We start from the raw sequence: 62663 nt of genomic DNA, 5'->3' as shown, positions 1-62663 counted from the left end.
ACCTTAAGGACTCTGACCATGAGAAACAAGATTCTCTAGTCTGATGAAACCAAGATTGAACGATTTGTCCTGAATGCTGAGCGTCAKGTCTGGAGGAAACCTGGCATCATCCCTACGGTGAAGCATGGTGGTGGCAGGATTATGCTGGGGGGTTGTTTTTGAGAGGCAGGGAATGTGAGACTAGTCAGGATCGAGGGAAAGATGAACAGAGCAAAGTAGGGATACTTGATGAAAACCTGCTCCAGAGTGCTGAGGACCTCAGACTGGGGCAAAGGAGGCTTCGGGACAAGTCTCTYAATGGTCCGGACTTGAACCTTATCGAACATCTTTGGAGAGACCTGAAAATAGTTGTGCAGCAACATCCAACCTTACAGAGCATGAGAGGATCTGCAGAGAAACTCCCCAAATACAGGTGTGCCATCCTTGTAGTGTCATACCCAAGACACGGCTGTAATCCCTGCCAAAGGTGCTTCAACAAAGTACTGAGTCAAGGGTCTCAATTATGTAAATATATTTCCATTTTATTTGAAATAAATTAGCAAAAATGTCTACACCTCTTTTGCTTTCATTATGCTTGTGTGTAGATTGAGGGACATTTAAAAAATATATTGTTCAGAATAAGGCTGTAACCTAACAATGTGGGAAAAGTCAAGGGGTCTGAATACTTTCCGAAGGCCAATAAGTGCTATACAGTGCCTATCTCTGTGTTGGCAGAGTTACTACTCCTCTCTGGGTCCCTCACCCTTGACACATCCCCTAATTTCTTCACTCCATCGGCATAGGACACCATCTGCACTACTGACTCTAGCTATCTCAACCTGCCTCTCTCCCACCGGACACTTCCGATCCCCAGTAACTTTATCTACTGAAATTACACTTCCCACATCATAATCTCCCTCCTACAAACTGCTGACATGACCATAAATGTTGCACCTGAAACAGCGCAATGGATTCGGCACAAAAGGATAACTGATACAATGCAGCTGGAAAATATTCAGACCCCTTTAAAATAAAAATGGAATCTTGGTTTCATCAGACCAGAGAATCTTGTTTCTCATGGTCAGTCTTTGGTGCCTTTTGGTAAACTCCATGCGTACTGTCATGTGCCTTTAACTGAGGGGTGGCTTCCACCTGGCCACTCTACAATAAAATGCCTTATGGGTTGCCCTTCTGGAAGGTTCTCCCATCTCCACAGAGGAACTCTGGAGCTCTGTTGGTGACCATAAAGTTCTTGGTCACCTCCCTGACCAAAGCCCTTCTCCCCCGGTTGCTCAGTTTTGGCTGGGCAGCCAGCTCTAAAGAGTCTTGGTGATTCCAAACTTCTTCCATTTGAGAATGATGGAGGCCACTGTGTTCTTGGGGACCTTCAATGCTGCAGAAATGGATTTGTACCCATCCCAAGATCTGTGGCTCGACACAATCCTGTCTCAGAGCTCTATGGACAATTCCTTTGACCTCATGGTTTGGTTTTGCTCTGACATGCACTGTCAACTGTGGGACCTTATATAGACAGATGTGCGCCTTTTCAAAATATGTCCAATCAATTGAATTTACCACAGGTGGACCCCAATCAAGTTGTAGAAACAGCTCAATGATGATCAATGGAAACAGGATGCACCTGAGCTTATTTCCTTATATGAACTGTAACTCAGTCAAATCTTTGACATTTTTGCATTTATATTTTTTAACTTACAGAAGATAATACATCCAATGATCATATAACTGGTTTGATTGTTCCTTAGCGTAATTTCTTCAACATAATTGTAATTTAACTATAATTTCAATTTGTGAAACAGCAAGCGTTTGACAATAAATAGGAAAGAAATGTACACTACTTTGATATTACAGCATTCTGGGCTCATTCATAGTGATTGACACAAAATCTCTGACAATATGGCTTACAGCTAAATATTTTCTTGTTCAACATATTATTCCTAGACCCTACAATAGGATATAAATGAGAGGTGATTAATACCTTGTGTGTGTGTGTATTTCCTTACTAATAAAGAAAAATTATGTGTGCAAATACAGTAATTGTCAAGGCTACAGCAACACATTATTAAAAAAGTGCTTAAAGGCAACAAGTGTTTCTACTGTTTGTGGAATGGGGAAAAACTATTAAAGGGATCATATTTAAGTGGATAAAGCACACGCGCGTCTAAAACACCTTTAAAGTGTAGTGTAACATTAAACAGCTATAAAGATCACAAATGGTGTTTGATAAGAGATATTTCCTCTTCTCGTGTTCAAATTGATATGCAGACAAGTCTTAACCCTGACTCTTCCACAACGAAGGCTAGCCCATTCAATAGACGGTAATATTAAACATTATAAACTGGATGGTTCGAGCCCTGAATGCAGATTGGTTGACAGCTGTGGTATATCAGACCGTATACCACAGGTATGACCCCCCAAAACAATTATACTGCTCTAATTATGTTGGTAAGCAGTTTATAGTTGCAATAAAGGCACCTCGGGGTTCTGTGGTATATGGCCAATATATCAAGGCTAAGGGCTGTATCCAGGCACACCGCGTTGCGTCGTCCCTAAGAACAGCCCTTAGCCGTGGTATATTGGCCATATACCACACACCCCCGGGCCTTATTGCTTAATTATACTGTCTACTCCCAAAGCTGTCTGTTGCCTGAGGGGAATTCCCAACGCTCCCCAAATGCTCCGTCTAAACACAAATGCGCCTCTCACACGATACAGTTTCAGAAACATTTGGAACGTTGCTTCTATGAAKGTTTTTTATTTTTTAAGATACTTAAAAAAGTTTAGTGAAGTTGCACCCGGCTTTATTTGTAAACACTGGAAATATGGAATGGTTAAATGGAAATGTGAGTGCAAGGTGAGAGGATGTCGTAATGGTGTGTGAAAACAACTAGGTGCAACTTTCCTAAACTGCGCACAGTAAGTGTATCTTTTGTATTTGAAATATTATTTCTCGCTTATATAAAAGTAAAGTTCCAAAGATATCCAAAACCGTATCGCAAGTGTGTTGCATTTGCATTTCGACAGAGCGTCAGGAATAAACAAGAGCATTGGGATTGTAGTTCACATGGAGCCAGCTGTGGTCCGTAAAATCCTCAGAGAACCCAAAACAGGTTCCAGCTGTAAACTGGGTATACCCCCCTTAGGTTCTCGAGAGCTAAATGAAGACATGAATATTGACCCTGAATATGGTAATAACAGTCCCAAGACTAAAACAAATCTTAATAAAGCAGCTATTGTGTTCCATGATATCACAAAAGTGTGCCGAATTAAAAAGTGTCACTACTAATTTACCCATTATTATGCTGAGGATAGACCACTAGACAACAGATGGGGAAAGTAACAAAAGGTGAGCTTTAGGCCACCTAACAGCACACAATGGAGACAAATATAACTAAGCTGGGCTTTCAAGGGAGAGAGAAAATATTGCATAGGACTGTCTGAAATGGTGTAGCACCCAAAGACATTGCATGTCAATAGCTCTATGGCCTCTGAGAAAATAAGGTGAAATTAAGAATTCACAGATCCAGGAAGAAGTGACAGTACCACCAAACAAGGCCATCGTGAAATGCTTCTAACAGATAAGCTCAGAAATACAAAAAATTCTGTCAATAAACATATCAGAAAGTGGAGTGACATTCATTGCAAAATAAGATTTCCAGAGAGAGTGCTCTGAGGTGATGACTTCATAGCCGGCCCCCATAGCTTGTGGTGCTACCCTGGTATCACTGTGGCAAAGGCACAAGGACATTGACGTAGCTGATGGGAAAAAAGCCAGACTCCCCGCTGATCATGCCCTCATACCAGTTGTCATCAATCTGGTTGGTGAGGATGATGAGGTCGCCCTCCTTGAAGCCCAGCTCTCCTTCATTCTCAGCCACAAAGCGGTAGAGCGCCCGGCAGCAAGGCTGGTCTAGGAAAACCTCACAATCATCTGAAAGAGACCCACAATTGCCTTGAAATTGATATCACTAGATGACCACTAATTAGTCAATCTAAACAGTTAGTACTATTATGCACATACGGGTTATTTCCTTTTAATTTCATTTACATGATTTCCATTTGCTTGTGTCAGCAATATGATAGACAGGACATCATGGAAGGTTTTGGTCTGAAGTCGGTACCATGACCTGTGGGTTTACTCACGGTTACAGATGATGGGACTCTCTGGTCTTAGAGGTATGTTTGTGTACTGGTAATCTGGGATAAGTGGAGAAGGATGACAAGAAATAGCATATCTTAGTTGAAAGTCCTATTTCCCATACAGTTGCTGCATAGAAATATACAAATACTGGTATCCTGTTTTGAAATGCATGAAATGTCATACATTTTAGGGTATCAGTGCTTACTTTTTCCATTGACAGCTTGGCTTATCTGAGCATCTGCAATAAATTATAATGGACATATTAACGACTTAAAATCGGGAAAGCTATAGTGAACCATCCAGATGGCCCCAATTTACAAAAGAGAGAGCATTTTACGATAGTAAAACATGATTTACACTAATAAACAATACAGAAATAACATTATGGAAATGAATTGAACAAATTAAAATTGRTCAACAATTGAGCCAATCACCTGAAGATATAACTGATTTGACTGATGATCTGTGGGAAGATCCATTTTGTTGTGTGTTGATTGTGTTAACCTTAATAGATTTGGGCCTGGGCTCCCTCTTTGGTCGGTTGCTTGCAATGGCTAGCCTAGAAAGAACGGGAGAGACAAGGTCACAAGTTCACAACCATCAACAATGAACCAAACCCAGGCAGTATGACATGTGCCTTGAGTACTGAGTACATGATTAAGTCCCTGTCTGAAGTGTATTTATTAATTTGATTAATACAATCACCTGCCCTGCAGACTTCGATTGAGGCTGTCCAGGATTTGGTAAGACTGGCGGTGATAGTCCAGAGCGGCCCCAATCAAAGCTGATAGGTGAGTCACATGCTCCGCCTGCAAGACCCGACCACAATAGATATCAGCACAGGATTGTCAATCTCACATGGCCAGTATACATGATAATGAGCCAACARGCTAACTTTCATGAACATGTTTAGAGAAATTTGCATCTCCTTGTTTATAAAGAAAAATAAACTTTTGGATATTTCCAACCCGTACACTTCTCCCAAGTTGTTACAGGATTATAATAGGTTGATAACACTAATCCTGAATAGAAGAATATGTTTACACAATTATTATGGTATTTCCGTGACCATAAAGGGAGTGTGTAGTAGAATTGCAGTATTTTTGTTTTTACTCACATCACTTTCTAAGAGGTCGAACATGCTTCTCTTTGCCAGCTCTTTGGAGTCCGAAAACTTCTCCCACGCCTGCATGATCTCCTCGTCAGGTATCTTTCCTTTGCGTCGTTTCTTGTAGTCAAAGTCTAGCCGACGACCTTCAAGTTTTCTTAGGTGGTACTGAAGAATGAATGATAAGTACATATGGATCTGAAAACACCCTTCTGCTTGTGAACAAGCATTTGATCCATACTGTCATAATCAACATTATACATTTATGACACATACAGCCGTAAAATGCACTTGATCTTCATTTACAATGATAGGTAGACATCAAAGGACCTTAAGCCTACAAGCCGTAAATCCAAAGCCTAGTGGCCTACAGCACATGGGTCAAAGACTACTAATCTGATACCCGTTCAGGCTGTTCCCTCCCTGTTCCCTTAATCATTTTGACTATTCTGAGTGATGGAGATGAGCCTCACCCCTATTTCCCTCAACTCTTTGTCCTGGAGTGCCTGCAGTGGGTCGATGAAGTTGTTCTTCACACTGATGTCCAGGGAATCTCTGGCTATGGCCATCTGTTTCAAGGCCTCCCCAATGTCCGCCAGTGCACATCCTACATGGAATTCACAGACATGAAGACACATCTAAAAAAAAAAAAAAAAAAATGATTCTATTGAGCACATCATGTAAAAATGAATAAACTGAGCTATTCAATAATTATAATACATTCCAGGTCATATGATCGACCTCTAGATCTTTGGTCAGGGAGGATATTAGTGTACTAAGTGTTTGTACATCTCTAGGCCTGTACTTTTTTTGGAAGAGGCAAAACTTACTGAAGCGTAGAACCTTACATTAGAATGATATTCAAATCAAATCAAATCAAATCAAATTTTATTAGTCACATACACATGGTTAGCAGATGTTAATGCGAGTGTAGCGAAATGCTTGTGCTTCTAGTTCCGACAATGCAGTAATAACCAACAGTAATCTAACCTAACAATTCCACAACTACTACCTTACACACACACACAAGTGTAAAGGGATAAAGAATATGTACATAAAGATATATGAATGAGTGGTGGTACAGAACGGCATGGCAGATGCAGTAGATGGTATCAGAGTACGCGTATATAATATGAGGATGAGTACTGTAGGGTATGTAAACATAAAGTGGCATAGTTTAAGTGGCTAGTGGTAATTGTATTACAAAGAGGCAAGATGCAGTAGATGATATAGAGTACAGTATATACATATGAGATGGGTAATGTAGGGTATGTAAACATTGTATTAAGTGCATTGTTTAAAGTGGCTAGTGGTACATTTTTACATAATTTCCATCAATTCCCATTTTTAAAGTGGCTGGAGTTGAGTCAGATGTTGGCAGCGGCCGCTAAATGTTAGTGGTGGCTGTTTAACAGTCTGATGGCCTTGAGATGAAGATGTTTTTCAGTCTCTCGGTCCCTGCTTTTGATGCACCTGTACTGACCTCGCCTTCTGGATGATAGCGGGGTGAACAGGCAGTGGCGGGTGGTTGTTGTCCTTGATGACTTTATGGCCTTCCTGTGACATCGGGTGGTGTAGGTTCCTGGGGGCAGGTAGTTTCCCCTGGTGATGCGTTCTGCAGACCTCACTACCCTCTGGAGAGCCTTACGGTTGTGGGCGGAGCAGTTCCGTACCAGGCGGTATACAGCCCGACAGGATGCTCTCGATTGTGCATCTGTAGAAGTTTGTGAGTGCTTTTGGTGACAAGCCGAATTTCTTCAGCTCCTGAGGTTGAAGAGGCGCTGCTGCGCCTTCTTCACAACGCTGTCTGTGTGGGTGACCAATTCAGTTTGTCCGTGATGTGTACACGAGAACTTAAAACTTTCCACCTTCTCCACTACTGACCCGTCGATGTGGATAGGGGGGTGCTCCTCTGCTGTTTCCTGAAGTCCACAATCATCTCCTTTGTTTTGTTGACGTTGAGTGTGAGGTTATTTTCCTGACACCACACTCCGAGGGCCCTCACCTCTCCCTGTAGGCCGTCTCGTCGTTGTTGGTAATCAAGCCTACCACTGTAGTGTCACCGCAACTTGATGATTGAGTTGGAGGCGTGCATGGCCACGCAGTCGTGGGTGAACAGGGAGTACAGGAGAGGGCTCAGAACGCACCTTGTGGGCCCCAGTGTTGAGGATCAGCGGTGAGATGTTGTTACCTACCCTCACCCCTGGGGGCGGCCCGTCAGGAAGTCCAGGACCCAGTTGCACAGGGGGTCGAGACCCAGGGTCTCGAGCTTGATGACGAGTTTGGAGGGTACTATGGTGTTAATGCTGAGCTGTAATCGATGAACAGCATTCTACATGGGTATTCCTCTGTCCAGATGGGTTAGGGCAGGTGGCAGTGTGGTTGCGATTGGCGTCGTCTGTGGACCTATTGGGTCGGTAAGCAAATTGGAGTGGGTCTAGGGTGTCCGGTAGGGTGGAGGTGATATGGTCCTTGACTAGTCTCTCAAAGCACTTCATGATGACGGAAGTGAGTGCTACGGGGCGGTAGTCGTTTAGCTCAGTTACTTAGCTTTCTTGGGAACAGGAACAATGGTGGCCCTCTTGAAGCATGTGGGAACAGCAGACTGGGATAAGGATTGATTGAATATGTCCGTAAACACACCAGCCAGCTGGTCTGCGCATGCTCTGAGGACGCGGCTGGGAATGCGTCTGGGCCTGCAGCCTTGCGAGGGTTAACACGTTTAAATGTTTTACTCACCTCGGCTGCAGTGAAGGAGAGCCCGCAGGTTTTGGTAGGGGCCGTGTCAGTGGCACTGTATTGTCCTCAAAGCGGGCAAAAAAGTTGTTTAGCCTGTCTGGAGCAAGACATCCTGGTCCGCGACGGGGCTGGTTTTCTTTTTGTAATCCGTGATTGACTGTAGACCCTGCCACATACCTCTTGTGTCTGAGCTGTTGAATTGCGACTCGATTTTGTCTCTGTACTGAACTTAGCCTGTTTGATTGCCTTGCGGAGAGAATAGCTACACTGTTTGTATTCGTCATGCTTCCGGTCACCTTGCCCTGGTTAACGCAGTGGTCGCGCTTTCAGTTTCACGCGAATGCTGCCGTCAATCCACGGTTTCTGGTTTGGGAATGTTTTTATCGTTGCTGTGGGTACGACATCGTCAATGCACTTCCTAATGAACTCGCTCACCGAATCAGCATATTCGTCAATATTGTTGTTGGACGCGATGCGGAACATATTCCAATCCGCGTGATCGAAGCAGTCTTGAAGCGTGGATTCAGATTGGTCGGACCAGCGTTGAACAGACCTGAGCGCGGGAGCTTGTTGTTTGAGTTTCTGTTTGTAGGCTGAATCAACAAAATGGAGTCGTGGTCAGCTTTTCCGAAAGGGGGGCGGGGAGGCCTTATAAGCGTCGGGAAATTAGTATAACAATGGTCTAGTGTTTTTCCAGCCCTGGTAGCACAATCGATATGCTGATAGAATTTAGGGAGTTTTGTTTTTAGATTTGTTAAAAATCCCAAGCTACGATGAATGCAGCCTCAGGGTGTGTGGTTTCCAACAGAGTCAGATAAAGTTCGTTCAGGGCCATCGATGTGTCTGCGGGGGGAATATATACGGCTGTGATTATGATTGAAGAGAATCCCTTGGTAGATAATGCGGTACATTTGATTGTGAGTTCAGGTGAACAGAATGACTTGAGTTCCTGTGTGTTGTTATGATGATCACACCACTTCTCGTTAATCATACCCCCCCGCCCTCTTCTTACCGGAAAGATGTTTGTTTCTGTCGGCGCGATGCATGAAGAACCATGGTGCACCGACTCCGTTAGCGTCCCTTGAGTTAGCCATGTTTCCGTGAAGCAGAGCACGTTGCAATCCCTGATGTCTCTCTGGAATGCTACCCGTGCTCGGATTTCATCAACCTATTGTCAAGAGACTGGACATTGGCGAGTAGTATGCTAGGGAGTGGAGCGCGATGTGCCCGTCTCCGAAGCCTGACCACGAGACCGCCTCGTTTTCCCCTTTTTCGGCGTCGCACAGGGTCGCCGGCTGGGATCAGATCCATTGTATTGGGTGGAAGGCAAAACACATTTACATTTACATTTAAGTCATTTAGCAGACGCTCTTATCCAGAGCGACTTACAAATTGGTGCATTCACCTTATGACATCCAGTGGAACAGCCACTTTACATAGTGCATCTAAATCTTTTAAGGGTTACTTATCCTATCCTAGTATTCCTTAAAGAGGTGGGGTTTCAGGTGTCTCCGAAGGTGGTGATTGACTCCGCTGTCCTGGCGTCGTGAGGGAGTTTTGTCCACCATTGGGGGCCAGAGCAGCGAACAGTTTTGACTGGGCTGAGCGGAACTGTACTTCCTCAGTGGTAGGGAGGCGAGCAGGCCCAGAGGTGGATGACGCAGTGCCCTTGTTTGGGTGTAGGGCCTGATCAGAGCCTGGAGGTACTGAATGGTGCCGTTCCCCTCACAGCTCCGTAGGCAAGCACCATGGTCTTGTAGCGGATGCGAGCTTCAACTGGAAGCCAGTGGAGAGAGCGGAGGAGCGGGGTGACGTGAGAGAACTTGGGAAGGTTGAACACCAGACGGGCTGCGGCGTTCTGGATGAGTTGTAGGGGTTTAATGGCACAGGCAGGGAGCCCAACACTGGATCCGTTTCGGGAAAGTCATATTCCTGGTAGGAACGATGATGAGTTGACGTTAATCGTATATTCAGTAGTTCCTCCCGACTGTATGTAATGAAACCTAAGATTACCTGGGGTACCGATGTAAGAAATAACACGTAAAAAAACAAAATACTGCATATTTTCCAAGGAACGCGAAGCGAGGCGGCCATCTCTTTTCGGCGCCGGAAGTTATTGATATTGATTTAACTGCTGAGTGTTGGGTTAAAAACTTTTAGATGTGAGACTCCTAAAGTATCTCACTGGTAACTGCTGAAGTATGTGTTTGGATGTAAAGCATTAGATACTGGGTTACAAACCCGGTTGGCGGACAAAAAATGAACTATCGCTATGCCTAACTGGCCCATAACCTGATCTGAATGTGTATAAAATATGTGGTAGTAGAATATGGTATGATATGTGTCAACTGTAAGCAGAGGCAGTTCGCTCATGTGGGTTACAATTGTTGACGTACCAAAGGCAGAGCCGACTCCCAGTTCTCTGCCGTAGTGCAACATGCAGTTTCCCAGCATTCCCTCAGTCTGGGGGTACCCCACAGCCTTCACCTGCCCACGGATCCTGGACACTGTGTTGAGCATGCCCAGTTTGGCTCTATATGCTATGGATCAATATTAGCATTGGCATAAAATATATCACATATACATTTTGTTGTACAATGAAATCCTATACTGGGCCAATATATCAAGTGATACCATACCTGGGTTTGGCTGGAGGTACTCTGTGGTTTTGGGCACAAGTTCAAGAACCATTTTGTGGGTCACATCAATTCTCTAAAAGAGAATAATCAATGACAGAGGGGAAAATTCCGTATCAGTGTTTTTGTCCCCTCCACATAATTCCGAACAGTGTTCGACATTGTTCTACCTAATTTGACAAATTATTGTGTAAAAAAGGAATAATAGAAATGTAATAAAGCCCTGCCTCACCCTTTCCATTTTTTGAAATTCTTCATCCAGCTTTGTTCCCTCAGCCCCAATTATCTTCTCACTCAATAGCTGTGGCAAGATAAGATATTAAAATATGAGGAAAGAGTGTATAATGGCAAAAGACAAAGCAAAAATCTTACTCTCTMTCAATAAATAAGTTGGTATACAATTTGTATGGTAACGTGCTCACTCTCCTCATGAAGTTTATTTATATGTTTGCATCAAAACATTCAAATTAAAAGGCGGACTACCGTAATGACGAAAAAATTATTTCCCCCTCCAGAATGAATGGGGCCCTGTACTGGCAAAACCAAATATTGCTAATAAGTAACTAGTAAAGTGAAAGTAACCTAGGCTACAACTGTCACGACTCCGACCGAGGCAGGCTCTCCTTCCCATTCGGGTGGCGCTCGGCGGTCYTCGTCACCGGCCTATTAGCTGCCACTGATCCTTTTCTCCCCCTCCTTATGTGTTTATTGGTTACACCTGTTTTGTGTTTGTGCTTAATTAGTTGGGCTTTATCAGTCAGCCGGCCCGCCCGTTTCTTTGTGCGGGATTGTTAGTGTGTAAGCTTGGTGTTTGTTCGGACTTATGTTATGTATGTTCGAGTTTGTTTACTGACTGTTTTTCGTTCCCGTGTCTGGGGCAGTTTATGTAGAGCACCCAGTGTATAGTGGGGTGGGCGAAGTGCCGTGTTTCATTAAAAGGAACATTGTAATTGAATCCTCTGTTTTCCTGCGCCTGACTTCGCACCCAGTCCTTACAACATCCAAAAACTGGTGTAACTCTACACGGATGTACACAACTAGTGTAAAGGTTTCCACTAGATTATAACAATAAAGCCTGCACAATTTCAAACCACACTTACTGTCAACATGTCTAGTCCTTTGCGGGTCATTCGAAGAGCACTCACTGTCAGTGCTGGCATGCACATTACAAGGAGTATGAAGTGTCAGCATGTACAAACATGAACACTTACTAGCATAAGACCGAACTAAATGTTATGCCTGGAAGGTAATTGTGTGATTTGTATGCATGTTAACCTTTCTAGCCCCGGCGTTCCGCTAGCGGAACTCCTCCCACATTCCACTGAAAAGGCAGAGCGCGAAATTCAAAAAATATTTTTTAGAAATATTTAACTTTCACACATTAACAAGTCCAATACAGCAAATGAAAGATACACATCTTGTGAATCCAGTCAACATGTCCGATTTTTAAATGTTTTACAGCGAAAACACCACATATATTTATGTTAGCTCACCACCAAATACAAAAAAGGACAGACATTTTTCACAGCACAGGTAGCATGCACGAAACCAACCAAACTAACCAAGAACCAACCAAACTAACCAAGAAACAACTTCATCAGATGACAGTCCTATAACATGTTACACAATAAATCTATGTTTTGTTCGAAAAATGTGCATATTTGAGGTATAAATCAGTTTTACATTGCTGCTACCATCACAGCTACCGTCAGAAATAGCACCGAAGCAGCCAGAGTAATTATAGAGACCAACGTGAAATACCTAAATACTCATCATAAAACATTTCTGAAAATACATGGTGTACAGCAAATTAAAGACAAAACATCTTGTGAATCCAGCCAATATTTCCGATTTTTTAAGTGTTTTACAGCGAAAGCACATATAGCCTTATATTAGCTTACTACAATAGCCTACCACACAACCGCATTCATTCATCAAGGCACGTTAGCGATAGCAATAGGCACGTTAGCGTTAGCGAATAAAACCAGCAAAAGATATACATTTTCACTAACCTTCATAAACCTTCCTCAGATGACAGTCCTATAACATCAGGTTATACATACACTTATGTTTTGTTCGAAAATGTGCATATTTAGAGCTGAAATCAGTGGTTATCCATTATGCTAACGTAGCAACTTTTTCCCAGAATGTGCGGATATTTCTATTAGACTCTCACCTATTCTGACCAAATAGCTATTCATAAACATTACAAAAAATACATGTTGATAGGAAATGATAGATACACTAGTTCTTAATGCAATCGCAGTGTTAGAATTCTAAAATATCTTCATTACGACATAAGGCTTATGTTATAGCGAGAGAGTGGCCAAAACCTGGGCGCAAAACTACTAGTACACAGTTCGACAGATATATGAATAGCATCACAAAATGGGTCCTACTTTGGTGATCTCCATCAGAATGTTGTACAAGGGGTCCTTTGTCCAAGAACAGTCGTTGTTTGATTTAGAACATCGTTTTTCCCTCTTGAATTAGCAACACACTGGCCAAGTGGCGCGAAGCTCTCCATCGTCAACAAACACAGAAACGCAACACGCCAACGTCCAAAAAATTTCAATAATCTAATAAAACTATATTGAAAAACATACTTTACGATGATATTGTACATGTATCAAATAAAATCAAAGCCGGAGATAGTATTCGCCTATAACGACAGCTTTCCAGAAGGCAATTCCAGGTTCATCTTCGCGCTTTCCAGAAAACAGGAAATGGCGGACACGTCATTCCAAGAGGATTTATTCCACCTCAGACCAAGATAATCACTTAATTTCTTCTCTCACTTCCTCTGACATCTTAGGGAAGGTGTATGACGTACATGTATACTCATACGTATCATGCCATTTATAGGCAGGCCCTTGAACAGAGCATAATTTTCAGACTTTCCACTTCCTGGTCAGAAAGTGTGCTGCCAAATGTTTTACTCACAGACAAAATTCAAACGTTTTAGAAACTAGATTTGTTTTCTATCCAATAGTAATAATAATATGCATATTGTACGAGCAAGAATTGAGTACGAGGCCGTTTAAATTGGGCACGATTTTCCCCCAAAGTGAAAACAGCGCCCTCTGTCCTCATCAGGTTAACAAGCAGTCTCTCCATTGGCCAATCATAACTGAATACATTTAGAAACATAAGGCTTATAGTAAGTCCAGTATTGCATGCATGGTAAGCCTAAGCCATTAAATGCAGGGTTCTAAATTACATGGGTGTCTGGTTGGCACTCAAATGAAATCAGGGCACCCCCATAATAGTAGAACAATATGGGCAACAGCATGGAAATGGTGTTGAAAATTGGCACCCAATGTGAATGCAATTAGGATTTAAAATCTCCTACACATTCATACCTGTGCTGTAGGCATTACTATCACTTATGTGTGATTCATGCTTCATTTTCACACTTGAGTTGTAAAAGTTAGCCTAATTGTTCCTCCTCTATAGAAACCAAGCATTACCACACTGATACCTGTGTTGTGTCAAGATAACAACCTCTCCCTCAATGTGATCAAGACAAAGGAGATGATTGTGGACTACAGGAAAAGGAGGACCGAGCACGTCCCCATTCTCATCGACGAGGCTGTAGTGAGGCAGGTTGAGAGCTTCAAGTTCCTTGGTGTCCACATCACCAACAAACGATCATGGTCCAAACACACCAAGACAGTTGTGAAGAGGGCACGACAAAGCCCATTCCCCCTCAGGAGACTGAAAAGATTTGGCATGGGTCCTCAGATCCTCAAAAAGTTCTACAGCTGCACCATCGAAAGCATCCTGACTGGTTGCATCACCACCTGGTATGGCCACTGCTCAGCCTCCATCTGCAAGGCACTACAGAGGGTAGCTCGTACGACCCAGTACATCACCAGGGCCAAGATTCCTGCCATCCAGGACCTCTATACCAGGTGGTGTCAGAGGAAGGCCCTAAAAATTGCCAAGACTCCAGCCACCCTAGTCATAGACTGTTCTCTCTGCTACCGCACGGCAAGCGGTACCGGAGCGCTAAGTCTAGGTCCAAAAGGCTTCTTAACAGCTTCTACCCCCAAGCCATAAGACTTCTGAACAGCTAATCAAATGGTTACCCAGACTATTTGCATTGTTCCCACCCCACATTTTTACACTGCTGCTACTCTCTGTTTATTATCCATGCATAGTCACTTTAACTCTACCTACCTGTACATATTACCTCGACTAACCGGTGCCCCCACACATTGACTTTGTACCAGTACCCCAGTATATAGCCTCGCTACTGTTATTTTATTGTTGCTCCTTAATTTTTGTTATTTCTTTTTTACTTAAGTGTATTTAGTAAACACTTAATTAAAACGGCATTGTTGGTTAAGGGCTTGTAAGTAAGCATTTCACTGTAAGGTTGTATTCGGCGCATGTGACAAATACAATTTGATCTGACCTGCCCTGCCCTTTCCAACAATGTCAAAATCAGAGCTCAAAGACATTTGGTATATCCTTATTTACACTGAACAAAAATATAAAAATGCAACATGTAAAGTGTTGGTCCCATATTTCATGAGCTGAAAAAAAAGATCCCTGAAGTTTTCCATACACACAGAAAGCTTATTTCTCAAAAATGTTGTGCACAAATTTGTTTATATGCCTCTTAGTGAGCATTTCTCCTTTACCAAGATAATACATCCACCTGACAAGTGTGGTATATCAAGAAGCTGATTAAATAGCATGATCATTACACAGGTGCACCTTGTGCTGGGGGACAACAAAAGGCCACTCTAAAATYTGCAGTTGTCACACAACACAATGCCACAGATGTCTCAAGTTGAGGGAGCGTGCAATTGGCATGCTGACTGCAGAAATGTCCACCAGAGCTGTTGCCAGAGAATTGAATGTTCATTTTTCTACCATAAGCCACCATCAATGTAATTTTAGAGTATTTGGCAGTACGACCAACCAGCCTCACAACCGCTAACCAGGACCAGCCTGCACAAGACTTCAACAGCCGGCTTCTTCACCTGCGGGATCGTCTGGGGGGAGCCCCTAAGAATTGATTTCTGATTTCCTGATATGAATTGTAACTCAGTCAAATATTTTTAATTGTTCCATTCATATTTTTGTTCAGTATACATCAATTGTATGTTATGCAGTTAACTGACTGAAGCTGTAGGTCAGTCATGGACATCTCACTCCAGCGTTAATGCTAAATTGTAATTATTTCACCACTATGGCCTGTTTATTGCCTTACCTCCCTAATCTTACTACATTTGCACACACTGTATATATATTTTTATATTGTGTTATTGACTGTACGTTTGTTTATCCCATGTGTAACTGTGTTGTTTGTGTCGCACTGCTTTGCTTTATCTTGGCCAGGTCACAGTTGTAAATGAGAACTTGCTCTCAACTGGCCTACCTGGTTAAATAAAAGGTGAAATAACAAAACATTATTTATTTTTTTATAAATAAAATGCCTGTAGATCCCCAGTTTATTGGCTTTACTGTGTAGATAGCATAGGCCTATCAAGAGGTCTTTACAGTTGATAGTGGTTGGTAAGGCCTATACTGCCCTAAAATAAAGACATGAATTCATTGCCCTTCTTGGCGCGTTGCCACAAAACGTCATTCTAAATTATCGCTGAGGCAACGGTTGCTTGCTGAAGTGTATGGGCTTTATCCACATGGCGCCATGCTAACAATGCACTGTGTCGTCTCCTTACCTGACTTGCTTTGTGAAATTGCTTCTTCAACCCGGCTACCGACATCCTTCGAGAATCAAAAGGTCTAAATAATATATGGAAAGAAATAATGGGATGCCAACCGTGCTCTAATAGTTGACCCGTTGGTTAGCTACATTGCGTCCAGATTGCCCTCCAGTCCGTCTCCATCGTCGCAATGTATCAATGCGCTAAATCACTTCACMAGGTCTGTTGAGTCCTCGAACACGATTGGTTGAGAGCTTCTGGTTGATGTACATTAAAGTGCCGACGTTTACGTTGCATAAGGCATATAACAAAGCAGTAACATTTACACAAAAAAATCAAGTGGAACAAAATGACTGTTAAAGCCGATAAGTACATTTAATTGTTTTACAAAATATGCTATTTGTGGTGCATGTCAGGTGGCCTAATTAGCCTACAAAAAGGTAGGCCTATAGGCTGCTACTGTATATTCAACGATTAAAAAGAATTAATGTGGATTATCTAGTCAACCAATTACATAAATTAACTACCAGGAAAAAGGAAAACAAAACACCCTAAAGGCTGCAGCTGTTTTACATCATAGAAAGTTTATTAACGTATAGGAATTACAACACATTTCCACATGTATTGGAAAATAATTGAGAGACAAACTTCTGTTTAGCGCCAACCGTTGATCCTGTATGTGCCTTTACTGCTCACGGAGTCACTGGCTGCTCTTCATATTTCTTGAGTAGTTGGGCTGCAGGTCCATGGCTGTGTCTCATAGCCTCCTGCATGGGTGTGTTACCCCATCTATCAAGAGAACATGCCACAAAAGTGTGAGGTTATAAGTCTGCTGTATAAACTTAAAGCCTCAATAGCCTATGGGAGCTTTCACTCCTCGTGTCCTTTCCCTCATCTGCACTGGTGAAAGAACTGGACAGGGAAAACCAGATTCCTAGTATAGGTCCATCGTGTAGCACTCTAGCTTTCACCTGTCCTGCCTTTTCAGCTCACGGCAGAAGACATAGGGAGGTAGCAATTGAACTATTGATATGCAGCCTTCTTAGTTTTTACCTGTCCTTGAGGGAGTAGTTGGTGCCTGTGTTCTCCACCAGGAACCGGATGACCTCAGAGTGACCCTCGGAGGCAGCCACATGCAGAGCGGACCTCCCGTCGTAGTCCACGGCATTCACGTCAGCCCCAGACAGGAAGTACCTGGCAAGAAACAGATGATCAAGTGTGTACATTTAGAAGATTATAATGTTTTTAAAAATACAGTGTCTCATGGCGTATCAATTAAATTTTTTTCTGTTCTAATGTATGCGAGAAAAATACATTCTAGTTAGGGCAACCCTACCTTCGCAAGGATTGTATGTCACCTTTGAAGGCAGCCAGTAAGATGTTCATGATCTGATAACCCTGTCAAATAAGAAGGATGTAGAAAGAAAAAAAGAAAAACACTTKATTTCTCAAATATCCCTGGGATAGACCTTGACAGTGAGTTTGATTCATCGTTAAAAGGTCCAATGCAGGCATTTTTATCTCAATATCAAATAATTTATACGTAACAATTAATTACCTTACTGTGATTGTTTTCAATTAAAATGGTAAAAAAATATACAAAAATAGCTTTGCTAGGACTGGCTGGGAGTGGTCTAACTGGAGATGGGAAAAATGAAAACTAGCTGTTATTGACAGAGGGGTTTAGAACTCTCTTTTTAATTGGTATATTAACTAATTTGCCGCATGGTTGCCTCACCATGGAAATGCCAAAGCTCCATCCCACGAAAACAGGCTACATTTCATGCTTTCTTTTTCAAACAGCGCTTACAGATGCAAAGTGTTGTTGTGTAGATGGCCTCAAATACTGACCTCAGACTCTGCTTTCCATTGCCTGTATGTAAGCACCTGTCTGAATGGTGTTCGAATGTCAAAACTGTGTAGCTGGAATGTTGATATGAGTTCCTTAAAAACAAACAAAATGAAATAAATCAATGAAAAGCAAGGAAGAACAAACCACAATTATGCTATAAAAGGAAATTGTTAATTAGAGAGTTGTGATGGTTTCACAACCTCACAGAAGTGTACAGCCTTCCAGCAGTTTCCAAAGGAATCTAGGTCAGGTGACCAGCACAGCAGGCCTAGAACTCCTGGGACAACTGCCAGCATAACTCCTGATTTACTGGACTTGGCTGGTGCAGACGTCTGCAAAACATAACATTGATTAACCATTAACCAGTGCTTAACTTGGACTGAAATAGGTACCGGTACTCATTTTGGGTGCCGGTACTGTTTATATTTAGGTGCATGAGTGCCACAATACTTTTGAACTAATATTTGTTAAGAGGTGCAGGAGCTCAAGCAGGAGAACATTTGAGGTGCCGGTACTCAGTTCCGGTAAGCTCCTGCCAATGGGAGGTTTCAAAGCATTAATTAAAATACATAAGTAAGACAAGAAGAAAGTATGAGATTAAATGAATGGCTAAATTTGCTTTACTTGCCCAAAAATGCTCTTTCATCTCACTGCTTCAAGCCTATGACACGTGTAGTGTATTTTCTCATCTAATACTCTCGTGACAGAAGTTAACATAAATGTACAGCAAAGAAAGATACAGCACAAAAACTGAGTAGTGGGACCGGGGAATTTATGTTACCACTACACCAGACCCTAGCACCAAATCAAATTGTATTTGTCACATGCACCGAATACAACAGGTGTAGACCTTACAGTGAAATGCTTACTTACAAGCCCTTAACKAACAATGCAGTTCAAGAAAAATAGRGAATAAAATATTTACWAAATAAACTAWAGTAAAAACTGTCATAAAAAGCAACACAATAAAATAACAATAACGAGGCTATATACAGGGGGTACCAGTACCGAGTCAAAGTGCCGGGGTCAATGTAAATAGTCCAGGTGGTCATTTGATTAATTGTTCAGCGGTCTTATGGCTTGGGGGTAGGCTGTTTAGGAGCCTTTTGGACCTAGACTTGGCGCTCTGGTACCGCTTGCCGTGCGGTAGCAGAGAGAACAGTCTATAACTTGGGTGACTGGAGTCGTTGACAATTTTTCATGCCTTCCTCTGACAGCGCCTAGTATATAGGTCCTGGATGGCAGGAAGCTTGGCCCCGGTGATGTACCCACCACCTGGAATTTCAATGATTGTTTTGAGAATGCAAACAAACCAACCTTAAAATTGAATATTCTGGAGTAGTCGTTCATTCCCGCCACTTGCATCATGGAGAGCATACTCTTTGTAGCCGAGGGCGACAGCACCTGGTCACCTGACAGAGGGCAGAGCCCCCCATTGGCTAACGAGGCTGCCATGGCTGCCCCTGATTCGCACGTGACCTCTGTGGAGGCACACTGACACACAATAAAAATGCATCAGAAACATTTCAATCTATATCAAAGTATCTAACTATGGAAATGAAATGGTCAAACATTTACCTGCAGCATTAAATCCAACGTGGCATTTATGTCAACGGTCTCCGGAAAGCACTGCCAAAATAAGATAGTGAACATTTTCAGGGCTAAAACAGTAAGAATAGAGAATTACATCTATCAAGTGTTCACAAAAAAACATTTGTATTACTACCTATTATTGTATTTAAAAGTTTGACGTGGAAGAAATTACTTACTTTCTTTTCTTGAAGGTAAAAAGATAAGGCATGAAGTCTGATGCTGTCCTTTCTCAAGCTCTGGTAACTATGACAGACAGACATGACAGGTCAGCAGGGACAAAAAAAGACATCAATACAAAAATTTAGCAAATTGCTAAGAACGAGAGATATTAAACTTCGGTAATAATCAATCTATTGTTAACAAGTTAGTTTGTTTGTAAAATATATAAATAAATTCCATAAATTGCTAAATACCTTGTGCAGTTTAAGTTTGCATGTTCCTTATTGCAAAGTCTTTTGACAGCATTCAAGACCTGCGGAGATGACATAAAGATGGCATTGGTCACACCATAGTATTTGTGACTTGAAAGTTRAAAAAATATATATTGTAAACATAAACATAAGGATTAAAAACATATTTTTTTTGCCTTCTGCCTTACTTACAGATTCATACTTTTCCTCCTCCTCTGCACCAAGACTGGCAGCCAACTGTACAAAATCATCAAATTACATTTAACATCACTTGAAAATGTTGGCATTATATTTTAATGCAAAAAGCCATTGGTGAGGGAGTGTGTGTATATTACCTGTAACAAAGATGTGGTAATAATGGCGCCTGTCTCAATGAGCGGACTGTGAGGAACTCCTGTGTAAAATATTTGMTTTTACATGATTAAAAAACCCATCCCAAGGATTCTATTAACATCACAAGCCATGCATACTTAAATAAAGGTTACATAAAATAATAATACAAAATACTTTGCTTACTGGATTGCATATAAGTGGACTTCATGGCTCCATGGCTGTAATACCCAAAGTCTTGCAAGCAGAAATAAGTAGATACGTGTTTTACTGTACCTTGTTTGGTGAGGGTGAAAGGAGAGTCATATTTTGAGAACTCTTCCATGCCCACATATCTGTGCACGTTGTCCACTCCGAGCTGGTCTATTGCAATGCCATAAACCAGAGGCCAGGATACTTCCCCCAGAACACAGGATTCGGCCCAGTCGCCTAAAGACAGCCTAAAAGACCACAGACAAGGCAGGACAAGAGGATTAACTTCCAAAAAAAGGATTCTCCGATGGTCTTGTTAATCAAATTAAAAGGACTGCTCTATATAGTCCCCAGTGATGTTGATGACATAAAACATAGTGACATTGGTTTTACGATACCTCTGACCATCAACCGTACAGACTGAGACTCCCCATTTTGCACTGTCTCTACTATCCTTCTCCTGCTGAGACAAACAATTAGTTTGTTTAGGCATTGTTTTAGCACATACCCACGCCAAGAGAAGTTTTCATTTCCTACAATATCAAAGGTAGCATTTTATTGCATGACTAAAGTAATTTGGGGCACATTCTGGCTTCAAAACACCAGATGAAATTGTACCTCACCTTGACTGAAGACAGCTGTTTACATTTCATGAACAACTTTTGAGTTTCGTCGGTGAAGGTGGCAAAGTCGGGGATGACAAACCTTCCCTGTAGAGCTTTCAGAATGAGGGACACAAAGCCTGTAACACACCTTAGGGGGAAATTCAAATAACACCTTGTTTATCAGAGTCACTTTCATAACGTGATCAAGAAACACAACCAGTTTAATTGGACTGACTAACAGCTCCTCTAATATAGTTGATTATGTATTTTGGTTCTGTCCATGATTGGGCTAATGTATGTATTTTTAACATAAGTGTACGTCTCCATTATCTATAGCAGGGTGTATTCAAAGTAAGGGGCAAATTGCAGTGGGGCCGGTAAATAAAACAAAAATCGAGTATATATATTTATTTACTTTTTTTAAGTGGGGAACCAAATATTAKGAGTACAGATTATTTTATGGGACAATATAGAAACATTTTTGAGAAAGATAATTTGAAGAAAACATTTTTTATTGACTAAATGTATTTATTGGTTTTCTTAATTTTGATAAGAGATGAAAATATATTGAATTTAAAATTATTTGTTGATGTGAAAATCAAAATGTAATGATTTTAAGGTGGTGTCATTAGATTTGGGGTGGGCAGAATTTCTGGTGGGAAAAAAATGGAGTCCCCGGAAATGCTGGCGAAGGAAATGGGGTCCACGCTGAAAAAGTTTGAATATCACTGCTCTATAAGGCTCTATTTGCCCAACTCTGCACATGCTGTTTTGTTTTAAATTGTAAATGTGAGTTTTGTTGCAATTGGACCCATAGTATCTTAACCAGTGTTAAAAAGGGCTTTTCTGTGTGGAGGAACCATCCTTCCGTCACGGTAGGCCAGTAACTATGATTGCAATGCAGTTCTAACCTCACCTCTGAAAGGTGTTCCTGTCTACTGTTCCATCCTCATCCTGCAGTTTCCTCATATGGAAGTAGCAGTCCTTGATTCTGGGGTCGGATCTGTGTAGGCCTGAGCTCCACACTGTCTATGGAGGAAGAGAATGTAGTATACATTTTTTTCTTTGTTTGTCATTGTAGTTTATCTGTGTGGATGCTGCTTCTTGTTCAAGTCTCTCTGGCAATAGCAATTACTAGCTACCTCAAAAAACTGGTTCATGCAGACTCTCTCATCAGAGGCAAAGCTGTCAAAGAGAACATCAGCAGCCCTGGAAGAAAATAATGTATTTCATCCACCACAGGAGGGCATGGTTAAGCAATAAGAACATAACTGGTAAAGACAATGTAAGAGTACAGGATCATTTGTGAAATACTCACGCCCTCCTCTTTGAGTGTCCCTGCATGGTCTCTGTCCTGCCCACACTGAGCCAGGGCTGGGGAGATGTGGTGACAGGCCTCTCCTGCTCTGCCTGGGGCAGAGGGGGCCTCAGAGCTCCATTACTAACTAATGATGGCAGGCCTGTAGAGATAGGTACAAAAGACTACAAATGAGGTTAGTGGTTGGGTGGTTCGGGTGGGGGTTACAAATGTGAGATTAATACCTTTGATTTTCTATAGACACTATCAGTTTAAGAGATACATAAAATGGACTGTATTGTGTATTTGAGGATTTGACTATGCGGGTTATGCTAAGAAATGCAGACAACTGCATAGTCTCTTGTACTTCCACTTCACATGTGAAGTGGAAACCTACTTTTCTCCTCACACCTTCATCACTATCCTTACCTGTTGATCCAGGGCTCACTAAGTTGACAGGTCTCTGAGACTGGCACTGAAAGGAATTTCTTGGCATGGGACATGGAACATTCCCTGATGAAGCCGTATCCTTAGGAAATGAAAAACAACAAACAAACAAATGCACAGACAGATTTTGAGAGAGCAGGAAGTGGCATTCTGCAGTTATAGACTGGTTATATTTGAGTTTAGCCACAACATAAGCCATTTTACCCTCAATCAAAGCTATAAGACATTATCTATGCCAAACTGTGACAAGGTAAGAATTTCAAAGTCTTAATCTGTGAGTCAACATATAATATCCACATTTTACTATATTCAAATTTACACATATCGGATGGACATTTCGAGCCTCATTTGACTGTCCCCAGACATCCCTTTAATGTTTTCAGTAATCACAGGTGCTCTTTAGTGAAGTACATTTTTATTGTTACCTTTCCAAGGCAGTGTGGGGGCTTCAGCAGTGACAAAGCATGGAGCGATTACTTTTTACTACTACTGGGGTTTCTAAATGGCCTCTGCTTCTGCACCGACATTGACTCTATTTAGAAGCTGAAAAAACATCCATCTACTGTACTTTTTCATGAAAGCGGCACTTTATCCTCCCTTTATTTTACTGTTCAGATTAAAGACTGTAATTTGATTCTGAATAACCTCTGCTTTGATTTATTCCATGCCTTAGCTGGCCACCTTCCAATAAGACCCTGACAATGCAGAAATCTTGCTGCTTTGGCTTATTTGACAAAAGTGTGGGTAACTCCCCCACTTTGATCTAGTGAGGTGGGTGTATTAGGGTGACTCAGGGGTGTGTTGTGTGAAATAGTGATATCGGCGTGTTGTTTGTGTGTCAGATTCAGGCAGGACACAGCACGTACCTGGCTCTCAGCCCCTTTCACTGGCAAAGGATTCCTCTCTTCATGGGCCTCTGTCATCACGTCATTTTCTAAAGCAAAACAAATTACAAAGAAAAGGACATGAATGACAAAATCAAGGGTGTTTAGTTTAATCCATGTGTAGTTTAATCCAAATTACATTTGTTGGTCTTATTAGCCATGTTTTTAGGGTTCCAAAAAAAGTTTACAAAGCACAGAATAGTCTATTATTATCACAACAAGAGTTGAGGAGAATTTTGTAACAAAGACGATGATAATAGTATCCCAAAATTATGATTAAATGTGCATTGTGTAAATTGTGTAAATGCAAAAAGCCCTGAATGTAATGTGATACTATAAAGTTGTTTACTGTCAAGAGTCCACTTRAAGATACAAACAGCAGCATTTTCCTGACTCACTATAAGTTCTTGCTCACAGAAGTTGACAATAATAAAAAAAWTWACAATATTTCACATCCGGTCAAGTCCCTTCCTGAAATAACTCTCAAACCACAACATAAAAAAWAAAAAAACTTAACCACACCGCACATACCAACAACAGTAGATAAAATCGAAATCTACACAGGGTTAAATGGTTTTATTTTTAAGTTTTACTCTTGAGAAGAGAAGTGAAACACTCATTATGTTACCACACAGACAAGAGCAGTATAAATGCCATTCCAAGTATACTGTTTGACATCAGCAATTCTGACATATCTAGTACAATGTCATATCTTAACACAGATTTTGGGAACATTGGCTATTGCTCATCAAAACGTGAGCGATAAAAACTACACACAAACTTTGAATAAACATATTTGTAGTTTTTGTCTCCAGTATCTTGTTTACTGGAGTTTATGTCTATACTGTTTGACTGGAACATCCCAGACAGAGGAATGCAGACAGCATTTCCCCTGAGCCAAGAATGGGGTAAAGAGAGGAGTAGCCTGTCTGAGAACACTATTACAACCATCTGTATAACACGTGGGTTGTGAAAATATCAGTCATGCATGCATATAAAGGTTAAATACACTGTTGCATGTTCATTTCTTTAATAAGACAAGTTATAATAAATACACTCATGGACTTTGACTGGCTTTTGTGTGGAAATTATTTTACTGTTTTGTCAGATAAACAACCAGATCCACATCAACACATCTGGACTTGATTTTGTCTCCTTTTCCTCGCATGTTGTCGGCCCTACAACAGTCCACATGCTCTGTTTTAATGACCGACGTCTGGTTAGAGTAGATCTTCCTCAGTTTCACCATCCCACTCAGCTCCTTATTATAGCACTTTGAGGCAACACCCACAATAAAAAGCCCCATAGGCCAAAAATCACAGGGGGGAAAAACCCACATCGTTAACATCGCTGAAACAGTCTCATACCCACAATTAGACGTCCCTGCAATGTAGCATACCTCTCATGTCCTCCTCCTTATTTGGCTCCAGTAATTTGTTGCCGTCCAAACCTCCATACCGTTTCCTCCATTTGCGTCTTAGGGAAGGGGTTCTTTGGAAACTGGAAAAACAAAAGATTTCAGAATAGATGGTCATATAACGTTGTACATTTCTGTCAAACAATATGATTGTTAATCTTGGCAACCAAATTACATGGTCTCTTTCAATAGGTAAGACAACAAAGTGTCACAACCAAATGAAACAAGCAAATGATTGACAGTTTGTCATTAATGGATCAAGTGAAGGACAATGAAAACCCTTGAATAGCACACAGTTTGTGGACACCAGGAAGAGTAGAAGTGATTGTAACAGAACAGCTAATGGTGATCAAAATAAACATCAAAATCAAATCAAACCATTAACTTGGTTCAAAACCAAGTTTTAAACAAATGTTGTGCCTGACTAACCCTGTTCTAAATGCATTAGGTCCTTAGAACTCCACTAAGACAAGTCTAGTCATGATGTGGGGAATAAGTGGAATGTCCGTCTCTATGTAGGGGAGTTATGACATGGTGAGCTATCATCAGCATCTCCACTTAAAGCAGCACCTGGGTTGCAGGTTGTCTTTGGTGTGGGCAGCCTGGCCTTCTGTTAACCCCACTGCAATGCCACGTCTCATGATAACATTCATGGAACGTGCAGCAAACAAGATGCTCAGATGAGACATGAAAATGTACCAGTTTTCCTATGACTAGAACATTTATAAAATGGTAAATATGTAAGCTATTGGGTCATTCCACAAAATGGGTGCCCTTTGCATCCTTTTGAAAAAAATGTAAAAGCCTAATATATTTTTAAAAAGTGCCCTTTAATATAGACCACATGGAGAATCTGAATAAAGAAACATTGAACAGCTAATAGTCYAATCATAGTGAAGGTGAACTGGTTCTCCTCTTTTTGGACATTTTCTGGTGTTTTGGGTTGGAAAACTGAACGGGTCGACCATAACATTGATAGACAGGCTACAAATGTTTTAGCAATTACATTTTTTGGTGAAGCTTGGATTTAATTGCCACTCACTGTTGCGCACAATAATCTTCCATTCCCCCTGTCACAAGGGGATTTAGGGCTGATTTAAGATTAAATCGTCAACCCTGTTACTTTCTTTGGCACTTAATACCCACTGGGCACAGACGCCAATTCAACATCTATTTCACATTGGTTCAACATCATTTAATTCAAATGACTTGGAAACAACGTTGATTCAGATGGTAAAAAATTTATTTTGACGATTTTGAACATGTGCCTTTATGACAGAATGTTTGAATTAGGTTAAATCAAACATTTTTGGGGGACCAAGTTCCATTTCTCAAAAGGCACTGAATTGGTTGAACGACCCTTCTGCCTTAAAGGCACTGAATTGGTTGAACGACCCTTCTGCCTTTCCTAACATCTGACTATATAGAATCCCAAAGTGGTGAAATATTAGTTCTTCTTACCATAGATAAGGATTATCCTCTGTGTCTTGGCTTGAAGTTTTTTCCATTGAGGGATGAGACTTTCACTGGATACTTGGTCCACAATTATTTTGTCAATGTCTTTTGTCAACTTCTGAGACAAATGCAACAGGGTAGCTCATGTAGGGATAAAACACATTTGAGAGTCTCCCTGCCCCTGCTCCAGCTCTGTGTGTGAGTGTGTGTTCTGTGTGTTATGCGGCTTGCTCTGAAGTTTCTGAATGAATGGGAAGAACTGAAAGGGGACCCACTGAGAAAGTGGGTGGGATATCTTAATTCAGAAGGAATTATGAACCACTCAACTGCAAGGAAAGGCAGTCATAGGTTTTTTGGGGGGTGGGATGGGTTAACATTATAGAGTTTGAACATGCTGAAACACCTTGAAATTTAAGGGGCACATAAGGACTGCATTTACAAAATGCTTACTTCAGAACCTGCAAGTTTCATCACAGTATGTTATTATACTGCAGCAGTTTATAGGTAGCCTATTTCATAAATGCTTGTGTMGTGTACTGCTCATGAATGTGTTGTGGCTTATGAATTAAGTTATTATGTAGCTACACTACACAACCCTTAAATTTCAAGGTGTTTTAGCATGTTCAAACTCTGTTTATTCCTTCTGAATTAAAGATATCCCACCCACTTTCTCAGTGGGTCCCCTTTCAGTTCTTCCCATTAAGTGATACAGAACATGTTGAAGTACACTAAACATAACAAGTAAGCATATGTTATGTGGGATAATTGTGTAATTAATATTCTGACTGTCTTTACAAAAAACAAGAAACCATTTAGTTAGTTTGCACTTTAAAATAAATTACACGAAATTAACTACCCAACCCAAGCAAAATAATTAAGAGCAACTTGAATGGAGGCTGATACAGTTGATGCAGTTCATGATTTGAAAACATGCGCAGATAAGGCGCAGAGTTGACACCGAATGAGACAAGTGTTGCAACGTTAGCTGTGTTTACATTTTTTGACCAACTGTGCCTTGAAGTTACAGGAGATTGATCAAAGAATGTACTGTATTTTCAATTGTCACGGACAACCCCGTTCTCTTTGTTTAACCCGGACACCATTATTTAAGGTGTTCCATTTTAGATAACGTTACTTTATCCAAAACCATGTCTCTCACCTTCTGTCGAAGACTGTCCCCATCATCACATCAGTTTGAGGGACCTTTTGCAGCAAGAAAATACGCTGGAAAGCATACAATGCCCGAAAAGACCAAAACGGTAGGGCTGTCCTAAAACAAGCACCATGTAGGCTATAGCTTTACTAGCCAGCCAGAGGTTTAGTTAAGATAATTTACTCAAATAATTTTCATGCATACCAATGGCTACTTACTAACAGTATTACTGTACGTTCTAAACATGTTGTGCTCCTCTCCTTTCCGCAGAATTTAACTGTAGGCCTATAGAAGCCGTCGCAGACACCTTCGTCTTCTGGGCAAGTAGCTCGAGACAAGAACAACGTGGTGCCAATTTCAGTGCACGCGAAGCCTGAATCTGAACTGAACGCGATTGCAGGTGTACACTTTTTTGTATGCGGAACACTAATGGCAAAATAAACTCCGCTAGTAAAGACTAATTGAGTATTTAGTTGTTGTTGTTTTTTACCCCCCCCCCCCAAAAAAATGTTTTATTTATTTATTTATTTTACGTAGCTAATGTCGAATATGTTCCTTCCTAGTTGTGTCTATAGTGGCAGTAGGTGTCGCTATTGCCGCACCGCCAACTGATGGGCAGGCCAATGCGGAGCTTGTTCGGTATCTCTCCAAGGTGCTGGAGTTGAGGAGAAGCGAAGTCGTTTTGGACAAGGTTTGAGAGCTGTGAATGGACATCTCTGGATGCTTCATGATGCGTGTTTATATACTGTGTTGCCAATAACAGAACAGTTTCAGGAATTTAAACTAAAATGTTTCATCATGTCCTTATGCCTCTCTGCAAGGCTCAAGATACTGAGAATATTGTCAAGGTGACACTAATTCAAGAGCAGGGGTTAGACAGGTTAAAGCAAGAGGCTTCTTTCTCTATGACATCATGGAGGACTTTTTAGTTCAGGTCCTATGCACCTTTACAGTATTGGTTGATTTTAGACATCTATGGAAAACAGCTCAGATAATATAGTAGCCTACTTTATTAATCCCCAAAGGGGACATTTGTTTGCATCAGCTGATACATATGTAACGGATGTGAAATGGCTAGCTAGTTAGCGGTGGTGCGCGCTAATAGCCTTTCAATCGGTGACGTCACTTGCTCTGAGACCTTGAAGTAGTAGTTCCCCTTGCTCTGCAAGGGCCGCGGCTTTTGTGGAGCAATGGGTAACGATGCTTCGTGGGTGACTGTTGTTGATGTGTGCAGAGGGTCCCTGGTTCGCGAGGGGACGCCATAAAGTTATACTGTTACATTGATGCTGTTGACCCGGATCACTGGTTGCTGCGGAAAAGGAGGAGGTCGAAAGGGAGGTGAGTGTAACGGATGTGAAATGGCAAGCTAGTTAGCAGTGGGGCGCGCTAATAGCCTTTCAATCGGTGACGTCACTTGCTCTGAGACCTTGAAGTAGTAGTTCCCCTTGCTCTGCAAGGGCCGCAGCTTTTGTGGAGCGATGGGTAACGATGTTTCGTGGGTGTCAGTTGTTGATGTGTGCAGAGGGTCCCTGGTTCGCGCCCGGGTCGGGGCGAGGGGACGGACGTAAAGTTAAACTGTTACACATACACCAATGAATGCAAAATTTGTGACATGCACTATAGTCAAGCATTCTACAAGGATTTTAACTTTTAGTCTRCGAGAACTTATTCATTATGTGTTGTTGTTATGCAGGAATCCTCTCCAGACACACTCCTCTGGTGCTGCCCATGTATATGAAGGAGGTGCGTATTGCACTGGCAGAGGGGTCGATGAGCTGGGCCTCAGGAACATTTTATCTTTCAAGGTACACCGCAGCACTCTGCATGAAAAAAATATTGTTACATTGTGTTACATGTTACATTACACCTCGTTACACCGCGTTAAAGAACCCTTGTTTACTGAGGCTTCCTCAGAAATAATTTGCTGTCTCATCATCTGTGACATAAAATAAAATAAAATATCAATCACAATGAGTTTTGCCTCAGGCATGGTTACTGATATGATTGTTATTGATGTATTATTTTCATACTGAAAAAGTTCTCCCAAGTTCCCACCTTTTCAGGCCATCTACCTTCAACTCATGAGGTATCTGAGGTATATTTTTTAGCAAATATCTTAGATCATTTASCCTTTTTTTTCATGCTTTTGTTGCCCCTAAAACGTATGTTATGTTTATTTTCTTGGACAGCATGTGGGTATTTATTTCTGTATCGAATTGCTGTAGTTGTGGTAAATGAAATGAGAGATTTGGCAATGGAAATGAAAATGTCAATGACGTCTGTGACTCCACCGGCCCTGTGGTGTGACAGCGGGATAAGGCAGTAAGCCTGAAACCTGTGCTTTTTATCATGCTGTGTGGATGAATGTTTGCTTCCCAGCAGGAATTACTCCAAAAGTAACCTTTATTTTGAATGACATTTCAACCATTACTAATGTAAATGGTACTTAGCCTAACATAAAATATGCAATACATTTTTCCAAAATGTCCTTTTATGTATGCAGCTGGTTACCAAAAAGTGGCAGGATGACCGCTTTATTGCTTTTTGGTTCCCAGATTGCCCCTGTCATTTTTATAATCTGATTGCATATCCCCATTACAGGTAATCCGTTACTACCCAACCTGCTCAGCTCCAAAGGACCCAAGTAAGGGCCTCCAGCCATGTTAGAAGCGGAGCAGCTTTCCCACGTGCAGGTACTTCCTACCCAGGGTCTTCCTCATCATGCTGGGCTCCACTGTGTTCAACACGTCCCGTCAATCTTCTCCCTCTCAAAGGCCTGGCAGTACTAGCCCAAGTTGAGCAGTCGCAGGCTGGAGCACACCTGTGCCACATTCAGGATCCGTAGATTAGAGGGCACCTCTGCTAAGGAGCAGAAGAGTGGGTGCCATGAGCCGCCAGAGTAGGACTGGGAATTGTTCTCCAATGATGGAGAAAGTGGTGGAAGTTTGTGTCTAGCTATTTGTAAATATTGTGGTTTAGGGGGTAGAGGTGGGGGTCTTGCTGCTTTTCTCTGTAAAGTAGGAGGCTCGGTTGTCTCAAAATCAAGGTGCTGGTAGAGGTTGATTTCATCACCCTGGATCTTCAGGCTTATGTACATGTAGATTGGCTTCCCCTCCATTTATTCGTGACCCTTTTCAATCAACTCTAATTGAAAACGGTGATATCTGCAGAGGCAGACTAGGTTTTAGTTATTTTGAACATTCACATCTGTCATTTGCCAATTAGGATATTTATGTGCTACAACATCGCTAAAAAGAATGGTGAGGTCACAAACAATGTATGTTCTGATACCACACTACAGGAGTCCCACAGGGATTTGTACTTGGTCCCCTCCATATTTAATTTCTGATTTCTCAAATGCAAGGAGACAGACTCCTATGCAGCATCCTGCATACATTTTTGCTTCATTAATATGGCTAAATGGCAAACTCAATTTCTCTAAAATTGAGTAAACCAGTTTAGTCCCAGGCTCTTCAACTGTGCCACACTCACACCGAACCTGAATAGAAGTCTTCTTGTACATTATATGGGAAATCAGATGTTTTTACAAGAGGACCGAGTACAAATCCCTGTGAGACTCCTCTGGGTCTGCTGTAGTGTGGTGTACTGATGCTATTGCTGATCCACACTTAGTAAATTGTCAACCACCATCACGTTCTAAGGTGAGGTATGTGGTCACTCACCAAAGGGAGGTGTAATGTAACAATATTTTTTTCATGCAGAGTGCTGCGGTGTACCTTGAAAGATAAAATGTTCCTGAGGCCCAGCTCATCGACCCCTCTGCCAGTGCAATACGCACCTCCTTCATATACATGGGCAGCACCAGAGGAGTGTGTCTGGAGAGGATTCCTGCATAACAACAACACATAATGAATAAGTTCTCGGAGACTAAATCTGCATTCTTTTGGACTCCATGCTAAACAGAATAGATGTATAGGTTACATATTTTCAAATGCAAAGTTCTCACTATTTGTGGTAAAAGGCTATATGACAAACGTATACATATGAGGTCACCATACAAATGACCTGCTGTAACATTCAGAGCAGGTTTCAACTAATGATAGATCAGATTTCTTTCAAAAGAATTCAATCCATGAATACCTTTGCTGCTGAAAGGAAAGCCCATTAAGAGCTGCTCCTCATAGGTGCGTGTGATTGTCAGTGTGTCCAGCCTATGACCTCCTGACAGCCACGGCAGGGTGGGTGGCGTTATTTTTTGGATGATTGCTGGCAGTGGGTTGGACTCCAAAATAGCCTGAAGACTGATTGGTGGTCCTACTGTATGAGTGATTGCCAAAAAGACCCAGTTTGGAATAGTCCCTAAACTATCATCCTCAGAGTGGTCGGTAAGAGGTTGTAGATTCACATCACGTAACTGTGCGACTCACCTTCTCTTCTATAATTTCTGATTATGTAGAAGGCTACAGTGGAGATGGTGACTGGTAGGGACTTTCCCGTGTTTGCTCTCAAACACTGCTCTCTGCTGGCAGAGCAGGAAGTGGACCAAGATGTGCTTTGGGACGTTGGGGTGGGAGGTGGTTATAAACAAACTACATAAGAGCTGCACTTCGTTTCAAGTGGTATTAATACGTGAGTGGCGAGATTCTTTCATATACTCTCAGTAGAAAAGGCATTGCAAATCAGAACACTTGAAAAAGACTGATTCGGTCAATAAAAGACAGGTCATCTATTTGCAAAGTTTACAAACCTACAGTACAGTATTACAATACAGTAAATTTTTAGAAAGATAAAGTATTAAGAGACATTAATTATTTGAACCTCTAACCACTGTGCTAAAATAGCTTCAGGCAGTTGGTAATATCACTAGGTATCAAAGGAAAGAAATTACACTCACTGTGCTTGAGCTGATACTGTCCAAGATTATATTCTTGATGTCCCCAGTGTAGTTTGCTAGTGTCCATGTCCATTTAAGCATTCACTGGGCAAAAACAATTGGGGGATTTAGAATGTTCAGGAAGGTTAATCAATGATTAAGCGACTTAACAGATTTCCCAGCTCCATTTCCTTGTAACATTTGAAACTCTAAATACCTGTGTAGCCCTGCACTATAGGTAAACATCACACTCAGCTATCTCAGCAATGCTCTGTGACTCTGTAATGGTATTGACTTTGACTTATTCCACATTTTGTTGTGTTACAGGTTGAATTCKAAATGTATTAAACATAAGTTTTTTCTCACCCATCTACACACAATACCCCATAATGACAAAGTGGAAACATGTTTTTAGAAATAAAATATATAGTATAAATATCTAATTTACATAAGTATTCACACCCTTGAGTCAATACTTTGTAGAAGCACCTTTGGCAGACATTACAGCTGTGAGTCTGAGTATGTCTCTCAAAGTTTTCCACACCTGGATTGTGTTTTAGGTTACTGTTCTGCTGAAAGGTGAATTAATCTGACAGTGTCTGGTGGAAAGCAGACTGAGCCAGGTTGTCCTCTAAGATTTTGCCTGTGCTTAGCTCCATTCCGTTTCTTTTTTATCATGAAAAACTCCCCAGTCCTTTACGATTACAAGCATACCCATAACATGATGCAGCCACCACTATGCTTGAAAATATGGAGAGTGGTACTCAGTATTATGTTGTATTGTATAATTTCAATATTCCTTAATCTCCAGAACTCTCTAGTCCTCTAGCCTCTTAAGTCGCCCTGTCATACTATTTTTTTATTTCACCTTTATTTAACCAGGTAGGCCAGTTGAGAACAAGTTCTCATTTACAACTGCGACCTGGCCAAGATAAAGCAAAGCAGTGCGACAAAAACAACAACACAGAGCTACACATGGGATAAACAAACATACAGTCAATAACACAATAGAAAAATCTGTATACAGTGTGTGCAAATTAAGTAAGGAGGCAATAAATAGGCCATAGTGGCAATGTAATTACAATTTAGCAATTAACACTCGAGTGATAGATGTGCAGATGAGGATGTGCAAGTAGAAATACTGGTGTGCAAAAGAACAGAAAAACAAATATGGGATGAGGTAGGTAGTTGGATGGGCTATTTACAGATGGGCTGTGTACATCTGTAGCGATCGGAAACCTGCTCTGACAGCTGATACTTAAAGTTAGTGAGGGAGATATAAGTCTCCAACTTCAGTGACTTTTGCAATGCGTTCCAGTCATTGGCAGCAGAGAACTGGAAGGAAAGGCGGCCAAACTAGGTGTCGGCTTTGGGGATGACCAGTGAAATATACCTACTGGAGCACCTGCTACGGTTGGGTGTTGCTATGGTGACCAGTGAGCTGAGATAAGGCGGAGCTTTACCTAGCAAAGACTTATAGATGACCTGGAGTCAGTGGGTTTGGCGACGAATATGTAGCGAGGACCAGCCAACGAGAGCATACAGGTCGCAGTGGTGGGTAGTATATGGGGCTTTGGTGACAAAACGGATGGCACTGTGATAGACCGCTTCCAATTTTCTGAGTATAGTGTTGGAGGCTATTTTGTAAATGACATCGCCGAAGTCAAGAATCAGTAGGATAGTCAGTTTTACGAGGGTATGTTTGGCAGCTTGAGTAAAGGAGGCTTTGTTGCGAAATAGGAAGCCGATTCTAGATTTAATTTTGGATTGGAGATGCTTAATATGAGTCTGGAAGGAGAGTTTACAGTCTAGCCAGACATCTAGGTATTTGTAGTTGTCCACATATTCTAAGTCAGAACCGTCCAGAGTAGTGATGCTAGTTGGGCGGGCGGGTGCAGGCAGTGATCGGTTGAAGAGCATGCATTTAGTTTTACTAGCATTTAAGAGCAGTTGGAGGCCACGGAAGGAGTGTTGTATTGCATTGAAGCTCGTTTGGAGGTTTGTAACACAGTGACGGCTGCACAGTACTGTCTTTTACCGATGGCGGTTATGATATCGTTTAGGACCTTGAGCGTGGCTGAGGTGCACCTGTGACCATCTCGGAAACCGGATTGCATAGCGGAGAAGGTATGGTGGGATTCGAAATGGTTGGTGATCTGTTTGTTCACTTGGCTTTCAAAGACTTTAGAAAGGCAGGGCATGATGGATAAAGGTCTGTAACAGTTTGGGTCCAGGGTGTCTCCCCCTTTGAAGAGGGGGATGACCCCAGCCACTTTCCAACCTTTAGGAATCTCAGATGATACGAAAGAGAGGTTGAACAGACTGGTAATAGGGGTTGCAACAATGGCAGTGGATCATTTTAGGAAGAGAGGGTCCAGATTGTCTAGCCCAGCTGATTTGTAGTGATCCAGATTTTGCAGCTCTATCAGAACATCAGCTGGGATTTGGGTGAAGGAGAAGCGGGGGGGGGGGGGGGGGGGGCTTGGCCAGTTGCTGCGGGGGATGCAGAGCTGTTGGCCGGGGTGTAAGGACCGATGCCGGACAGGTGAAGTAGGTACTGGGAGTCAGACATTTATTCAGGAAACGACATAGAACAAGACAGGAACAGCGTCAGTAAACGGGTACATGGACATATGACAAACAATGCAGCCGCGGGGAACAGAGCTGGGGAACTGACAAATATAGGGGAGGTAATACACAGGTGATTGAGTGAGTTCAGGTGAGTCCAATATTGCTCAAGCGCATGACGAGGAAGGCAGGTGTACGTAAATTATGGTGGCAAGAGTGCGTAATGCAGGGCAGCCGGGAAGAGCGGGAGCAGGCGTGACAGTACCCCCTCCCCCTCTAGGGGCGCCACCCGGCGTCCCGCCAGGGCGAGACGGCCAAGATATGGGCGCTAGGCAAGCCGGCTGGGGGTAAACTCCCCACGAACCGGCAGGGGCGTGGGAGCCTGGTGAGCCGGATGAGGCATAGGAGCCTGACGATCCAGCTGAGGCATGAACGCCTGTCGATCCTGCTGCGGCGTGGAAGCCCGATGATCCAGCGGAGCATGACTTGGGATGGGAACCTGCCGAGCCAACCGAGGCAAGGAAACCTCTCGAGCCAGCTAGGACGTGGAAGCCCGACGAGCTGGCTTAGGCACACCTGGTTTCATTGGCGGTGGAATCCAAGCCCGACGTCACCAACAAAACAAGAAAACTCATGGGCCGGCTGGGCGAACAAGACCTGACAATCCGGCTGAAGCCCGACGTGGGATGGGCGCCTTCCGAGCCAACCGGGGCAAGGAAACCTCTCGAGCCAGCTAGGGCGTGGAAGCTGGCTAGGCACCACCGGTTCCATCGGCGGCGACCCAGGACCGATGTCACCACCAACCGGAACAACAGTACTCCCCAATGCTTCGTGTGATGGCTGCTGCATTCTGTAAGGACTGACGCCGGACAGGAGAAGCAGGTACGGGGAGTCAGACATTTATTCGGGAAACGACATAGAACAAGACAGGAACAGCGTCAGCACAGTAACACGGACATATGACAAACAATGCAGCCGCGGGGAACAGAGCTGGGGAACTGACAAATATAGGGGAGGTAATAAACGGGTGATTGAGTGAGTCCAGGCGAGTCCAATATCGCAGAAGCGCGTGATGGCAGGTGTGCGTAAATGATGGTGGCAGGAGTGAGTAATGCAGGGCAACCTGGCGCCCACGAGTGCCAGGGAGGAAGAGCGGGAGCAGGCGTGACACGGGGTTGGGGTAGCCAGGTGGAAAGCATGGCCAGCCGTAGAGAATTGCTTATTGAAATTGTTGATTATCATGGATTACTATCAGTGAGCCATTCCATGTAAGTAGCTAAAAACCTGGCAACTGGTCCCAAACTTTACTATTTGACCTTAATGACCTGCACCGCTACTTAGCAGGATGAATTTAACCAATGCAGAGTGCTATGTTAATGCCTGATACCAAGACCTCTGACTGTGAAAAGTTTTCATTGCTGTTGCTGTCAGGATTGTGTTGTCTGGAAAGAATTGCTGCAACTGAAGGGAGAGATGTGTGTCAGCATTAAGCCTTGAGACAGAATGCTTTGCCCTGTCCAGACAGAGAGCAAAGCAAATTTAACGTGACTAATGCATGACGGGAAAGAGGAGAGCTAGGTGAGTGGAAGAGAGAGATGGCCATGGGGTGAGATGAATTTCATATTTTAGTCCTAAAATCATGTGCTGGAACTTTTAAAAAGTTATTAATGTGCGAGGGATATATTACATTATGCAACGAGTCAGCCTTACATGATGAGTAACCATGCTTGAGATCTACTGCAACTCATAGATTGAAATTTACTACTAGGTAATTTAATGTATTGTTCAGATGTGCCATTCCTTTTTTCCTAATAACCTTTGCAAACACATAAAGCAAAGACAAATTCTGTCTTTGTGTACTGTTGTATGATATTTTCCCCCACTTGGAGGAATCTATATGTAAATATGAAAGGGGACGTCATGGTTTAAGTCTCACGCCAACACAGAATCAATGGTGGCATTAGGGTAGCTCAGCACGTGAAACAAGACATCCCATGGGGCTACATGTGCAGTATATGATCCTTCAGTTTCTTCATACGGAAGTAGCAGTTCTTGATTCTGGGGTCGAATCTGTGTAGGCCTGAGCTCCACACTGTCTATGGAGGAAGAGAATGTAGTATAAATATATTGTTTGTTTGTCATTGTAGTTTATCTGTGTGGATTCTGCTTCTTGTTCAGGTCTCTAGCAATAGCAATTACTAGCTACCTCAAAACGGGTTCATGCCGACTCTCCCATCAGAGGCAAAGCTGTCAAAGAGAACATCAGCAGCCCTGGAAGAAAATAATGTATTTCATCCACCACAGGAGGGCATGGTTAAGCAATAATAACATAACTGGTAAAGATAATGTAAGAGTACAGGATCATTTTTGAGATATTCACACCTTCCTCTTTGAGTGTCCATGATCACTGTCATGCCCACACTGAGTCAGGGCTGGGGAGATGTGGTGACAGGCCTCTCCTGCTCTGCCGGTGGCAGAGGGGGCTTCAGAGCTCAATTACTGACCAATGATGGCAGGCCTGTAGAGGTAGGTACAAAAGAGTTCAAATAAGGTGAGTGGTTGGGTGGTTCGGGTGGTCGGGATGGGTGGAGGGGATTACAAAGGAGGTCATCGATACAAATGTCAGATTAATACACACTATCAGTTTAAGAGAAACATAAAATGTGCATTTAAGGATTTGACTCCACGGAGTATGCTAAGAAATGCAGACAACTGCCTATTCTCTTGTACTTCTGGAAACCTACTTTTCTCCTCACATCTTCATCACTATTCTTACTTGTTGATCCAGAGCTCACTAAGTTGGCAGGTCTCTGAGACTGGGACTGAAAGGAATGTCTTGGCATGGGACGTGGAACATTCCCAGATGAAGCCATATCCTTAGGAAATGAAAATCAACAACACAAATGCACAGACAGATTTGAGAGAGCAGGATGTGGCATTCCGCAGTTATAGACTGGTTATATTTGAGTTTAGCCACAACATAAGCCATTTTACCCTCAATCAAAGCTATAAGACATTATCCATGCCAAACTGTGACAAGGTAAGAAATTCKACGTCAGTGAGTCAACATAAAATATCTACATTTCGCTATATTAAAATTCACACATATCGGATGAGCATTCCGAGCCTCCATTTGACTGTCCCCAGACATCCCTTTGACGTTCAGTAATCACAGGTGCTCTTTAGTGAAGTAAAGTTTAATTGTTACCTTTCCAAGGCAGCGTGGGGGCTTCCACATTTTACTACTACTGGGGTTTCTAAATGGCCTCTGCTTCTGCACCGACATTGTCACGGCCGTTAACAGAAGTAGACCAAGGTGCAGCGTGGTGAGCATACATATTCCTTTATTATTATGACGCCGACAAAAACAATAAACAATCCAAAAACAACCGTAACGCTAAATGGCTATATGCCAAAAACAAAGTTAACCTCCCACAAAGACAGGTGGGGAAAAAGGGCTACCTAAGTATGGTTCTCAATCAGTAACAACGATAGACAGCTGTCCCTGATTGAGAACCCTACCCGGCCAAAACATAGAAATACAAATAATAGAACTAAAGAACATAGAATACCCACCCCAAATCAAATAGAGACATAAAAAGGATCTCTAAGGTCAGGGCGTGACAGACATTGACTCTATTTAGAAGCTGAAAAGACATCCATCTACTGTACTTTTTCATGAAAACGGCACTTTCATCCTTCCTTTATTTTACAGCTCAGATTAAAGACTGTAATCTGATTCTGAGTAACCTCTGCTTGGATTTCTTTCATGCCTTAGCTGGCCACCTTCCAATAAGACCCTGACAATGCAGATATCTTGATGCTTTGGCTTTTATGACAAAAGTGCGGGTAACTCTCCCACTTCGATCTAGTGAGGTGGGTGTGTTGGGGTGACGCAGGGGTGTGTTGTGTGAAAGAGTGATATCGGCGTGTTGTTTGTGTGTCATATTCAGGCAGGACACAGCACGTAACTTGCTCTTCTCTCTTCATGGGCCTCTGTCATCACGCCATTCTCTAAAGGAAAGGATATGAATGACAAAATCCGGGCTTTTTAGTTTAATCCATGTCTTTTCATCTTTATGTGGATGTTGTTTTTTTTCTAATTCTGACTGCAAATGTAATTTGTTGGTCTTATCAGCCATGTTTTTATGGTTCCAAAAAAAGTTTACACAACACAGAATAGTCTATTATTATCACAACAAGAGTTGAGGAGACTTTTGTAACAAAGACGATGATAATAATATCCCAACATTATGATTAGATGTGCATTGTGTAAAATGTCTACATTCAAACAGCTCTGAAAGTCATGTGACGCTATAAAGTTGTTTACTGTCAGAGTCAACTTTCAGATACAAACAGCAGCATTTTCCTGACTCACTATTAGTTCTTGCTCACAGAAGTTGAAAATATAAAAAATAAAACAATACTTCACATCCCTGTCTGAAATAACGCCCAACCCACCCCCAGATCCACACTCCCCATACCAACACCAGTAGATTCCATGGTAAATCTGCGCAGGCTCTAATGGTTTTATTTTGAACTTTTGTTACGAATCCCGCCGAGGATGGTGCCTCTTCCCGTTCGGGCGGCGCTCGGCGGTCGTCGTCTCCGGTCTACTAGCTGCCACCGATCTCCTTTTCTGTTTTCTTTTGAGTTTGTCTAATTTGTATCACCTGTTTTGTGTTTAGGATAGGGGGTTATTTAAACCCAGTTGGCCCGCCGACTTTTGTGCGGGCTTGTTATTCTGTTTGTTGTGGTGGTGTTTTTGTAGTGTGAATTTTGTCCTAGTTAATTGTGGACTGGATTTTGACGCGCCCTTTTGTTGTGTGGCGTAGGCGTCACATTTATATTCTGTTCGGAATATTAAAGTTTATTCCACTTGCTCAAAACTACCTGCTCTCTGCGCTTGACTCCTTCATTCACCATTAGAATCGTGACAGAAGCCCGCACCAAAAAATGGAGTCAGCAGAAGCAGCAACCACCCCTCTTCCATCGATGGAGGAGCGTGTCCTTCATCACACCGCCGTTCTCCATCGGATTGGGTCGGCGATGGACATGATGATGGAGAGGATGGAGCGATGGGAGAGGAGTGGTATCCTGACATCTACACCAGCTCCTTCACAGACGTCGCAACCTACTCCTTCAACGTCGGCATCTGGTTCAGGCGCATTGCGTCTCGCGCTCCCAAGGGAGTACGACGGAGCGGTGGCTGGGTGCCAGGGGTTTTTGCTCCAGTTGGAGCTCTACTTGGCCACCGTTCATCCGACTCCCTCTGGKGAGGAGAGTGTTAGCCTCCTCATCTCCTGTCTGACGGGTAGAGCCCTGGAATGGGCTAACGCGGTCTGGAACGGCCCAGACTCGGTTCGAGACCACTACCCAGAGTTCACCCGCCGCTTTCGGGCCGTATTTGACCACTCTCAGGAAGGCCGAGCGGTGGGTGAGCGACTGTTCCACCTCAGACAGGAGACGAGGAGTGCGCAAGACTTCGCCTTGGAGTTCCGGACCTTGGCTGCTGGTGCGGGGTGGAATGACAGGGCCCTGATGGACCATTACCGATGTAGCCTTCGGGAGGACGTCCGTCGGGAGCTAGCTTGTCGAGACACTACACTCTCCCTCGATGAGCTCATTGACATGTCTATACGACTGGACAACCTGCTAGCTGCCCGCGGGCGTTCAGAGGGGGTCCTGTCAGTTCCACCTCCCAGCCCTTCCGCTCCAACTCCGATGGAGTTGGGAGGGGCTGCATCTAGGGGGGCCGGAGGGGGTGGCTTCTCTTGCACCTATTGTGGCCGGAGAGGACACACTTCGGACAGGTGCTGGAGGAGTGCCTCTGGAGAGAAGATGGCAGGCGGAATACTTCTCGGTCACCCCAGGTGAGTAGGCACAAGACTCACCCAGAGCTTCCTGTCGGTCACATGTTTTTGGTTATTTTTCCCTGCGTTTTTCCCTCTCTCCAGCATAAGGCGCTAGTAGACTCAGGCGCAGCTGGGAGTTTTATGGATCGCGGACTCGCCCGCAAGTTGGGTATCCGTTGGTGCAGATAGACCCACCTTTCCCTGTGCACTCCTTAGATAGCCGACCGTTAGGGTCAGGGCTGATCAGGGAGGCCACGATTCCGCTGGACATGGTAACGCAGGGGGATCATAGGAGCAGATAGTTTCTACCTTATTGATTCACCTGGGTTTCCGGTGGTGTTGGGGGTTCCCTGGCTAGCCATTCACAATCCCCTCATTTCCTGGAGACAGGGAGCTCTTCAGGGGTGGTCAGAGGAGTGTTTCAGGTAGGTGTGTGGATTTCCATCGGTGCCAATCGGTGGAGAGTCCAGACCAGGTTTCCACTGTGCGCATTCCCCCAGAATATGCCGATTTGGCTATCGTTTTAGTAAGAAGAAAGCGACCAAATTACCACCTCATCGACGGTGGGATGCGTGATAAACCTCCAGGAGAACGCTGCACTCCCCAGGAGTCATGTGTACCCATTGTCACAGGAGGAGACGTTGGCTATGGAGACATATGTCACGGAATCTCTGAGACAGGGGTTCATTCGGCCCTCCATGTCACCCGCCTCCTCAAGTTTCTTTTTTGTGAGAAAAAGGAGGGAGGTCTGCGTCCGTGCATTGATTATCGAGGTCTAAATTCAATCACAGTGGGATTTAGTTATCCGCTACCTCTCATCGCTACGGCGTGGGAATCATTCCACGGAGCACGTTTTTTCACAAAACTGGACCTCAGGAGCGCGTATAATCTGGTGCGTATTCGGGAGGAGACGAGTGGAAAACAGCGTTTAGTACCACATCAGGCCACTATGAGTACCTCGTCATGCCGTATGGGTAAAAGATGCTCCAGCCGTCTTCCAATCCTTTGTAGATGAGATTCTCAGGGACTTGCACGGGCAGGGTGTGGTAGTGTATATTGATGACATCTTGATCTATTCTGCCACACGCGCCGCGCATGTCTCCCTGGTGCGCAGGGTCCTTGGGCGGCTGCTGGAGCATGACCTATACGTCAAGGCTGAGAAATGTGTGTTCTCCAAACAAGCCGTCTCTTCCTGGGTTATCGCATTTCCACCTCAGGGGTGGTGATGGAGAGAGTGACCGCGTTAACGCCGTGCGTAATTGGTCGACTCCGACCACGGTAAAGGAGGTGCAGCGGTTTTTAGGGTTTGCAATTACTACCGGAGGTTTATCCGGGGTTTTGGCCAAGTGGCGGCACCCATTACCTCACTGCTAAAGGGAGGGCCGGTGCGTCTACAGTGGTCGGCCGAGGCAGAAGGAGCTTTCAACCAGTTGAAGGCAAGGTTTACTGAGGCTCCCGTGTTGGCGATCCGGACCCTTCATTAGCGTTCATAGTGAGGTGGATGCGTCCGAGGCGGTGTTGGAGCCGTGCTATCACAGCGCTCGGGCACGCCACCGAAGCTCCGTCCCTGTGCGTTCTTTTCTAAGAAACTGGGTCCGGCGGAGCGGAACTATGATGTGGGGGACAGGGAGCTACTAGCTATGGTAAAAGCCCTAAGGTTGGAGACACTGGCTTGAGGGGGCTAAGTACCCTTTTCTCATCTGGACTGACACCGCAATCTGGAGTATATCCGAGAGGCGAGAGACTGAATCCGCGTCAGGCGAGTGGGCCATGTTCTTTACGCGTTTTAGATTCACGATCTCTTATCGACCAGGTTCCCTCAACACTAAGGCCGACGCGCTGTCTCGTCTCTATGCACGGATGACCGGCCCATCGATCCGACTCCCATCCTTCCCGCCTCTTGTCTGGTGGCCCCGGTGGTATGGGAGGTGGACGCGGACATCGAGCGGGCGTGAGGGTAGAACCGTGCGCGCCCAGTGTCCGACTGGCCTTAGGTACGTACCGCTGTGGTCCGTGATCGATTGATTCGGTGGGCTCACACACTACCTGCTTCGGGTCATCCGGGGATGGAGAGGACAGTGCGGGGTCTTAGAGGGAAATACTGGTGGCCCACCTTGGCTAAGGACGTGAGACTCTATGTTCTCTCCTGCTCGGTATGCGCTCAGAGTAAGGCTCCTAGGACCTACCGAGAGGGAAGTTACAACCCCTTCCGGTTCCACAACGGCCATGGTCTCATCTCTCGGTAGATTTTTTGACTGATCTCCTCCATCTCAGGGGAACACTACCATTCTGGTCGTTGTGGATCGGTTCTCTAAGTCCTGTCGTCTCCTCCCATTACCTGGTCTCCCTACGGCCCTACAGACTGCGGAGGCTCTATTTACCACGTCTTCCGGCATACGGGGTGCCGGAGGACATCGTATCTGATCGAGGTCCCCAGTTCACGTCCCGGGTGTGGAGGTGTTTATGGAGCGTCTGGGGGTCTCGGTCAGCCTCACCTCTGGGATCACCCCGAAAGTATGGGCAGGTGGAAAGAGTGAACCAGGAAGTGGGTAGGTTTCTGAGGTCGTATTGCCAGGACCGGCCAGGAGAATGGGCGAGGTACGTCCCGTGGGCGGAGTTGGCTCAGAACTCACTCCGCCACTCATCAACGAATATGTCGCCCTTCGAATGTGTTATGGGGTACCAGCCGTCCTGGCTCCGGGGATCAGAGCCAGACCGACGCTCCTGCGGTGGAGGAGTGGGTACAGCGCTCTAGAGACACCTGGCGAGCGGTCCAGGACTCTCTCAGGCAGGCCAGTGAACGGCAGAAGAGGAGCGCTGACCGCCACCGCAGTGAGGCCCCTGTGTTCGCACCAGGGGACAGGGTCTGGCTCTCGGCCCGAAACCTGCCCCTCCGCCTGCCCTGCCGGAAGCTGGCGCCGCAGTGTGTGGGGCCATTTAAAGTCCTGAGGAGGATAAACGAGGTGTGTTATAGGTTACAACTTCCCTCTTATTATCGTATTAACCCCTCGTTTCATGTGTCTCTCCTCAGGCCGGTGGTAGCTGGTCCCCTGCAGGAAGGTGAGGTACCGGAGGTCCCTCTCCCCCTCTCGACATCGAGGGGTCCCCGGCGTATAGGATACGAGCCATTCTGGACTCAAGACGCCGGGTGAGGGGCCTGCAGTACCTTGTGGACTGGGAGGGGTACGGTCCGGAGAGAGATGCTGGGTACCGGTGGGGGACATTTTGGATCCGTCCCTCTTGAGGGACTTTCACCGCCTCCATCCGGATCGCCCTGCTCCTCGCCCTCCGGGTCGTCCTCGAGGCCGGGGTCGGCGCGCTGCGGGAGCGCGCGCTCGGGAGGGGGGTACTGTTACGAATCCCGCCGAGGATGGTGCCTCTTCCCGTTCGGGCGGCGCTCGGCGGTCGTCGTCTCCGGTCACTAGCTGCCACCGATCTCCTTTCTGTTTTCTTTTGAGTTTGTCTAATTTGTATCACCTGTTTTGTGTTTAGGATAGGGGGTTATTTAAACCCAGTTGGCCCGCCGACTTTTGTGCGGGCTTGTTATTTTGTTTGTGTGGCGTAGGCGTCACATTTATATTTCTGTTCGGAATATTAAAGTTTATTCCACTTGCTCAAAACTACCTGCTCTCTGCGCTTGACTCCTTCATTCACCATTAGAATCGTGACAACTTTTACTCTTGAGAAGTGATACACTCATTATGTTACCACACAGACAAGAGCAGTATACATGCCATTCCCTTCCAGTATACTGTTTGACATCAGCAATTCTGACCTATCTAGTACAATGTCATGTCTTAACACAGCGTTTGTGAAATTTGCTGGACATTGGCTATTGCTCATCAAAAAGTGAACAACAAAAACTACACACAACCTTTGAATAAACATATTTGTAGTTTTTGTACTTCAATGCTTGAGTCTCAGTATCTTGTTTACTGGAGTTGATGTCTATACTTGTGATTGTAACATTCCAGACAGAGGAATGCAGACAGCATTTCCCCTGAGCCAAGAATGGGGTAAAGAGAGGAGTAGCCTGTCTGAGAACACTATTACAAGCATCTGTATAACATGTGGGTTGTGAAAATATCAGTCATGCATGCATATAAAGGTTAAATACACTGTTGCATGTTCATTTCTTTAATAAACAAGTTATAATAAATACACTCATGGACTTTGACTGGCTTTGTTGTGGAAATTATTTTACTGTTTTGTCAGATAAAACACCAGATCCACATCAACTCATCTGGACTTGATTTTTCCTCCTTCTTTCCTCGCATGTTGTCGGCCCTACAACAGTCCACATGCTCTGTTTTAAGACCAATGTCTGGTTAGGTAGATCTTCCTCAGTTTCACCATCCCACTCAGCTCCTTATTATAGCACTTTGAGGCAACACCCACAATAAAAAGCCCCATAGGCCAAAAATCACAGGGGGAAAAACCCCACATCGTTAACATCACTGAAGGCGAGGTCAGTACAGGTGCAGTCTCAAGGCCATCAGACTGTTAAACAGCCATCACTAACATAGAGAGGCTCTAACACAGACTCAAATCTTTGTCCAATTTAATAAATTGACTTAATAATGGTATAACTAGTCACTTTAAATAACGCCACTTTAATAATGTTTACATATCCTACATCTCATATGGATATACTGTATTCTATATCATCTACTGCATCTTGCCTATGCCGCACGGCTATCGCTTATCTATATATTTATATGTACATATTCTTCTTCATACCTTCAAATGTGTGTGTATAAGGAAGTTGTTGTGAAATTTTTAGATTCCTGGTTAGATATTACTGCATTGTCAGAACTAGAAGCACAAGCGTTTCACTACACTCGCATTAACATCTGCTAACAAATGTGTATGTGACCAATACAATTTGATTTGAAACAGTCTCATACACACAATTAGACGCTCCTGCAATGTAGCCTACCTCTCATGTCCTCCTCCTTATTTGGCTCCAGTAATTTGTTGCCGACCAAATAAAAAGATTTCAGAATAGATGGTCATATAACTTTGTACATTTTTGTCAAACAATATGATTGTTAATCTTGGCAACCAAAATACATGGTCTCTCTCAATAGGTAAGACAACAAAGTGTCACAACCAAATGAAACAAGCAAATGATTGATCGTTTTTCATTAATGTAGTGAAGGACAAGTGAAGGACAATGAAGTGAAGGTCACTGAAAATCCTTGAATAGCACACAGTTTGTGGACACCAGGAAGAGTAGAAGTGATTGTAACAGAACAACTAACGGTGATCAAAAATAAATATAAAAATCAAATCAAACCATTAACTTGGTTCAAAACCAAGTTTTAAACAAATGTTGTGCCTGACTAACCCTGTTCTAAATGCATTAGGTCCTTAGAACTCAGCCTGGCCTTCTGTCAACTCCACTGCAATGCCACACCTCATGTTAACATTTATGGAACGTGCAGGAAACAAGTTGCTCAGATGAGATATGAAAATTCACCAGTTTTCCTATGACTGGCAAATTTATAACTGGCATCTAAGCTATTGGGTCGTTCCACGAAATGGGTGTCTTTTGCATCCCTTTGATATTTTAAGTAGAAATTGCACACCAAATGAATTTTAAAAGCCTGTTATATTAAATTAAGTGCCCTTAAGTATAGACCAGATGGAGAATCTGCAAATGTAGCATTCACCTCTAAGAAGATTTTAACCCACTTAATCTCAACATTTCCCCAGATTTCACCTTCATTGTAAAGTCCTGGTTATTTGGTTGCTTTGACAAAGTAATTTCTGAAGATGATTGTTTATTTCATGTGATTAGTGATTCATTTATGTCTGTCCATAATTTTAAGATCAACCCTGTTTAAGTGAACTGAATTCTCATTTTAATATGGTGAAACGACTTACTTAAATTTGTACTTTTTTTTTCTCCGAAAATTGAGCATCTAATAGTCAAATCATAGTCTAAAAGCAGGTGAACTGGTTTWACTTTTTTTGGCCATTTTCTGGTGTTTTGTGGTGGATAACGGAAGGGGTTGAGCATAACACATCCACCCTGTTACCCATAGATAGACAGGCTAGAAATGTTTTAACAATTACATTTTTCAGTGAAGTTTGCATTTAATTGCCACTCGCTGTTGCACACAATAATCTTCCATTCCCCCTGTCAGAAGGGGATTGATGGCTGATTAAAATATGAAATTGTCAACCCTGTTAAGGTCAACCATGTTAATTTATTTGACACTTAATACCCAATGGGCACAGACGTCAATTCAACTTCTTTCCCACGTTGGTTCAACATCATTTCATTCAAATGACGTGGAAACAACGTTGATTCAACCAGTGTGTGCCCAGTGGGTAGGCACTTACTATAATATTATTTTTTAAATAATCTTGAGATCTTTAAACAAGTGTTTTGTGATGTTGAACATGTGCTCTTTATGACAGAATGATAAAATTAGGTGAAATCAAACAGTTTTCTGGGACCAACTTACACTTCTCAAACGGCACCGAATTGGTTGGAACGCCCCTATTGCTTTTCCTAACATCTGACTATATAGAATCCCGAAGTGGTTCAATATTTGTTCTTCTTACCATAGATAAGGATTATCCTCTGTACCTTGGCTTGGAGTGATTTCCATTGAGGGATGAGACTTTCATTGGTCAATAATTKTTTTGTCAATGTCTTTCGTCAACTTCTGTGACGAATGCAAAAGGGTAGCCCATGTAGGGATAAAACACTTTCGAGAGTCTCCCTGCTCCAGCTCTAAACTCTCTGTGTGAGTGAGTGCTGTTTATATGTAGCCTATTTCATAAATGCTTGTGTTGTGTACTGCTCATGAATGTGTTATGTGGTTTATGAATTAAGTTTTTATGTAGCTGCTCTTCAACTAAAGCGATACAGAACATGTTGAAGTATACTAGACATAACAAGTGAGCAGATGTTATGTGGGATAATTGTTGTGTAATTAATTTCCTGAATGTCTTTACAAAAAACAAGAAACCATTTCGATAGTTTTCACTTGCAATTACAAAAAATGAACTACTCAACTCAATCAAAAATAATTAAGAGCAATTTGAATGCAAACTGATGCAGTTCATGATTTGAAAACATGCGCAGAGTTAACACACGATGGAGACAAGTGTTGACATGCGCAGCACAGTTAGCTTTGTTTAACTTTTTTGACCGACTGTGCTTTGAAGTTACTGAGATGAATCGAAGAATTTTGAATAGACTGAGATTCCTTGATGTTCACCCAAATCCATCCTCATTGTTTAACCCGGACACCATTATTTTAGGTGTAAAATGTTTGCTAACCTTCATCAGAGACTGTCCCCATCATCACATGAGAGAAGAAATTACTCTGAAAAGCATAAAATGCCCAAAAAGTACAAAACTGTAGGGCTGTGCTAAAACAAGCACCGTGTTGGCTATAGCTTTGCTAGCCAGAGAGGTTTGGTTATGCTAATTGACAAAAATAATTGTCATGCAGACACATGGCTACTTACTAACACGTACGTTCTAAACATTTTGTGCCCCTCTCCTTTCTTCAGAATAAAACMGTAGGCCTACAGAAGCCCATCTTCTAGGTAGCTCGAGACAAGACGGAGTGGTGACAATTCCAGTGCACGCGAAGCCTGGATCTAAACAGAACGCGATTACAGCTGCACACATCGTGTACGAGCCAAACAAATGGCAAAAGAAGTTCCGCTAGTAAAGACTAATTGAGTATTTTGTATATAGATACTGTATAAAACTAGATGGTAACTTTACAAGTAAAGTTGGTGGGGCTAGCTAAAGCTCTTTAAACGTTTGTGGTAGTGAAAGAAGTGTAAAAATGTCATTTTTATTTCCCATTAAAAGTCAGTAGATTTGGTCAGAAGTTGTGGTAGTAGTGGTCAGAAGTTATGTGGTTAAGTAGTTGTGGTCAAATGTTGTTTGGATATGGTTAGTAGTTAAATGTGTGATCAGAAGTTGTGTGGTCAGAAGTTGTGTGGTTGGGGTCAATAGATATGGTCAGAAGTTGTGCGGTTGCGGTCAGAGGTTATGTGGTTGAGGTATGTAATTGTGTGGTTGTGTTCAGAAGTTGTGCGGTTGAGATCAGAAGTTGTGTGGTTGAGGTCAGAAGTTGTGTGGTTGCTGTCAGAAGTTGTGCAGTTGTGGTGTGTAATTGTGTGGTTGTAGATACTAGATGTGGTCAGAAGTCGTGCGGTTGAGGTCAGAAGATGTGGTCAGTGGTTATGTGGTTCAGTAGTTGTGGTCAGTAGTAGTTAGGATATGGTCAGTAGTTAAATGTGTGATCAGAAGTTGTGTGGTTGTGGTATATAATTGTGTGGTTGTTGTCACTAGATATGGTAAGCAGTTATGTGGTCGCTAGTATGTAATTGTGTGGTTGTTGTCACTAGATATGGTAAGCAGTTGTGTCGTTGCTGTCAGAAGATGTGTAGTTGTGGTATGTAATAGTGTTAGTGGTCAAAACGGCAGCTGTTTGGGAAAGTTTGAAAAACACATGGTAATGCAGTTACAAAAACAGCTGAACCGTAAGTTCCGTATTGAATAATTTGATTCTGCGCACAGTTATGAAAAGCAGAGAAGTAAACGAATATCCCATACCCTCTAACTTTTTGTCTAACTTGTTGCGGTAGTGGTCAAAATGGACGTTGTTTGCCAAAATGTTACAGAAAATTATGATGATGCGGTTACTTAAACTGCTGTAACTTTTGATGTGAATATTCTACATTTGAGTAGCAGAGAAATAGATGAAGCTAGTAAGCTTGAAATATTTTGTCTAAGTGGTTGCAGAGTGGAATTATTATCTGATTTGCGTCAAAAGTTTAATGAGAAAATGACAATTGGAAGTGATGATGTCACAATGGAGAGGATTAAAAACATTGAGAAATCCCATGTTAGCGGATGGGGGGACAAAAAAGACAACAAACAAATGTATAACGGAAAAAGTATAGCAGATATCAAAAAGTTGTAAACATGCAAATCAATCCAGACCATTCCGCACGTTCTGAAGTTGGAACGGCGTTTCTAGCATAAACGCTGTAGGAGTAGGTGGCGGAATAATAATTATAAGAAGAAGTATGTTGAATATCTAAACTGGGGCTGCTGCTGCTAGCCCCACCAATAACAAGAAGAAGTAGAGTTGAAGTCGGAAGTTTACATACACTTAAGCATGGCCAATGTTGAATGTTTATCATTTTAAGCTTGGAAAATAGACCCTTAAACCCAGAATTGGGACCACACAGCTGCTCCACTGAATAGCAGGCTAGTGATTGCTTTGCAATGCTTGCAGTTATCCACGGATTCCTTCCAAACCACTCATTGTTAAATTTGAGATTTCCAACTTGTTGTGTAATATTTATGTCCAATGGCCGATGAGCACGACACGTTTTATCTATAATTTCWTTTAATTAATTKTCTTCATAGTACAAGGATTAAAAGGGATTTGCCAGAAGATTGTTAACTTGATTCATGATGATGACTGCTAGCTAWYATTTAGAAAGTATGATGTTGACATGATCAGTCCAATCAAAGCTACTGTAGATATAGCGTGATTTAACGTAATTTTATCTGTGGCCAATGACCTTGAGCCTTCTTGGATGGGCACTTCTAATGTGACTTTATGGCAGCACCCAAGGGTTTGAATTTTTGAGCTCTACCCTTAGATTTGGCAGTGACGTAGTGTCCCCATGAGTGACAGAACACTGAGCCAATCACGGCGCAACTAGAGAACATTACCAACCCCTATGATCCGTATTTCCACTGGCTGCCCCACCACCACAGAAAGCACTGATTTAGGCTGAAACACTTGCATTTTGATAGCAAAATGCAAAATACTCAAGATAGCAAAAAAGAGACCCTGTTTGTATGCAGCTTTAATAAGTCAATAAAAAAATAAAAATGTTTTACATTGTTTGCAAACTGATTGATATGTGACACGTATTAATGCCAAAATAACATGCAAAACAGGCAATCCCCTCAAACGTTTTATAAAAAAAAAAAAATTGCTCTGCACCACCTGCTCTGAGTGACCAGTCGCCACTGGTCTTTACATTAACTAACATATTCCTCTCAACTGTACATTTTTTGCATGATTTGTATTGACGTTTTATACAACGGGTGGGTCTAACCCTGAATGCTGATTGGTTAAAAGCGCATTCCAGCCGGTGTCTCTTCCACAAATTACCATCGGCTAAATCTATGATGTTAAAATCCCTATTTACTCTGTTCCATCTGACTACGCAATACACTGTTTCATCAGTCCAGCCGGGCAAGTAATAAACTTGATCTCCACTATAAAAAGCATCTAGACATMATCTCACATTTCTTTTAGACTGACGTTTCGTTTTCAACAGCCGAGATTTGTATCAACCTTGCTGTCTGTCTTTCCGACATTTGCAACATTATTTCAATATTCAAATTCGATCTCCAGCTGTCCAATAGTAATGAACGTGTAGGGGTCGGGAATCAGGACGAGACAGACAGGCAGGCAGGCAGCGTTTCTCAGCCAGTCAAAATCATGAATCAGCTGGCATAATTTGTATGGATATATACAAAGAAATGTTAATTGAAAAAGGTCAAACGAAACGAAGCTAGTTTGCAGTCTTTCCAGGTTCAGTTTGAAGTTATTGTGTTAGCTGTGTTGTTGGCTAGCTCCTCTGAACAACACTGTCCTGACAAGAGAGAACATTTTCTGTGCCAGGCGAAATCGCACCGCATTAGCTCATAGTTATGGATGTATCCAAATAAATGTCACTAGAAAATAGCTTAAAACCTCTTAAGGATTACCCTATTTTTTTCAATTTTCGCCTAAAATGACATACCCAAATCTAACTGATTGTAGCTCAGTCCCTGAAGCAAGGATATCCATATTCTTGGTACCAGTTGAAAGGAAACACTTTGAAGTTTATGGAAAAGTAGTAGAATATAACACAATAGATCTGGTAAAAGATAATACAAAGAAAAAAATGATGTACCATCATCTTTGAAATGCGAGAGAAAGGCCATAATGTATTATTKCAGTCCAGGTGCAATTTAGATTTTATATCAGTGTATGTGCAAAGTTTTAGACTGATCCCATGAACCATTGCATTTCTGTTCAAATGTGCCTAATTTGTTTATTAATAACTTTTCACATTCAAAATTGTGCACTCTCCTCAAGCAATAGCATGGTATTCTTTCACTGTAACATCTACTGTAAATTGGACAGTGCAGTTAGATTAACAAGAATTTAAGCTTTCTGCCAATATCAGACATGTCTATATCCTGGGAAATGTTCTTGTTACTTACAACCTCATGCTAATCGCATTAGCCTACGTTAGCTCAACCGTCCGGTGGAAGGGACACCGATCCCGAAGAAGTTTAAACAAATGCAAATGCAGCTACTGCTGTTATTCTGTCTGTTCTGTTTGATGTGACTGTAAGTTAGCCGTACTGTAGTTGGCTAGCTAGCAATGGCAATGGAACATTTAGAACGAATGACTGGGTCCCATCCATAGATACAGAACAAAAAGACTGAACGACTGGGTTGTGTCTCTGGCAACCGAACCAATAGAATGAACGACCAGCCGGCTTGGGTAGCAACCCTAGATTTGTGTCGGGATATATCTTGTGGAAGGATGAAATAGTATGAATAAATTCATCAAAATAAAGTTTAGACATACTCACATTTCAATCATTTGTTAAATATGTTGGTAACCCCTTGTATAAAAGTGATAATGCTCTCAAAGCCGGTGTTTGGAGGATATAATGGCACGGTTTGCCGGCACTCTACTTCGTCTCGTTCCTAACAATAACCATGCCAAATTTTCCTCCAAACACGGGCTCCTCTGGCGTTATCACTTAAATAATGACTTACATTTGCTTCCATCCTAGTATTTTTGTCAGCCACCTTTGCTGAAGAAAGTCTCCAGCGTTGGGTCYCGTAGCATCAAATTCGTCATGGGAACCACTCAATATAATTGGTCATTGCACAGGGGTCGCCGCTGGTGATTTGCATGAAGCTGGGAAATGCTGAACTTTTTCACCGCCTCCCACACTACGTTCGAGCCGCCGAACGGTCCCCCGCCCACTACGCTTCTCACTGCTTTCCTTCCATTGAAAATGAATGGGAAGCGGTGTCGCTATTGCCACACCGCCAATAGATGAGGAGGTGGAGCTTGTGCGGTATAGCTCTAAGGTGCTGGAGTTGAAAAGAAGCAAAGTCATTTTGGACAAGGTCTGAGAGCTGTGTATGGACATCTCTGGAAGTTTCATGATTCATATTTATACATACTGTGTTGCCCATTACAGAACAGTTTCAGGAATTTTAAATAAAATGCTGCATCATTGCCATATGTCTCTCTGCAAGGCTCCGGATCCTGAGAGAAGATTGTCAAGGTGACTGGGTCACTAATCCCGGAGCAGGTGTTATACAGGTTAAAGCAAGAGGCTTTTTGACGATTTTATGGAGGACTTTTTATTTCAGGTCCTATACACCTTTACAGTATTGGTTGATTTTCAGACATCTATGGAAAACAGCTCAGATAAGATAGTAGCCTACTTTATTAATCCCCAAAGGGGACATTTGTTTGCATCAGCTGATGCATACACCAATGAATACACAATTTGTGACATACCCTATAACTCAACTCTGGATCTAGAAGCTAGTTCCACTGTGAGGACAGACGCTGGGAGACGAGAAGCAAATACAGGGAATATTTAATAAAGAACCGACATGAAACAAAACAAGGACAGCGTCTGGACAGGAGAAACAAAACAACATTAGTGCTGACACGAGGAGAAACTGATGAAGACAGATATAGGGGAGGCAATCAATAAGTGATGGAGTCCAGGTGAGTCCAATGAAGTGCTGATGCGCGTAACGATGGTGACAGGTGTGTGTAATGATGGGCCGCCTGGTGCCCTCGAGCCAACTGAGACAAGAAAACCTCTCAAGCCAGCTAAGGCATGGAAGTCTGACGAGCCAGCTGAGGCACCCCCGGTTCCTTCGACAGCGGCACCCGGACCCGACGTCACCAACAAAAAACAAAAAACTCCCTGCTACTTCCAATATTGTGGTGTCAGCATTCTGTGAGGACAGACGCTGTGAGACGAGAAGCAAATACAGGGAATATTTAATAAAGAACCGTCATGAAACAAAACAAGGACAGCGTCTGGACAGGAGAAACAAAGCAACGTTAGTGCTGACACAGGGATGAAACTGAGGAACACACAAATATAGGGGAGGCAATTAATAAGTGATGGAGTCCAGGTGAGTCCAATGAAGCGCTGATGCGTGTAACGATGGTTACAGGTGTGCGTAATGATGGGTCGCCTGGCGCCCTCGAGCGCTAGAGGGAGAGCGGGAGCAGGCGTGACATCTACTGCATTTTTTTATTGTTCCTCTCTAATCAGGGATTGGTTTAGATCTGGGACACCACGTGTGTGCAATTAATTATCAGGTAGAACAGAAAACCAGCAGGCTCCAGACCTCGTAGGGTATAAGTGAATAACCGTGCCCTATAGTGAAGAGTTCTACAATGATTTGAACTGTGTAGTGGTCTGTAGTTATATTTTTCCCAAACTGTTGAAATAACCTTTGTTTACTGAGGACACCCTCTCTGTATAATTAGCTGTTTTATCATCTTTTGTACCGTGTTATTGTTTTTTAAAGTAAAATACAAATCACCAATGAGTCTTGATTGCTATTGATGTTGCATGTTCATACTGAAAAAGTTTTGACCTTTTCAGTCCATCTACCTTCAGCTCCCGAGGTATCTGTCTGAGGTATATTTTTTTGCTACATGGCCAAAAGTATGTGGCTATCTGGTTGTCGAACATCTCATTCCAAAATAATGGGCATTAATATGGAGTTGGCCCCCCCTTTGCTGCTATAACAGCCTCCACTCTTCTGGGAACGCTAGATGTTCCACTAGATGATGGAACATTTTTGCGGGGACTTGCTTCCATTCAGCCACAAGAACATTAGTGAGGTCGGGCACTGATGTTGGCCGATTAGGCGTGGCTCGCAGTCAGCGCTCCAATTTGTCCCAATGGTGTGCTGTGGAAATTCTTACACAGGGACACCCGAAGTCAATCTTAAATTAATCATTATTTATTTGTCAGTGCGCTGCCTGGGCAGTCCCAGCAGTTGTCTTTTATACGGCTATACACAGACAAGTTAAATTTGCATGATTTAGCATAATTAATTCATCACCGTTTTGTTTCATTGACCGACCAATACTGGTTCATAACATTTGACAGACCAATACCTCACGAAGCTTCTTCTCTCTAAGCTGAGACCTTGAAACTGAGATATTTTTCATTCTCAAAACAAGGTCTGGGTGTACTGCCAAATTGCAGCTAATGATAGTGAGGATTTGTTCAGTCAGCCAGTTACATGAACATAGAAATTGGTTTATAGAACAGCACATGAATTGAACACAGAAATGAGTTAAGAAAAGCACAAAGATTAAAATTCCCATTACAGGTTTTCTATGGGGTTGAGGTCAGGGCTCTGTGCAGGCCAGTRAAGTTCTTCCACACCGATCTCGACAAACCATTTCTGTATGGACCTAACTTTGTGCACAGGAGTATTCATTGTTATGCTGAAACAGGAAAGGGCCTTCCCCAAACTGTTGCCACAAAGTTGGAACCACAGAATCATCTAGAATGTTATTCTATCCTGTAGTGTTAAGATTTCCCTTCACTGGAATTAAGGGGCCTAGCACAAACCATGAAAAACAGCCCAAGACCATTATTCCTCCTCCAACAAACTATACAGTTGGCACTATGCATTTGGGCAGGTAGCGTTCTCCTGGCATCCGCCAAACCCAGATTTGTCCGTCGGACTGACAGATGGTGAAGCATGATTCATCACTCCAGAGAACGCATTTCCACTGTTCCAGAGTCCAATGGCGGTGAGGTTTACACCCCTCCAGCCAATGCTTGGCATTGCGCAAGCTGATTTTAGGCTTGTGTGCGGCTGCTTGGCCATGGAAACCCATTTCATGAAGCTCCCGACGAACAGTTATTGTGCTGATGTTGCTTCCAGAGGCAGTTTGGAACTAAGTAGTAAGTGTTGCAACCGAGGACAGGCGATTTTTACGCGCTTCAGCACTCGGCGGTCCCATTCTGTGAGCTTGTGTGGCCTACCATTTCGTGGCTGAGCCGTTGTTGCTCCTAGACGTTTCCACTTTACAATAACAGCACTTACAGTTTACTGGGGCAGCTCTAGCAGGGCAGAAATGTGATTAACTGACTTGTTGGAAAGGTGGCATCCTATAATGGAGCCGTGTTGAAAGTCACTGAGCTCTTCAGTATGGGCCATTCTACTGCTAATGTTTGTCTATGGCGATTGCTTGGCTGTGTGTTCAAATTTGATACACCTGTCAGCAACGGGTGTGGATGAATAGCCAAGTCCACTAATTTGAAGGGGTATCCACATACTTTTGGTCATGTAGTGCAGCTTAGATCCTTGTGCCTTCTTTTGTTTTGCATGTTTTTTGTTGGACATAAAATGTATGTTATGTTTATTTTCTTGGACCTCATGTAGGTAGTTATTTCTGTATCTTATTGCTGTAGTTGTGGTAAATGAAATGACTGAAAGTCAATCACATTTTGACAATGGAAATGAAAATGTCAATGACGTCTGTGACTCCACCGGCCATGTGGTGGGACATCGGGACAAGGCTATTGGCCTGAAACCTGTGCTTTTAATCATGCTGTGTGGATGAATGTTTGCTTCCCAGCAGGAATTACTCCAAAAGTAGCCTTTATTCTGAATGACACTTTAGCCATTACTAATGTAAATGGTACTTAGCCTAACATAAAATATGTAAATAATTTACCATCCAGCACAAGAGTACAAAATGTCACTTCTATGACCGCTTTAGTGTTGTTTGGATCCCAGATTGCCAATTAAATTTTTACAATCTGATTATAATCCCCATTACAGGTAATCCATTACTACCCAACCTGCTCAGCTCCAGAAGATCCAAGTAAGGGCCTCCAGCCCTCTCGGAAGCGGAGAAGCTTGCCCACGTGCAGGCTCTCCATACCCAGGGTCTCCCTCATCATGCTGGGCTCAACTGTGTACAACAGATCCCCGTCAATCTGCTCCCTCTCGAAGGCCTGGCAGTACTGGTCCAAGTTGAGCAGTCGCAGGCAGGAGCACACCTGTGCCACACTCAGGTCCCGTAGATTAGAGGGCACCTCTGCTAAGGAGCAGAAGAGTGGGTGCCATGAGCCGCCAGAGTAGGACTGGGAATTGTTCTCCAATGATGGAGAAAGTGGTGGAAGTTTGTGTCTAGCTATTTGTAAATATTGTGGTTTAGGGGGTAGAGGTGGGGGTCTTGCTGCTTTTCTCTGTAAAGTAGGAGGCTCGGTTGTCTCAAAGTCAAGGTGCTGGTAAAGGTTGATTTCATCACCCTGGTTCTTCAGACTCATGTAGATTGGCTTCACCTCCATGTATTCGTGACCCTTTTCAATCAACTCTTGCTTATTCAAAATGGTGATATCTGAAGAGGCAGACTAGGTTTTAGTTATTTTGAACATTTACATCTGTCTATGCCAATTAGGATATTTATGTGCTGTAACATCACTAAAAAGAATAGTGAGGTCACAAAAATGTAGGTTCTGATAGCACAATACAGGAGTCCCACAGGGATTTGTACTTGGTCCCCTCCATTTTACATTTCTTATTTCTCAAATGCAAGGAGACATGCAGCATCCTGCATCAATTCTTTTTTCATTGATAGTGTATGTTGACTATATGACAAACTAAATTTCTCTAAAACTGAGTAAACCAGTTTAGTCCCTGCCTCTTCAACTGTGCCAACGCTCACACCAAACAGGCATAGAAGTCTCCTTATACATTATATTGGAAATCAGAACAAAATTAAAGAGGACCGAGTACAAATCCCTGTGGGACTCCTCTGGGTCTGCTGTAGTGTGGTGTACTGATGCTATTGCTGATCCACACTTAGTAAATTGTCAACCACCATCACGTTCTAAGGTGAGGTATGTGGTCACTCACCAAAGGGAGGTGTAATGTAACAATATTTTTTTCATGCAGTGCTGCGGTGTACCTTGAAAGATGAAAAGGTTCCTGAGGCCCAGTTCATCGATCTGCCCCCCCAATGTAGCACAGGCGTCCTCGAACTGGCCCTGATCGAGTCCCTCCAACCCCTCTGCCAATGCAATACGCACCTCCTTCATATACATGGGCAGCACCAGAGGAGTGTGTCTGGAGAGGATTCCTGCATAACAACAACACATAATGAATAAGTTATTGGAGACTAAATCTGTCCTTCTCTTGGTCTCCATGCTAAACTGAATAGATGTATAGGTTACATATTTTCAAATGCAAAGTTCTCACTATTTGTGGTAAAAGGCTATATGACAAACATACATATTTGAGGTCACCATACAAATTACCTACTGTAACATTCAGAGCAGGTTTCAATGAATGATAAATCAGATTTCTTTAAAAATAATGCAATCAATGAATACCTTTGCTGCTGAAAGGAAACCCAATTAAGAGCTGCTCCTCATAGGTGCGTGTGATTGTCAGTGTGTCCAGCCTATGACCTCCTGACAGCCACGGCAGGACAAGTGGTGTTATTGGTTGGATGATGACTGGCAGTGGGTTGGACTCCAAAATAGCCTGAAGACTGATTGGTGGTCCTATGAGTGATTGCCAAAAAGACCCAGTTTGCAACGGTAACTAAACTATCATCCTCAGAGTGATTGATAAGAGGTTGTAGATTCACCTCACTTAACTGTGCGACTCACCTTCTCGTCTATCATTTCTGATTATGTAGAAGCCTACAGTTGAGATGGTGACAGGTAGGGACAGGACTTTCCCATGTTTGCTCTCAAACACTGCTCTCTGCTGACAGAGCAGGGAGTGGACCATGATGTGCTTTGGGAAGTTGGGGTGGGAGGTGATAAAAACATAAACATGAACTACATAAGAGCTGCACTTCATTTCAAGCGGTAATAATACGTGACATGTTGAAAGCACCAAGCTGTCTGTTTAAARGACTAGCACACAGCTCAGACACCCATGCATACCCCACAAGACATGCCTCCAGAGGTCTCTTCACAGTCCCCAAGTCCAGAACAGACTATGGGAGGCGCACAGTACTACATAGAGCCAGGTCTGCATGGAACTCTATTCCACATAGGGTAACTGATCCAATAAATAGAATCAGATACATTTAAAAAAAGATAAAAAATACACATTGAACAGCGGGGGCCCGTGAAGCAACACAAACATAGGCACAGACACATGCATAAACACACATGATAACATACGCACCATACACACGCGTACACATGGATTTTGTGTTGTAGATATGTGGTAGTGGAGTATGGGCCTGAGGGCACACACCRAGTGTGTTGTGAATTTTGTAATGAATGTATTGTAATGTTTTAAAAATGTTATAACTGCCAAAATTTTCCCYGACCCCAGAAACAGTAGCTGCTGCCAAGACAGCAGCTAATGGGGAACCATAATAAATACAAATACAATTACAAAATACATGACTGAGTGAGTGGAGAGATTCTTTCATATACTCTCATAAGAAAAGGCTTTGCAAATCAGAACACTTGAAAAATACTGATTCGGTCGATAAAAGACAGGCTTCTTTTCAAATTTTACAAACCTACAGTGCAGTACTACAATACATTCCATTTTTAGAAAGATAAAGTATTAAGAGACATTATTTGAACCCCAAACTACTGTGCTAAAATAGCTTCAGGCAGTTGGTAATATCACTAGGTATCAAAGGAAAGAAATCACACTCACTGTGCTTGAGCTGATACTGTCCAGTTCCTGTTGTCCAAGAAAGCCCACCGTCACATTGATGATCTTAGGAAAGGAGTCCTTGAATTTTTCAGCAAACTTTCCAAGATTGTATTCTTGATGTCCCCAGTGTAGTTTGCTAGTGTCCATGTCCATTTTTGCAATTGGAGGAAGTGGAATGTTCAGGAAGGTTAGCAAATGATTAAGCAACAACAGCTTTCCCAGCCCCATTTCCTTGTAACCTTTGAAACTTTAAATACCTGTGCAGCCCTGCACTGTAGATTAACAACACACTCAGCAAAGCTTTGTCAATCTGAAACGGTTTCTACAACGCACACAGTGCCTTCAGAAAGTATTCATTCCCCTTGACTTATTCCCCATTTTGTTGTTTCAGCCTGAATTCAAAATTGATTAAATATATTTATTTTCTCACCCATCTACACACAATATCCCATAATGAAAAAGTGAAAACATGTTTTTTGAAACATTTCAAAAAATATAATATATATACCGTATATCTCATTTACATAAGTATTCACACCCTACTTTGAAGCACCTTTGCCAGCAATTATAGCTGTCTTTCTGAGTAAGTCTCAAAGAGCTTTCCACACCTGGATTGTGCAACATTTGCCTATTATTCTTTTCAAAATTCTTCAAGCTCTGTCAAATTGGTTATTGATCATTGCTAGACAACCATTTTCAGGTCTTGCCATAGATTTTCAAGTAGATTTAAGTCAAAACTGTAACTCGGCCACTCAGGAACATTCAATGTCTTCTTGGTAAGCAACTCCAGTGTAGATTTGGCCTTGTTTTTTACATTGTTGCCCTGCTGAAAGGTGAATTAATCTCCCAGTGTCTGGTGGAAAGCAGACTGAACCAAGGTTTCCTATCGGGTTTTTGCCTGTGCTTAGCTCCATTCCGTTTCTTTTTTAACCTGAATAACTCCCCAGTCCTTCACGATTACAAGCATACCCATAACATGATGCAGCCACCACTATGCTTAAACATATGGAGAGTGGTACTCAATAATATGTTATATTACTTAAGTGCCTTGTTGCAAACCGGATGCATGTTTTGGAATACTTTTAGTCTGTACAGGCTTCCTTCTTTCCACTCTGTCAATTAGGTTAGTATTGTGGAGTAACTACAATGTTGTTGAGCCATCTTCAGTTTTCTCATATCGCAGCCATTAAACTCCGTTCACTGTTTTAAAGTCACAATTGACCTAATGGTGAAATCCCTGAGCGGTTTCCTTCCTCTCCGACAACTGAGTTAGGAAGGAAACCTTGTAGTGACTGGGTGTATTGATACACCATCCAAAGTGTAATTAATAACTTCACCATACTCAAAGGGATATTCAATGTCTGCTTTTTTGTTTTTGCCCATCTAACAATAGGTGCCCTTCTTTGCTAGGCATTGTACAACCTCTCTGGTCTTTGTAGTTGAATCTGTCTTGGAAATTCACTGCAAATAGTCTGGGTAGCCATTTGAATAGCTGTTCAGGAGTCTTATGGCTTGGGGGTAGAAGCTGTTAAGAAGCCTTTTGGACCTAGACTTGGCACTCTGGTACCGCTTGCCATGCGGTAGCTGAGAGAACAGTCTATGACTAGGGTGGCTGGAGTCTTTGACAATTTTCAGGGCCTTCCTCTGACACCGCCTGGTATAGAGGTCCTGGATGGCAGGAAGCTTGGCCCCAGTGATGTACTGGGCCGTAGGCACTACCCTGTGTAGTGCCTTGCGGTTGAGGCCGAGCAGTTGCCTTACCAGGCAGTGATGCAACCAGTCAGGATGCTCTCAATGGTGCAGCTGTAGAACTTTTTGAGGATCTGAGGACCCATGCCAAATCTTTTCAGTCTCCTGAGGGGGAATAGGCTTTGTCGTGCTCTCTTCACGTGTGTTTGGACCATGATAGTTTGTTGGTGATGTGGACACCAAGGAACTTGAAGCTCTCAACCTGCCTCACTACAGCCTTGTCGATGAGAATGGGGACGGCCTCGGCCCTCCTTTTTCTGTAGTCCACAATCATCTCCTTTGTCTTGATCACGTTGAGGGAGAGGTTGTTATCCTGGCACCACACGCCCAGGTCTCTGACCTTTGCCCTAGTCTGAGGTCCTGAACACTCTGGAGCAGGTTTTCATCAAAGATCTCTATGTACTTTTCTCCATTCATCTTTCCCTTGATCCTGACTAGTCTCCCAGTCCCTGCTGCTGAAAAACAACCCCGTGCTRCACCGTAGGGATGGTGCCAGGTTTCCTCCAGACATGACGRTTGGCATTCAGGCCAAAGAGTTCAATCTTCATTTCATCAGACCAGAGAAACTTGTTTCTCATGGTCTGAGAGTTCTTTAGGTGCCTTTTGACAAACTGCAAGCAGGCTGTCATGAGCCTTTTACTGAGGAGTGGCTTCCATCTGGCCACTCTATCATAACGGCCTGATTGTTGGAGTGCTGCAGAGATTGTTGCCCTTCTGGAAGGTTCTCCCATCTCCACAGAGGAACTCTGGAGCTCTGTCAGAGTGGCCCTCGGGTTCTTGGTCACCTCCCTGACCAAAGTCCTTCTCCCCTGATTGCTCAATTTGTCCGTGCGGCCAGTTCTAGGAAGAGTCTTGGTGGTTCCAAACTTCTTCCATTTACTAAGAATAATGGAGGCCACTGTGTTCTTGGGTACCTTCAATGCCACAGACATTAT

General features: G+C 42.9%; 3 protein-coding genes, 1 long non-coding RNA gene and 1 pseudogene across 13 annotated transcripts; 2 read left to right on the top strand and 3 right to left on the bottom strand.

Moving 5' to 3' along the window:
* Positions 1 to 3490: 3490 nt before the first annotated feature.
* sh3gl3b (SH3-domain GRB2-like 3b) lies at positions 3491 to 16505 on the bottom strand. 2 transcript variants are annotated; one of them, XM_023985573.2, is made up of 11 exons: positions 16419 to 16505; positions 10854 to 10922; positions 10625 to 10697; positions 10382 to 10525; positions 5720 to 5853; positions 5256 to 5414; positions 4844 to 4947; positions 4573 to 4697; positions 4344 to 4376; positions 4141 to 4194; positions 3491 to 3928 (listed from the first exon to the last, which is right to left on the bottom strand). In XM_023985573.2, the coding sequence occupies exons 2-11, from the start codon at positions 10860 to 10862 to the stop codon at positions 3720 to 3722; spliced, it is 1044 nt and encodes a 347-aa protein (XP_023841341.1). In that variant the 5' UTR covers positions 10863 to 10922; positions 16419 to 16505; the 3' UTR covers positions 3491 to 3719. The 2 variants fall into 2 exon arrangements, with proteins under 2 accessions (XP_023841341.1, XP_023841340.1); XM_023985572.2 differs by having other exon boundaries at positions 16318 to 16449.
* Positions 16506 to 16867: 362 nt separating this feature from the next.
* On the bottom strand, positions 16868 to 28244 carry glsl (glutaminase like). Of its 5 annotated transcripts, none has more exons than XM_023985564.2 (22): positions 27944 to 28033; positions 26791 to 26902; positions 25312 to 25412; positions 23895 to 23962; positions 23011 to 23110; positions 22603 to 22744; positions 22427 to 22493; positions 22201 to 22313; positions 21303 to 21432; positions 21078 to 21142; positions 20764 to 20927; positions 20493 to 20551; positions 20350 to 20394; positions 20161 to 20219; positions 19924 to 19990; positions 19733 to 19783; positions 19472 to 19648; positions 18355 to 18486; positions 18154 to 18246; positions 17639 to 17700; positions 17356 to 17496; positions 16868 to 17091 (listed from the first exon to the last, which is right to left on the bottom strand). In XM_023985564.2, the coding sequence occupies exons 2-22, from the start codon at positions 26835 to 26837 to the stop codon at positions 16995 to 16997; spliced, it is 1980 nt and encodes a 659-aa protein (XP_023841332.1). In that variant the 5' UTR covers positions 26838 to 26902; positions 27944 to 28033; the 3' UTR covers positions 16868 to 16994. The 5 variants fall into 5 exon arrangements, with proteins under 5 accessions (XP_023841332.1, XP_023841333.1, XP_023841336.1 ...); XM_023985565.2 differs by having other exon boundaries at positions 26791 to 26899; XM_023985568.2 differs by lacking the exons at positions 26791 to 26902; positions 27944 to 28033 and adding an exon at positions 28156 to 28244.
* LOC111962464 (uncharacterized) lies at positions 27954 to 33136 on the top strand. 2 transcript variants are annotated; one of them, XR_002877110.2, is made up of 5 exons: positions 27954 to 28043; positions 28208 to 28337; positions 28501 to 29275; positions 29631 to 29742; positions 30539 to 33136. It is a non-coding gene; the product is annotated as an uncharacterized lncRNA (long non-coding RNA). The 2 variants fall into 2 exon arrangements; XR_002877109.2 differs by lacking the exons at positions 28501 to 29275; positions 29631 to 29742; positions 30539 to 33136 and having other exon boundaries at positions 28208 to 28434.
* A 15288-nt stretch (positions 33137 to 48424) lies between these two features.
* Positions 48425 to 53624, top strand: LOC139024794 (UPF0235 protein C15orf40 homolog; annotated as a pseudogene).
* Positions 51044 to 60168, bottom strand: LOC111962462 (uncharacterized). Of its 4 annotated transcripts, none has more exons than XM_070443073.1 (6): positions 59980 to 60168; positions 58962 to 59061; positions 58680 to 58853; positions 58256 to 58426; positions 57144 to 57685; positions 51044 to 54270 (listed from the first exon to the last, which is right to left on the bottom strand). In XM_070443073.1, exons 1-6 carry the CDS (start codon positions 60130 to 60132, stop codon positions 53824 to 53826), a joined length of 1587 nt encoding a protein of 528 aa, XP_070299174.1. In that variant the 5' UTR covers positions 60133 to 60168; the 3' UTR covers positions 51044 to 53823. The 4 variants fall into 4 exon arrangements, with proteins under 4 accessions (XP_070299174.1, XP_023841339.2, XP_070299173.1 ...); XM_023985571.3 differs by having other exon boundaries at positions 58962 to 59058; XM_070443072.1 differs by having other exon boundaries at positions 58962 to 59091; positions 59980 to 60167.
* Positions 60169 to 62663: the final 2495 nt, after the last annotated feature.

Source organism: Salvelinus sp. IW2-2015, linkage group LG4q.1:29 (genome assembly GCF_002910315.2).
Source record: "Salvelinus sp. IW2-2015 linkage group LG4q.1:29, ASM291031v2, whole genome shotgun sequence".
NCBI classification, from domain to species: Eukaryota; Metazoa; Chordata; class Actinopteri; order Salmoniformes; family Salmonidae; genus Salvelinus; species Salvelinus sp. IW2-2015.
Note: the sequence above shows the minus strand (reverse complement) of the source record. Positions and strands in the feature narration are given on the sequence as shown.

What these genes read in the sequence shown, in the direction of transcription:
- sh3gl3b (XM_023985572.2), bottom strand. Translation starts at nt 16,362, where the DNA reads ATGTCGGTAGCCGGGTTGAAGAAGCAATTTCACAAAGCAAGTCAG. An exon ending in AATTTCACAAAGCAAGTCAG is followed by an intron (nt 10,923 to 16,317) that starts GTAAGGAGACGA and finishes ATCTTGCCACAG; the next exon opens with CTATTGAGTGAGAAGATAAT. An exon ending in CAAATCAGTTATATCTTCAG is followed by an intron (nt 4,377 to 4,572) that starts GTGATTGGCTCA and finishes AATTTATTGCAG; the next exon opens with ATGCTCAGATAAGCCAAGCT.
- glsl (XM_023985564.2), bottom strand. Translation starts at nt 26,837, where the DNA reads ATGGAAAAAACTTCAAGCCAAGACACAGAGGATAATCCTTATCTATG. An exon ending in TTTCACCCTCACCAAACAAG is followed by an intron (nt 20,552 to 20,763) that starts GTACAGTAAAAC and finishes TATTTTACACAG; the next exon opens with GAGTTCCTCACAGTCCGCTC. An exon ending in AATGGAAAGCAGAGTCTGAG is followed by an intron (nt 17,701 to 18,153) that starts GTCAGTATTTGA and finishes CTTATTTGACAG; the next exon opens with GGTTATCAGATCATGAACAT.
- LOC111962462 (XM_070443072.1), bottom strand. Translation starts at nt 60,132, where the DNA reads ATGGACATGGACACTAGCAAACTACACTGGGGACATCAAGAATACAAT. An exon ending in GTTTCCTTTCAGCAGCAAAG is followed by an intron (nt 58,427 to 58,679) that starts GTATTCATTGAT and finishes GTTGTTATGCAG; the next exon opens with GAATCCTCTCCAGACACACT. An exon ending in GATCTTCTGGAGCTGAGCAG is followed by an intron (nt 54,271 to 57,143) that starts GTTGGGTAGTAA and finishes CTCGTCTCACAG; the next exon opens with CGTCTGTCCTCACAGAATGC.